Here is a 63,299-nt window from a genome sequence, read left to right as displayed (position 1 = left end):
TGCCAGTGTGTGACTAAGCCCAAAACAGGATGAAGGATTTTGACTGCCTGGTTCTTCCTGGGTTCTACTTCTCACTTTTCTCTTTCTCTAAGCTAGGTCAGTCCTGCACGGGCAGGTTGGGTGGGCTGTGTGTGTGTGTGTGTGTGTGTGTGTGTATGTGTATGTGTGTCAGCACACATACACATACATGTTCATCTGACACGTTCTACTAAGATCATCTTGGGGACTACTTGGGAACATGTTCCAGGACATGATCTAGGAAACCACCCACTATCATGGTCTAATGAAGCAGGGAAGGAGACCTGAGGCCCTGAGGCAGGATGAGAAGTAATGGTTCAATGGTTCTTCCTGCCCTCCCCCAAGCCTGCACTCATCAAGTCTCTTTACTAGTATCTAGTGGGCCTCCTTTGACCCCTATTGCAGCCCAGACAACTAGATACAAGTTATCCACTGCTTTGGGAAAAGTAGGTTACTGAGAAATAAGAAAATGAAACCTACAGTTATTTGATTACTGAATTCAAAAGGAAAGAGGTGTAAGAAAGAAAACCATTGAAAAGATGTACAACCTGGCAGAAGCGGGCTGGCCCATCCCTGTCCCCGTGCCACCTCCATCTTCCCTAAATCCTCCCACTAATATAGACACTGTACCTGGGGAGGAGGAGGAGAGCTGGACGGGGAGAAAGAGAGTTCAGCTATAATCTGTAGGTGTGTCCTCCTACCCACCACCATGGGGCTGAGTAGGGGCTGCAGTAAGGGTTGGGGAGATTAACAGTGATAGAGAAATCTAGAAGGGCTGGAGATGGTGCCAGAGCAGAGGGGGCCTGAGCCTGTCCTGTGTCGAACTTGGGTGATCAGCAGTCTTGCCAATGTCCATTGTGCCCCCAATTACATGGAAACAACAGAGCACAAAAGGCTACGGGGGTATTAGGGAAGAGTGAGGGTCTGCTGCATGGATCTCCACAGCCCTCAGACAATGCAGGCCAGACGAACTTCCCTGCTCCCACGAGAGGGCAAAGAAGTGCTGAATGGCCTGGAAGCCCCATCTGAAGGAGCCCATTAGGAGGGACAAGGAAGATGCAGGGTATCCCATGTTACCCTGAGGACAGGAAGAAGGCATGGGGAAACCACAAACCCCTCAGTGTGAGCAGTGACCCAGGCCCACAGGCCAGGCAGGGCATCTCAGTTGTTGTTGTTGTTGTTGTCAGCTGCCTTCAAGTTTGGCCTCCAACTCATGGTAACCCCATGCACAATGGAATCAGACTGGGTTTTAATTGTTTGGTACATCTTAGGAGACAGAACCATTTCCATCTAGAGCATGAGGCCAACAGAGCACTCAGACAATGCAAGAACAAAATAACAGACCATTCCTTCTTGTTGCCACAGTACTAACAATGGCATAACCCACCCCTCACCTGGGCCCACTTCCCAGATTTACATAAACCCCAAAGGATCAAAGGGAGACAAATAGGAAGGAAAATCCAGAAGGAGACTGAGTCCTAAATCTAGAGTGCTGTGACTAAGAAATCACTGAATTGGACCAAGTTTCCCTGAAAGTGACTAGGTAATTTTTTTTTTTTTCTCCCTTGCATCAGACTATGGGTTTAGGGTCTGAAATTAAGCCCCATAATACAAAATACAGTTTCGTTTCTCACCATCCAAATCTGCTGTTGTGGATTAATGCCACGGTGAGTGAGTGGTTAGCTAAAATAAGACCCAGGGCTCTGTCTGCCTTGTGCTTCCCCACGGCTCTGTTTCTCCTTTTCTCCTTCCCCTTCTGGGTCTGGCCTGTACGGCTCTGCAGGGAGAGCTCATGTCAGCCCTGCACAGGTAAGATGGGACAGGGCTTCTGGGTGCGTGTGGGTTAGCAGCGGAGGGTGTTTGTGTGTTGGGGACCGGGCTTCACTTGTGTGACCAGGACTGCTAAGATCATCTTGGGAATGTCTGGGAGTCCTGAGTGGGTCACATCCTGAGAAACTACTCCTTGCTGTGGAGCTTACCCGAGGCCCTAACAAAACTCCTAAGGCAGCCATCTGTAAGGGGCCCCAGGAATAGACAAAACCTTATTTTGCCTGCGGAGTGAAAAGGGAAGAGCCACGGTCACCCCCAAGTTCCCAGAAGCTCTGTCTGCCAGTTTCTGGAAGCTCCTGGGTATAGGGGCTCTGAAGAAGGTATGTAAAAGATGGGATTGGTCCAGGCTAAGTATGCTAGGGAGTCAGGGGTCCTGAGTGCCTGGGGATGTGAGGCCAAGCACTAAGAGAGCCGTTCCGGACCCCCATGTCCCTTCAATGAACACCAATGTCACACCACACGCTGGGCCAGGTGTTTGACATCTAATATCTGTGTCTACCCTCTATCTCTAGGTTTGGTACTGTAACCCCAAGGAGGGTCAGCTCCCTCCTTGCTGTGGAGCCAACCCCACACCCTAATGAAACTCCTAGTGCGGCCATCTTTAGGTGAGCCCAGGAGCAGCCAAAGCCTTAGTTCCTCTGGGGAGTGAAGAGGTAGGAGCCACGGTCACCCTCATGTTTCACCCATGAATAGAAGCACCATGGTGGCAGAGCAGGCTCTGCACGCGGACACTCTGTCCTGCAGCCTGCAACTGCATGGTAGAGGACTGCCTGGGAACAGAGTTGTCCCAAGGTCAGGAAGAAGTGAATGGAGCCAGTCAGGAAGCCAAAAGGAAAGGAAAGCATGGGATCCATTGGAGTCACGTGCCCCTGGCTGGCCACCCTGCCTCCTGGAGAGTGTACCTTTAAGAGCCCAATCCAGGTGTGGGTCAAGCCCTGCACAGTTTCAGTTTTGGCAGAAACATCCAGTGCTCTGCTGGCAGTGACCAGAGAGGCAGGGGTTACGGACTGGCCGGCGGGCTGTGCCCCTGAAACCGGATCATCAAGAAAGAAGGAAGTAGCTAAAAGTAAGTGTGGCCCCTCTGGGATCTCCAGACAGTGGACCATATGGGAAGAGCCCAGGATGGTAGCTCAGGCAATTCCCTGCTTTTCTGAGAGTGTGGTGATCAGGACAAGGAGGCAGCCTGTGTGGGTGTGAGGGGGAGTGGGGTGCATATCCAAGGGGGACCAGGAAGGCCCCACATGTGCGGGACCCCCCACCCTTTTTCTGCCAATCATCGGAGGACAAGAAGAAATGCCTGTGGTCAGCATACGTAGCTCTTCTCTTTAAGTTTGTCCCTGAATTCCCTACTAATCCCTTCACAGTGTGACCTTAGGTAAGTCACCTCATCTTTCTCACTCTCTCTGAGCCTCAGTTTCTTCATCTGTAGAATGGGGATATAACTAACACTACCACTCAGGTTTGATGTGAATGAAGTCCAAATGAGAAAATATATGTAGAATTGCTTTGCAACCTCTAAGGCAAAATAGGAATTGTTTGACATTCCTCAATGCCGTTCAATCAAGCAAGGATTGAGCGCCACACAGACCAGGATTCAGGTAATGCAGATAAAGTGCCTGACACATCACAGGTACTCTTCAGGTCTTGGGAGTTTTCCACCTCGAGCTTTTTGGTGAGTCTCTTTTTCTGGACTTCTAAGAGACTCTGAGATCCTTTCCAGTTTCAACCCAGCTATGCTCCAGCAGCTTCTAGCAACTCGTAAGTGTGTATCATCGTATCACGCTGCCCTTGCTAAACCCTTTGTCTTTGAGTCAATTCCGACTCATAGTGACCCTATAGGACAGAGTAGAACTGCCCTGTAGGTTTCCAAGGTTGTAATCTTCATGGAGGCAGACTGCCTCATCCCTCTCCCCCAGAGAGGCTGGTGGGTTCAAACAGCTGAACTTTCAGTTAGCAGCCAAGCACTTAACCACTGTGCCACCACGGCTCCTTGCCCTTGTTACAGCAGCCGGGGAGGGGGCGGGGGGTACTGAGGTGGCCACAGGTAACAGAGTAAGGTAGGGCAGAACCAACTTCCAAAGCACAGGGAGCATTCCTGAGCCCTGGTGCTCCTCCTGGCTCTGCAGCTAGGAGACCTTGGACATGGGATTCCCCTCCCTCCACGCCCTTCCCTTGCCCATCCTGACAGCATCCCTATGTCAGCTGGGAGCCACCAGCATCCAGCACAGTGGCTCTGCCTGCTCCACTCACCTCCAGTTCCTTTTGTGTAACTGCCAGCACCTGGGGCCACCCAAAGTGCTCATGCTGTTTTGACCATGGCCTTTGCCATCACTTTCTTCCATCGTGAGGGGAAATTACAAGTTTCTTAATACCTAGGGAGCCCCGAGGCCCTGGGTGATACAAGGTTAACATGCTCCTCTGCTAACTGAAAGGTTGGTAGTTGAGTCCACTCCGAGCTGCGTTGGAAGAAAGACCTCATAACCTTTTTTAGAAAAATCAGCCATTGAAAACTCTGTGGAACACAGTTCTACACATCATGAGTTATCACGTGCCTGAGACGACTCAATAGCAACTTGGTTTTTGTTTGGTTAATAGCTGAGAGGGGATATACCAATTTTCAGGGTTAGGCTAGAAGGAAGGCAGCTCTCAGGGGAGGACCGGGGGTGCTGGGAGCAGAGTCAGATCTGGGACTCTCCATTCTCCCTTCTCCCGGATGAGGTGATATAGCTGAAAGAGCACTGAGCGAAGAGTCAGAGCAACTAGCTCTGTGACCTACAGGTGTCCCTTGGCACCTCTAGACCCCGGGGTATATTTTATAAGTCATGTGATATCATCAGCTTCCATTTAGTAAACCCACTTACCAAGGGTTTTCAGAGCATGATCTCATTTCCACCTGAACAAACCTGGCAGGTAGGCAGGACAGGTATTGTCATTCCCATTTTATAGTTGAGAAAGCTAAGACTCCACGAGCTTATGTGAGTGGTATAGTGTCACCCAGCAAGTACGAAGGAGAATATTTTGGCATCACCTAAAAAACAAAATATCCAACTTAAAAAAAGAAAAAGTATCATTACCCAAGCCTTGTACTCAGCAGAGACCCTCTATTCTTGCCTTTTCTCTGGGTGGGCTGGGGCTGGAGTTCCAGAGTCACCGAGTCACTGGCATTGACACAGTGTGATGGAGTAGAAAGAAGCTTTGGAGGCAATATACTGGTTGTAGGAAACCAATGTGACAAACCCTGCACGTGGTAGGAGCTAAGTGTTGGCCGTTACCGTTGAGTCAGCTCTGATGCGTGGTGACCCCATGTACAACAGATCAAAATGCTGCCTGGTCCTGTGCTGTCCTCACAGTCATTGGTATGCTCAAGTCCATTGTTGTAGGCACTGTATATTTTAAGTGCCTTCCAGCTTAGGGGGAGTCATCTTCCAGCACTCCACTGGACAATGTTCTATTGTAATCCATAGGGTTTGCACTGGTTAATTTTTGGAAGTAGATTTCCAGGCCTTTCTTCCTAGTCTGTCTTAGTCTAGAAGCTCCACTGAAACTTGTCCACCATGGGTGGCCCTGCTGGTATTTGAGATACCTGTGGCATAGCTTCAGCATCACAGCAACACACAAGTCGCCACAGTACAACAAAATGACAGATGAGAGGTAGAGGTGCTAAATACATAGCAGATGATATTATTTTTAGGAAGAAATTTCTCTGTTGGTACCTACATTTAGGTCCAGGTGCATTTTCACAGGAGCTGCTTGGGAAAGGCAGAAAGGAGGGACTGCACTAACCATCTGCTCTAAGATTGGATATCCTGCTCCTTCCTCTCCTGTTTCCTCTCAAAGTCAAGACCCTCTGCAATATAGCACACTGGCTGAGAGCCCCTACTCCCCGTTCAGAGTGCCTGGATTTGAATCCTACCTCAGTCACCTACCAACAGTGTAACCTTTGGCAAGTTCTTACCTCTCCGGGTCTCGATTTTCTCATGTATGAAATGAAGTTGCCCTAGGGGGCTGTGGAGATTACTTGAGTTAAGACAGGTAAAACAAACCAAAACCCACTGCCATCGAGTCGATTCCGACTCATAGCGACCCTATAGGATAGCGTAAAACTGCCCGATAGAGTTTCCAAGGAGCGCCTGGCAGATTTGAACTGCCAACCTCTTGGTTAGCAGCCATACCGCTTAACCACTACACCACCAGGGTTTCCAAGACAGGTAAAGCACTTGGAAAGAGCCAATGTGTTGTTGTTAGTCACTGTCAGCTCCAACTCAGGGCGACTCCACGTGTGCAGAGTAGAGCTACTCCGTAGAGTTTTCGAGGCTGTGACCTTTTGGAAGCAGATCTCCAGGCCTGTTTCCCAAGGTGCTTCTGGGTGGGTTCAACCTACCAATCTTTCAGCTAGTAGCCAAGCGCTTCACAGTTTGTGCTACCCAGGACTCCTCACTATGTGTTGGTGATAACTATTATTCCCGCTTCCAACCTAATCCACATGGCTTTCCTCCTCTCTCAGGCCATGCTGGTCCAGCCTGAGCAGCACATCTTCAGTCTTCAAAGGATGCCCAACAAACAGGGTTCTGTCTTCCAGTGGCTCTAAGACAGGGAGGGGAGGACTGTGCTGATTTAGGAAACGGGAGGAACTAAAACTGTTTCAGCCCCGCATCGCAATAAGGACTTTGCATATGTTGTTTCATATAACCCTTACAGGGACTCTACAATAAGCGCAATTATCTCTAGTTTCCCGATGAGGAACTTGAGGCTCAGAGAGCTTCAGTCAGGGCTTTGAACCTCTGCTGAGAATTTGCGTTTCACCCCAGATCTACTGAATCGCAATCTGCATTTGTCATCCACACGTATGATAAATTTTGCAGAAGGACGGCTCTATTCGTGGTGCTTAGAATTAATCCCTAACCAGCAGCATCAGCATCACTTGAGAACTTGTTAGAAATGCAAAGCCCTTGTTTCAATAAACCAGTTGCAGTGGAGTTGACTCCGACTTGTAGTGACCCTACAGGACAGAGTAGAACTGCCCCATAGGGCTTCTAAGGAGGGGCTGGTGGATTCGAACGCTGACCTTTTGGTTAGCAGCCTGAGCTCTTAACAGGTTTGAGTTCACCCAGAAGTGCCTTGAAAGAAAGGCCTGGAGATATACTTCCAAAAAATTAGCCATTAAAAACCCTATGGAACACAGTTTACTCTGCCACACGTGGGGTCACCATGACACGGAGTCATCTCAATGGCAACTGGCCTTTTGGTACACATACATTATCCTGTTATCTACCTGCCATTTTCCCCTACCCACACTAGTCCTTCAAGCTAGAAGACTCGGGGAATATCATAGATGAGGGAGTTGAGGTAGCATATTTTGCCCAACTGTTAGTGCAGGATGCTGGACTCATCGGCTCCCTTCTTCATGCCAGGGCCCCGTTGGTGCCCAGGACCAGGAAGGCATCTGGCAGAGCGAGATAAATCAGTCATGGCTTTGCCCATGCTCAGTGGAGGGATGAGCAAGTAGCCATTTCCAATCCCATCCGTCTTTGCTGAGCATCTGGTACTTGCCAGCCTTTTGACAGGTGCTCCCACCTGGGAGGTACTGCCAGGGTGGCCTGCGATGCCCCGAGGTGGTCCCCCAACAGCATTCCCTGAGCACATCCAGGTTGGAATTAACTCTGGCGTTTGGCTAAGGCCGCACTCCAGGACTTAATCATTGTCCTGGTGTGAAAGGTCGGGGACAATCAACCGGACTCAAGAGAACCCCAAGTAGCCACCTGACACGCATATCTGTCCCATCTCCCAACCTACCCTCTCCCCCCCGCACCCGCCCCAGTCTTCCAAAGAACATAAAAAATAGAATGTCTTTATCTCCACAAGGAAATAAAAGGTTTCCTCACTGGGAAATTCCCCTGTGGGAAAGAAAGATAAACAACTCTGTTGCCTTTGGCTCAAGCAAGTCCAGGGTGTCTCTTGGGAGGAGGGAGCAGAGGCCAAGGCAGTAGGGGAGGCCTGGGAGATAATGCCCCACGCTGTGGGCCTTGTGCCTGACCTCCTTGGAGCTTCCTTATCTTTATGAGTACTCATTACATACTACCCAGCACTTGTTATCTTGGTTTTCTCCTTTTAACACTCTCTTTTTCAAGTCCATTCCAAAGTTTAAAGCCTATCAAAGTCCGTGGGAAAGTGCAGACTCCTCTGTCCTCCTCTAGACTGCAGTTCCGGTCCTGGCAGAGCTGTGGTCAGGGTGGGTACTGAGACCCTCCTCCCTTCCCAGCCCAGGGCTGTGACCATGGTGGTGACAAGGGTCACACGTGTTGCACCCTCTTCTTGCCTTCATCTTTCATTCTCCATTGTTGTCTGCTCTGACCTCACCAGGCAGGATATCAAAGGCTTTGCTACCTATATTTTTAACCCAGACCCCAGAACTGAGTCTCTGGGAAACACTGGCCATGACACTCAACATCTCAAGATCTTAACTTTTGTTGTCCTGTTGTTGTTGGCTGCTGTCTAGTTGCCCCCCGACTCATGGCAACCCCATGCAGAACAGAACAGAATGTTGCTCAGCCCTGAGCCATACCCATCAGTCGCACATTGGACCATTGTGATCCATAGGGTTTTCACTGGCTGATTTTTCAAAGTAGATCATCAGGCCTTTCTTCCTAGTCTGTCTTAGTCTGGAAGCTCCACTGAAACCTGTTCAGCATCGTAGCAACACGCAAGCCTCCACTGGCAAATGGTGATGGCTGTTTATGAGGTGCATTGGCCTGGGATCAAGCTTGGGTCTCCAGCAGGGAAGGCAGAAATTTTGTTATAGTGATGGTCCAGTGATAGAATTCTTATCCATAAAAAGGTTCTAATTCATTCTATCCTGTCTTATTTAAAGAGAAGTTATAAGGCTCAAGTGCAATAGTGTAAATCACAATGCTTAGATAACAAAGGAGGCTCTGCACACAACAGGGACAAGAGTAAGGTGTAAGCACATCGCTGCATTTGAGATGCGACACAGTACAGTGTGAGAGGTTGAGAGTGCGGGCTGTGGAGTCAGATCTGGGTTTGATCCTTTCCCCCATCCCTATCTACACACCTAATTCTGTGTGACCTTGAAGAAAGTACTTAGCCTTTCAATTTTCATTTCTTCACCTGTAAAATGTGGATAAGAATACCCACCTCATGGGGATGATACAAAGTTTAAAGGAGATAATACATGTAACTTACCTGGGATGAGGTAGGAGAACAATTGATGGTGGGCATACTCATTACATTTACAACCTTAATAATAGTGAGCTTGCTCCCCCAAACACACCTTAAAATATGCCAGCCCCTTCTACCTCACAGGGGTATTTGGAGGGCAACTGAATCAGAAGGATGGGGCCACATGCTGACAGAAGCTATCAGTCTGTGAGTCGTTCTGAGCTCTCACGGTATGCCTGGGACCATGCCTCGAGGATGGGGACACGGAAGCAATAACACATATACCATTATCCCAAAGGGGCTTGCGGCTTAGTTGAGAAGACTTATAACTGTTGAGGAAGAATATGCACTGTGAGATGGGGATTTGAGACATAAGGGGAAAAAGTGCAGCCGTTCATTCATTCAGCAGGATGTATGTCAGTTGCTGGAGACACAAAACTGAATAAGCGCTCCAGAAGCTCTAAGGTCAACTAGCCTTGGAAGACAGAGAAGTTTCATCTCCTGTGGTTATTGTCTTCCAGCACCTCACACAGGAAGTGGCCTGGGCAGCACAGCCCCTCAGGGAGCCACCAGCCATGACATCCTTGTTCCTCACCTGCCTGCTGACTATCATCCCAGGTGCGTCTGCCAGTCCTAACTAACTCCCCATGGCTCCACCCCCTCCAGCCACCCCTGGGGACTCAGTTCCTTGAGTACATTGAAATAAGACCCATCCCCAGGAGTGTCCCTCTCAAGACATGCATGCCCTTGAGGAGGAGTCACACAGAGACACTGCAGAAAGGCTGAGTCTAAAAAGGGATTGGTGAGGGTTGGGGATCAGGGGCAAGTCCTACTTTCAAGGCCAGAGGTCTGGCGAAAGGTCTTTAGTGGGAATAAAAAAGACCTTGAAACACCTTGACCTCTGGACCAAGCGTCTCTATGACTTCCTATGAGATTTGAGAGAAATCACTTATCTTTCCTGAACATTTTTATCTGAAAAAAAAGGAAATAATCTACAAAGTATTTTTAGAAATAATGGCAAATGCAAAGGTGTCGCACCCTCCAAAAGTGGTGTTATTATTATTTTTTAATAGGGAACATCATTAAACACGTTCACTATTCCATTGTCCTTAAAATGAGTAATAGTCCTCGTTAAACACGTTCACTATTCCATTGTCCTTAAAATGAGTATCATTAACTAATTAAAAATGTAAGTTAATAACTATCAATCAACCATTTTACCCAATTCCAGCAAGGGACTAGTTTTCTGTGGTAAATATTTCACAGAAAGCACATGAGGTGGGTGGGAAAATTTTGTCTTTTCAAGGTGAGCTGTCTCTTCAGCAGACTTTACCTCTCCAGAGCCTCAGAAAGCCTCTGTCTTCTCTTTCCAAAGCGGTTTTCATGAAGAGTCCCATATTCGGTCCCCAAGAGGTGAGTACTGTGGAAGGCAACTCCGTGTCCATCAAGTGCTACTACCCAGCCACCTCTGTCAACAGACATGCCCGGAAGTACTGGTGCCGTCAGAACAACAGGGGCAGCTGCAATACCCTCATCTCCTCAGGGGGCTTTGTCTCCAAGGACTATACTGACAGAGCCAACCTCACCAACTTCCCAGAAGACAACTTGTTTGTGGTGGACATTAAGCATCTCATTCAGAATGACACTGGGAAATACAAGTGTGGTCTGGGCATAAATAACCGAGGCTTGTCCTTTGATGTGAGCCTGGAGGTCAACAAGGGTAAGGACTCAGGCTCCTTGGGCTTCTGTGGGAAAGTGAGAAGGAATTCCCCCAGGTGCAATGAGAGGGCTGGAGGAAGAACTTCCTGAGGGGGTGAGGAAGGCTCTGGGCCCTCCACCCTCTGGAGGCAAGGACTTTTCAAAATAGGTGATGGGAAGGAGACACATGAGGCCAATATGGGGGCAGGAGGTAGACTTTTGTAGGTCTTTGGGGCCTAGACCATTATATGACTTTACCAAGGCCCTAGCTTAAAAGGGCACCAGGAGGACAACTTCTCTCAAGTTTTCTGCAGGTGGGACAGAAGGTCTGTGAGCTGAGGGAGATAGAAATGTTAGAAGAAGCCATAAATTCCTGCCATTTACACTTTGGGTCAGCAGAAGGCTTTAAATAAAATGTGTATTTGTTACCTGGGATCCACTAGCCTATCAACACCATTAGTATAAATGAGATGACCAGTTCTTTCCCACAGAACAAGGCCCTGCAGGGAGACATTACTGAACAAGCCTGTCCTAACTGAGAGAAAGAAAAAATAAGGGAGCTCTGCCTGACAAAGATTCAACAGTGAGGGCATTTTAGATAGCCAAGGGTAACTGAGAAGAAAAAGTGAGTATTGAGGGAGGAAATTCCAAAGAGAGAAGAAGGGCTCCCAAAGCTGTGTATTTCTCCTTTGGGATGTGCATAGTATTGTCTGTTCATGGGCTAAAGAAAGGATTTATTCAAGTGGTGATAGGGATTGCTAGAATTGCAAGATTTTAAGAGCAGACGGGAGCTTAGCGTTTGCCCTATATATGACATTCTAGAAGAACATTATAGACTGAATGCAGCCTCTGATTAAACATTTTAGATAGAGGAAGCTCAGGACTTCACAAAGCAACTCATCCCATGTTTGGACTGTTTGAATTTTTAGAAGCTTCTATGACAATGAGCTACAATTTGCCACCCTGCTACTTACATTCACTCTGTGCATTTCAACATGCATGGTTTTGGGCATCCACTATGCATAGGCATTGTGCAAGCGAGTCAAAGAGGAACAAATTGTGTCTCTGCCCTCAAGGAGCTTCCAGACTGTGGGGAAAGCGGACCCGTAAAACCTATTGCCGCCGATTCAATTCCAACTCATAGTGACCCTATAGGAGAGGAATGTAATTAACTATACACAAGATTGGACGTAATTAGTGATTCTGACGCAAACATCAAGAGAGCAAAGAGGAGGGAAAGAGAAAGGCTTCATGGAGGAGGCAGAATTAAAGCTGGCCTTGGAAGACATAGGTTGACAGTGTCCCTTTGGGAAGGAGGGCATTCTGGGTGACAGGCACACCAAGGCCTTATCAGGAACAATGAGTAGTCCTTTGCTGCAAGGAGGAGGAATCACAACTTGTACCCCCACCCCCTCCTGCAGGTCCTGGGCTCTCCAACAACACTCAGGTCTACAGAGAAGATTGGGGCAGTAACGTGACCATCATTTGCCCTTTCAAGGCTGAGAACACCCAGAAGAAGAAGTCCTTGTGCAAGAAGACTGGCCAGGACTGTGTCCTAGTCATTGACTCCACTGGGTATGTGAGCCCCAGTTACAAAGACAGGGCTCACTTTAAATTGCAGGGTACGAGCCAACTAAAGTTCAGCATCACCATCAACAGACTCCGGCCTGAGGATGCTGGGGCTTATGCATGCAAGGCCGGGGAAGAAAAGGAAAGGGATGTGGATCTCCAAGTGGTGAAGCCAGAGCCTGGGCTGATTTATGGAGACCTGAGAGGCTCAGTGAGCTTTGAGTGTGCCCTGGGCCCTGAGAAGGCAAATGTGCCCAAACTTCTGTGCCGGGTGAGCACGGGGGAAGCCTGTGATTTGGTCATCAACACCCAGGGGGAGAGGGCTCCAGGCTTTGAGGGCAGAATTCTGCTCACCTCCACAGACAAGGATGGCTCATTCAGCGTGCTGATCACGGGCCTAAGGAAGGAGGATGCAGGGCTCTACCTGTGTAGAGCTGATGGTCAGCTGGTGGAAGGCAGGCCAACCCAGGCTTGGCAGCTCTTCGTTAATGAGGGTAAGACCCTGAGCTTGGGGAGGGAAGGGGCGGGGGACAATCTAATGAGAGCCTAACTCAGCTTTCTTTTCCTGGGCATGAACTATGAGTGAGTCTATTCATCAATATCCATCAGTCAGTCCACAAAATCCACTCACTGACAGGCCCTGAACCGACTGTGATATGGGCAGCAGTACAGGAGAGTTAGAAAACATGCCTCTGCCTTTTGTTAAACAACCAGTCACCGTGGAGTCAATTCTGACTCATCGCTACCCCACATGTGTCGGAGTAGAACCACGCTCCACAGGGTTTTCAATGCCTGTGACCTTTTAGAAGTAGACACCAGGCCTTTCTTCTGAGGAGCCTCTTCTCTGTTATCAAAGGCCTTTTGACCTCTGTCCCTGATTAATAGGAATGAGGACAGTGAAGTTCCTAATTGAGGTGAGACTTGCAGATTGTCTGGGTTTCAGAGAGCCATGGTTGCAGCCCCCATAAGGACCTCACGTGGAACCCCAGTGCCATGGCAGGGCCCGTAAGGGTCATTTGTCACCTGCTAAGGACCCCTGAGCAGGACAGCACCTCATCCCTCACATTCAGACAGGAGAAGGGTTGGCTTCTTTTGGCCTTAAAGCTTTCCAGTAATGCAATGCCCCGACCCCTGTATTTTCTGCTCCAACATCTGGCCTATTCAGCTCTGCTCTGAAGAACCATCAACATGGTAAGTAATGAAATCCCTGCTCCTTGTCACCCTGGAACAGTCTACACAGAGTTGCCCTCATGAAAAACAGCAATCAAGTATTTGCAACTCAAAATATCTGCCCTGGTGACTTTTTTTTAAGGGACTCGTATTCCCCACGCATCATTTCTCCATACATCTCTCGGTCCTTGCCATGTCTGTCCACATCTGCAGTCCCCCAGGGCTCTCACTGGAATTCAGTGTTGGCTACTTTGAGAATGGTTGTCTCTCTTTTTGAGGTGCTCCTCAAGGTCTTCAACAATTAAACTTATCTGTGCTACCTAGTTTGCGTTTTAAATACCATTCTAAATACCAAAAACAAACAAACAAACTTACTGCCGTCAAGTTGATCCCAATGCATAGCCACCCTATAGAGCAGAGTAGAACTGCCCCATAGAGTTTCCGTGGAGCAGCTGGTGAATTCGAACTGCTGACCTTAACCACCATCCCAGCAAGGTTTCTGCCATTCTAAATATATTTTCTTAATTTGGAGAAAACCCAAATCCATTCTTTTGTGTGTGTGTGATGAGTTAATAAGTGGAAAAAAAAAACTTAGATGAAGGGAGATTTTGTAAGAAGTCAAATGGAAAGGGCTGACATGCTCTCCTTATACTCCTTCCGTTCTCTATTCAGAATAATTTGAGGGAAGAGAACAAGGATGCCCAGACTGGTGGTTAAGGTCACTGGATTCTGGTCCTGATAGCTTTCGCTATAGGCTCTGGGTCATTAGGAAAGTCTTTTTCATTTTCTGAGGTGGGGGAGGTGATTAGTATAAACTTCACTCCCTGCCCTGGCTGGGGAAGAAGCTTGCTCAGACCACGCAAGGTCATTGCTGTGTTGCCGCCCTTCATCACACCTCTCTCTGTGCTTCCAGAGACCAGCATTCCCCATAGTCCCTCTGTGGTGAAAGGTGTGCCTGGGGGCTCTGTGGCCGTGCTCTGCCCCTACAACCCTAGGGAAAGCAACCACCTGAAGTACTGGTGTCGCTGGGAAAAGACTCAAAAAGGCAGATGCCCGCTGCTGGTGGAGAGTGAGGGGCTGGTTAACCCACAGTATGAGGGCAGGCTGGCACTGTATGAAGAGCCAGGCAATGGCACCTACACCATCATACTCAACCAGCTCACCGCTCAGGATGCCGGCTTCTACTGGTGCCTGACCAATGGTGATAGTCGCTGGAGGTCCACTGTGGAGCTCAAGGTTGTTGAAGGTAAGAGTCGAACTGGGGTGAGAGGGGAGGCAATCCCCAGGGTCTCTCCAGTCAGCAACAGCATCACCCCTCCCCCGCTCTCCCCTCCCCACTCTCCCCCTCCAGTCCCACTTAACACCATGCTGGATGGGACAGTCCTCAGGAGAGAACCTACCTGCCCAGAGGTCCCATTTCAACTCTGTAACAAGCACCCTTCCATGCACACTTCTTCACCCTTGAAACTACCACATGTAGCATCTCCTCTTTTACAGTATATACAGCAGCCCCTGAAGTAGAATGTTGAGAATAGCTCATTGTATTGAGACTCGAAAAGAAGAGGCAAGAAGAGGAAGGAAAGCAGGCCTAAGTTAATGTACAAGGTTCTGTGTCCATGATAGAACCTGGATTGATCCATGATGGTCATCAATAATAATTGTTAGACAGACACCCAGTTGCTTCTCTGATGTATTCACTATAATGTATTTATTTACAATGCTGTCCAAAGAGAAAACAGGCTATGGACACAGGTCCCCACCACAGTCACGTCCCTGTTGCATCACGAGTGCCAACTCCTGTGCCTGTTTCTTCCTCCCTCCCCACTCCAGGAGAACCAAACCTACAGGTACCAAGGAATGTCACTGCTTGGCTGGGAGAGACGCTTAACGTTCCCTGCCACTTCCCATGCAAGTTCTATTCACACGAAAAATACTGGTGCAAGTGGAGCAACAGAAGCTGCCTGACCCTGCCTAGCCAAGACGAAGGCCCAAGCCAGGCCTTTGTGAATTGCAACCAGAACAGTCAGGTCATCTCCCTGACTCTGAACTCAGTCAAGAAGGCTGACGAGGGCTGGTACTGGTGCGGGGTGAAGCAAGGCCACCTTTACGGGGAGACCGCGGCTGTCTACGTGACGGTAGAGGAGGGAACGAAGGGTGAGTCTCCGAGGGCAAGGTCTGTACCCCACAGGACCCCAGAGGCTTCTCAATCAGGGGTGGCCCCAGGGTTTAGCCAGGAGAGGTTAGGGGAGGCAGAGATTTAGCCCCCACATAGCCTCATTTAACTCTCCAAAATGGCATCCCAAATAAACATACAAACTATGTAAAAATAGTGGGCTTGCTATTTAACCTCAGCTTCAAGGCAAGTGCCATAGTTCTCCTTTCAATGCACTGGTTAAGAGCTATGGCTGCTCACCAGAAGGTTGGCAGTCCAAATCCAGCAGCCGCTCCTTGGAAACTCTATGGGGCAGTTTTAGTCTGTCCAATAGGGTCACCATGAGTCTGAATTGGATCAAAGGCAACAGGAAAAAAAATGGAAGTCCTATTGTGTCTGTGTCCAGCTGGTCTGGCTCACCATGGGGGCAGGGGGAAGGTGGTAGAGGAGTCATTGACAAACTACCACCAGGAGGCAGCACCATCACACCAGGCCCTGCAGTCGGGAAGCCTTGGGCAGGGTTTCAAAGCTGTGAAAAATCATCCTGTCTTTAAGTGATGGGTCAGCCCTTATGTATAGCTGGATCTCTGGTGGAGCCTTGTAGATGGAAATGAATGTGGTATTAATAGGGCAGAGATCATCTGTGACAAAGTAGACACGGCCACCACTAACACCATCCTGGGTCCTACCCCAACAGCCTAGAGCACAATACCGACCCTGAGGTTCCCAGTGAAATCTCACTCCTCACATTCCCTAACTAATCTCAAGGAGAAAAGCCATACCCACCCCCCCAACTCTGCTCTGCTCCAGAGTCCCACGATGCCAGCCAAGCAAGTGCTGTTCCCAACGGGGAAGTGGTGGAGCCAAATGTACGGGAGTCTGGGAACAAAGCCGTCCAGGTTCCCAGGCTTGTTGTGGAGGAGGATTCTGAAGACCCAGCTGGTGCAAGCAGAGTGAACACAAATCCCAGCAGGTGAGGAAGCGTGCAAGGCTCTCCAGGTGGGTACACTCCCAAAGTTGAGTCTGGGCCACCAGGCCCCAGGAGGAGAGTCTGCCCACCTCTTAAATAGTGGGGGCCACCTTTACTGCTTCTGCTTGTCCTTGGGAGGGGCGGACATTGCTCTCTGGCCTTCTCCCTATGGCTGGAGCAGTGTCTTAGTTAGCTAGTGCTGCTATAACAGAAATACCCCAAGTGGCTGGCTTAACAAACAGAAATTTATTTTCCCACAGTTTAGGAGGCTAGAAATCTGAATTCACAGCGCCGGCTCTAGCGTAAGGCTCTCTCTGTCCACGCCAGCAAAAATCTTTTTCTCAGCTTCTCTAGCTTTCTTCTCAGCATTCTTTGGACATCTCCATGTGGGATCTATCTTTTCCCCATTTGTCTTCCCTTGCTTCTGTGCCTAAACTGCTGTTTTTATATCTCAAAGGCGGTTAGGTTTAAGATATCCCCTACACTGATATGGCCTCATTAACATAACAAGGAACCCCTATTCCCAGACAGGATTACATCCATAGGTTAGGATTTCAACACATGTTTTGGGGGTATACAACTCAGTCCACAGCAGGCTGTGTTTACAATCCAGTTCAATTCCTTAGGATTAGGATGCCAAGAAGGCCCAATCCTTGCCTTTACCATGTCTGAGAAGGCTTCTTGAAAGAACAGAGCTAGGGAGCTGTGTGAGGAGGAGGGGGTGGATCAGCCTGGGAGAAAAGCAACCAGAGTCAGCTGGCCAGAGCACCCTGGAACCCCAGGCTTCCCTTTCAGCGGTTAACTAGCTTGATCTTCTTCCAGCGCTGAAGGACAAGGCGGAGGTTCCCCAGTGCTGGTCTCCACCCTGGTGCCCCTGGCCCTGGTGCTGGGGCTGGGGGCCGTGGTTGTGGGGGTCCTCAGAGCCCGGCACAGGAAAAATGTCGGTGAGTTCCTGGGATGCTCCTGCCCACCTGCAACCCTGAGCCCTCTGTCCTGGCTCCACTGCCCACAGAGAAGGCTGCCACTGTCTCTTCTCTTTCAGAGGCTGGAAGAAAGGATTCTGGGAATGGAGTGTGGGGGAAGACAAACCCATCCATGCCCCAAACTTAAACTAAGTGCTGCTCTCCAAATACTAGGGGTTCCTGAGTGGCACAAACAATTAAGTGCTCAACTACTAACAGCCCAGAGATGCCTCAGAAAGACCTGGTGATCTGCTTCTGAAAAGTCAGAGCCATGAAAAACCGTGTGGAGCACAGTTCTACTCTGCAGCACATGGGGTCGCCATGAGTCAGAATCAATTCCATGGCAGCCGGTTACTAGTCTACAGACTGTCTCTTGAAGAGCATCTCTGATTGCTCAGGCTTTAAGTTCAAAGGCAGGGAGATGGGGATGTCAGGAACCCTGGGTTTCCATCCTTGTGTGATAACTAAATGGCTGAGAGATTTGAGGCAAGTGCTCATTTCATGCCTCCGTTTCCTCATTGCTCAAAGCAGGGATAATAACAACCACCTCAGCAGGCTGATGTGAGGATGAAATGAGGCACTGTGCATTGAAAGGTCACAGAGCGACAAACGAAAGTCAGGAATTACCGAGTCTTGATTAGTCATGAAAAGGGGCTGGGGCGGAGACTCGGATAATCCCAAAATCATTTCCATTCAGCTTTGGATAATAGTCCGGGGTGAAGAACCAGAGATGCCCACTCCCACCTCAGCTGTTCTGTGGGGTTGCAGCAGATCCTCCACAGAGGCACGGCACATCCCTAAGCTTATTGTTCTCATACCCTACCCCATCCCTGTACCAACTCTTCTTTCTCTCGGACAGACCGAGTTTCAATTAGAAGCTACAGGACAGACATTACCATGTCAGACTTTGATAACTCCAGGGATTTTGGCGCCAATGACAACATGGGTGCCTCTCCGATCTCTCGAGAGACATCCTTCAGGGGAAAAGATGGTATGTACCCTCACTCGAGGGAATGTTCGATCCCCAAATGAGCCAGAACTGGGCCTGACTTCACATCTGGGGTGGGAATATGAGCTAGTGTGGCCTAATCCATCTCCTCCTCTTCACTTAGACTTCATGGCCACCACGGAAAGCACCATGGAGAGCGAAGAACCCAAGAAGGCAAAAAGGGTAAGGATGAGAAGGGAGGAGAAGGCCTCACCTGTGTGGGAGGGGCTGCCGTCAGACATCAGTAAAAACTACCTCAAAGTGGGGCCTGATCCTAGAATAGGGTTCTGAGACCATTTTTTTGAGGGAAAGACATATCTTACTGAGAAGAGATGGGTTTCTTTGTGGTGATGTGAATGAGGATGAAGAAGGTCAGCTACATTTATAGGTTTTAAAACCCTGGTGGTGCAACAGTTAAGCGCTCCACTGTTAATTGAAAGGTGGGCAGTTTGCACTTACCCAGTGGCTCCATGGGAGAAAGACCTGGCAATCTGCTCTTGTAAAGATTACAGCCTAGAACATCTTATGGGGCAGTTCTGCTCTGTCGTATGGGTTCACTATGAGTTGAAATCGACTCCACAACAACAAAGTTGCAGGAGGGAGGGAGACTGGGAAATGAGGAAGGCAAGTGCCTAGAAGATTTGGCCACAGGGTGAAAAGATCAAATATCAAAGGCTGGTGTTTAAGCAGATGCTCTTCCTGGGATGTGGGGCTCATGGACATCAGGTCACCTGCCCTCCCTTAAGGGTTTGCTTGGGACCAACCTTCTGCTGCGCTTGGAAGACATTTGCTCTTGGTGAGCAATTTGATAGCCACTAGAAGCCATCGGCTACCCCAACCAAGTGCCCTAGTACTTGAAATCCCACCAAGGTCACATTTGCCTTTGAGTTACACCTCACTCACCCCTCATGCTCCCTAAGGTTCAGGGGCCCGTAGAAGGATAGCACCTCACACTTATTAATCCACTTTGGGGACTAAGGTGAGCCTGACCCAAGCCGTGGTATTTTCAATCGCCTTATATGCATGCAAAAGCTGACAATAAATAAGGAAGATTGAAGAACTGATGCCTTTGAATTATGGTGTTGGTGAATAATACTGCCAGAAGAATGAACGAATCTATCTTGAAAGCAGTACAGCCAGAATGCGTCTTCGAAGCGAGGATGGTAAGACTTTGTCTCAGGTACTTTGGACATGTTATCAGAAGGGACCAGTCCCTGGAGAAGGACACCATGCTTGGTGAAGTAGAAGGTCAGCAAAAAAGAAGGAAGACCCTCAATGAGATGAATTTACACAGTGGCTGCAACAAAGGGCTCAAACATAACAAGGATTGTGAGGATGGTGCAAGACCGGGCAGTGTTTCATTCTATTGTACATAAAGGGTTGTTATGAGTAGACAGCACCTAACAACAATAACTTCTAATCCTGAGGCGTTAATGCTTTTTATCATACCTGCTTTACCTTGCCATAGCAGAGACCCCAGCATTTGCAACAAATAGGAGAGCCAGTTAGTCCTGCAGACAGCCTTCTCCTCTAGCCTTATGGAGCTGAAAGGTTACCTCTCTGGGCTGGAGTAGTAAGAAAAATCGAATCCTCTTGGGTGGCACCAGCCTGGACACCTTGACCTGTGGACTGTGTGCAAAGCCTTCCGGGACAGGCCCAGCAACAGAGGTGGTTCCACTCCATGTGTCGGAAAGAGGTAGTGAGACAAAGGGAGGTATTTTTAGAGGCTGCAACTTTCCATTTCTCAAAATAAGTCCCTTTGGTGAGCATGGGGCCCGACCAAGAGCAGTGGGTTCACACAGGCTTTTGTTGCTTGGGCCTGAGATTATGAATTTAGGATATTTAGTGCGCCTCCTCCCTCCTGAACCCTCAGAACTGAGCCAGTGCCCCAAACACTGATTGACTCTTGTCCCATTACTCCCTCAGTCATCCAAGGAGGAAGCTGACATGGCCTACACTGCCTTCCTGCTCCAGTCCAATAACATGGCTGCAAGTATTCAAGATGGCCCCCGTGAAGCCTAAACAGCGTGCCGGCACCTCCTCCCTTTGCACACCACAATCACCTCAGAATCACATTGATCTCAGGGCCTTGGTTCCAGGGTCCCCGCCACCTGCACTCATGCCTCACCTAGGCTTTTCCTGTCTGTCCTCAGAGGGTGTGCTGGTCCCTCCTCAGCAGCCTAATTGTTCCTGCGGGGGGGAGTAGTGTGGAGGTTTCACACACCTGCAGCTTATTTCTGAGGGAAGAACCTAAGGTATGGAAGGAGAATTAAGATCTCAGAGGGGCCTCTCAGAAAGAAGAGAATAGCGTGGGTAAGGCGCGAATAGCAGAAAAGAAAGCCATTCAGGACCTCTCTGCACCCTTATTATGGGATGCCAACTGGATTTCCCCTCCATCCCTTCACTCTTACCCTTCCTTTTTTCCTCTCTTCATCCTTTCATTCTCGGCGCTCTGCTAGATAACAGGACAGACATGCCACCAACCCCACTAGCAGCCCCTCTGTAAACATCACTGAGTCCTTAGAAGCCACAGCTCCTCTCAGTGTATGCTGACCCATTAAGACCTCAAACTCTCAGCAGGTAGGCCTATCTCTGCTGACCTTGTTGAGAGAAATCATAACTACCTGGAGTCCTAAGGCGTCAGGTTCCTGTAGCATGGGTGTGCATACAAACAGTCATTAACACGCATCCTTATAGTTTAACACGGAAGAGATGCCAAGTGAGAAAAACCAGTGTCGAAACTAGATTTGGGGTCTCCTGTCCTTTTGACCAAGGCTTTCTTGGAAGAACCCCTGCTTCCCTGGTGGAGGAGGAGCCTTCATTTTAGAACAAGGAGGAGAAAGAGAAAAATGTAAAAGGAATCTGATTTCTCGCAGGGCCCACCTCAGGGAAGGTGACACTTTCCCTTTCTGTCACTCACTCGGTCCCAGGAAGATGAAAGGACAAACCCTTATAACCCCTCATCTTTGAAAAGTTCTGAGCGGAAGGGAAGATAAGAGGGTGTCTGATGGAGCCAGGGAGGGGCTGGTGTCCACAGAGCTAACGTTCAAGGTCTTTTTTCTTCTGGGCGCTGTACTTCAATCAGCATCCATAAGCTGGCACTTGCTAACAAATAAAGACGCCACTTAATTAATAATTAAACTCATGATTGCAATCACGAAGTCTCAGACTGTATTCTACCCCACCCCCACCCTGCCTGCTGTTTCTCAGGCAGCTGTTCCAGAGCATTTTGCTTTGGTCCCACTTTTAGGCACCCTAGGACATGTGTCTAAACCAAAGCCTCCCCCACACCCAATGCCGGGCTGAAGAGGGCTGTGACAGCACCTAAAGGTGGGACCAAGGTTATCTTCAGTAAAAGAATACTTTTGTGTCTGCTCCTGTGACCAAGATTCCAAAGCTCTGTGTTACAAAATGTACCTAAGACTGTTTTATAAAGGAATGAACTGAAAGCAGGTATAACCAATGCTCATCTCAGGCATAAAAAACTTTGATCAAACATCCATGGGCTATTCAACCATGAATCTCATACCTTTCTGGGATAACCTCCAAGAGGAAGAGGCTGTTAATTAAAAGTGAAATAATCCGATGAGTCAACTCTGTCAATAGGATTATCAACAAGAAATGAGATACATGCTAGGGGTTAGCTAGCAAAAATGATAACTTAGATTGTAGGGGGGAAAAAAATCAAGCCCATTGCTGTCAAGTCGATTCCAACTCAGAGCAACCCTACAGGATGGAGTGAAACTGCCCCACAGGGTTTCCAAGGAGCAGCTGGTGGATTAGAACTGCCGACCTCTTTGGTTAGCAGCCGAACTCTCACCCACTGCACCACCAAGGTTCCAAGGTTTTAGAATAGTTGATCCAAAGCCCCTGTTGGGGGACAGTGCTTAGATAAAGAGCCCCTTGTCTCATAAGGCCATCCCTAGGTCTGGCACTCCGCCATGGCATATCCCCTAAGGAATGTCCAAACTGTCCGCTGCCAGCTCCTCTCCCCCCTCCCCCCGCCATTGCCTTGGGGCCTGTGTGTGTCAAGAGTGCTTCACAGTCTTCTATTCCTCGTGCGGTGGGCAGAACCTTTGCTTCTCCCCAGGCCTTGCTCCAGAGGCTGCACCTTTCCACACCTGCCCTTGTGAAAGTCTCAGACTTCATTTCTTGTGTTTCCACTCCAGTCCTACTGACTGCAGTGCCCAGTCCAGAGTCCAGGGTGCTGATCTGATCAGATCCTTGGGCTTCTCTCCTGCGAGGAGAAGCAGTCATTGGAAATGTTTATTTTACTGTTCTCTACAAGGGAGATGCCCACCTAGCATTTCCTGGAACGACAGTAAATCATTTCGAAACCAAAACTACAAAGTATGCCAGAATCTGTCACTGTTTTACCCCTCTCACTCACCAAAGGGCCAAGCCCGTGGCAGAAAGAGTGGGATGCAGCTTCCATGTTAATACAACAGCCACAAGCCAGTTCTGAGCTCATGCAGTATGTCCCAGTTCCTGGAATCAAAGGCCGAGAAATGTCGCCATAGCCACAGACAGTCTTACATTATTCTTAATCGATATTGTCCATAGGTGAAAGCAAGTGTGATAATGCACTGACCACCGGGCAGTTCTACTCTACAATATATGGGGTCACTATGAATTGGAATCTACTGGACGGCAACCAACAACAGCCCAAAGTCCACCTGCTCCTCACACAGCACACTGGACAGACAGCCCCTTTTATGAAAAAAGGAATGTAGTCCACAACCTAATCCAGACATCTAATAAGCTAAAAAGTCACCAACTTGGGTGTGTGTGTTACCTTTTTATGGCTGTTGTAACAGGTACTGGGTGGCTTAAAACAACAAAAATTTAATCTCTCACAGTTCTGGGGGCTGTTGTGTTGTTGTGTCTCGTCCAGTCGATTCTGACCCATAGTGACCCTATAGGACAGAATAGAACTGCCCCATAGAGTTTCCAAGGAGCACGTGGTGGATTCAGACTGCCGACCTCTTGGTTAGCAGCCGTAGCACTTAACCACTATGCCACCAGGGTTTCCTATTTCAAATAGCATTTCCTATTTTTCACATGTATAATTTAGTGACATTATGTTCATTTTGTTGTGCAATCATTAGCACCGTTTCCAAATTTTTCCATGGCCCTTAACAGAAGTTCAGTGCTCCCTAAGCCGTGACTCACTCTTTCCCACCCCCTCCTACCCCTGGTAACCACGAATTCACTGTGGACTGTATGCACCTGCCTATTTTTATCCTAGGTATATCACATAAGTGGAATCTTATAATACTTGTCCTTTCATGACTGACTTATTCACTCAGTGTAATCCCTCCCTCAGAAAATGTGGTAAAATTTATCAGGAGCTGAGCTGAGCTGAGCTGAGCTGAGCTGGAAAAAGCTGACTGAGCTGCCAGGTATTGGAGCAGGCAATTAAGACGACAAGTCAAAATGGAAATAACACTTAGGTCTTTAATCACTTACAGTGGTAGCATAGGCCAGAGGACCATCATTCTGTTGGATGGCAACTAACAACAGCAACAAACTGGGGAAAGTGCTGACAACCCCGTGTTCCTTCTTCCTCATGGAACGGCACCAGTGAGGGGTCAGCTACATCAGCACAGACATGGGATTGCCTCACTGCTGAGGGAGCCCCAAACAAGACTCCTGTAGTTCCACAGATTCCTGGGCCAGGGAAGAGAGAGAGGAAAGGGCTAGGATGGGAAAAGTGCTGGGTGCCGAGTCGGAGTGGAGAAATGCCTTCAAGGTCCCCCGCCCCCACCCCGTCTTCCTCTGGTAAGGAGATCTCAGCAGAAGCACCTAGAGAAGGCCTCTGCCAAAGGCCCCTGATAGAAAGGCCTCCGCATGGAGGCGCCTGGGCTAGGAATGATGCAGATATGTGAAAAGAACCAGCGGGGCCTGAGTCCTTGACTACAACTCCTTCAGAGACAACTACCTAAAAAAAGCACATATAGATTTTTAGCCAGCAGCCGGACTCCTCACAATGAATAAGGTTAGAACTCCCCTTGATCCATAATTCTGCTTTTCTCAATCTCCTTGTCTTGTCAAAAAAAAAAAAAGCCCTGGAAAGGTAGCGCCATCAGCTCCCTTTCCCTCCAGGGTAGAACAGCTCTCCTTGGAATCACAGACAGCAAAGAGAAGAGCTATGATATGATCTATGGAGCCGGTTTCCAAGGCAGAGAAATAAGTATAGTTCCCCCACATTTTCCTAGAATAATTAACTCTGCTAGGGAGTATGTGGCGATCCTGGGTGCTGCAAACAGTTAATGCACTCAGCAGCTAATCAATAGCTTGATGGTTCAAATCCACCCAGAGGCACCTCGGAAGAAAGGCCTGGCTATTTACTTCAGAAAACTCAGCTACTGAAAACCCTGTGGCGCAGTTCTATTCTGACATTCATGGAGTTCCAAGGAGTCAGAATCCGCTCAATGGCAACTGAAAAGGGAGTATGTGCACTAAAAATAATAAGGAATCATTTCAGAAACACTAAATACCTTAGTAGACAGTGGCATACAGAGAGAGAAGAGGCAAGACTAAGACCATGGCACCCAGCTGGCCAGGGAGCTAAAGCAGAAATGAAGAGAAGATGGTCCAGCTGGTTGAGTCAAGTTCTAAAGTTGCTCTCCTAAGGCTGTTAAAGAAAAAGGAAGCCAACCTACTCTCACTAGAACCAGAATTTTTTGTCCTAAATATGGGAAAGTAAATATTCTAAAATCCAGGGTTTTGGGGGTTCTAACCTTAGAATATCAGCAGGAATATAAGCATATTGCAGAAAAAAAAATTCAGTCGATTCTGAGTAGACTGCTCCACGGGGTTTTCAAGGCTTGTTACCTTTCAGAAGCAGGTCGCCAGGACTGTCTTCCAAGGCACCTCCAGGTGAGTTCGAACCACCAACCTTTCAGCCAGTAGTCAAGCCCTTAACATTTGTACCTCCCAGGAACTCCAAAGAAATCTTGTTGTTGTTGTCGTTAGGTACCATCAAGTCAGTTCCGACTCATAGTGACCCTACGTACAACAGAATGCTGAGGGGCTCACCTTACAGCACCATGTCAGACAATGTTCCGCTGCTATTCATAAGGTTTTCACTGGCTAATGCTTTTCAGAAGTAGACTGCCAGGTCCCTCTTCCTAGTCTGTCTTAGTCTAGAAGTTCAGCTGAAACTCACCTACCATGGGAGACCCTGCTGGTATTTGAATACCAGTGGCATAGCTTCCAGCATCACAGCAACATGCAAGTCCCCACAGTACAACAAACTGACAGATGCAAGGGGAAATATTAGTCACCAAAATTCTACCATTTCTTACAGATGAAACTCATGAGTAGGGTTATTATAAAGCTTAACATTCCCAAAGCCCTGCTCCTGTGGAATGGCTTTCTCTGGGATAGAAAAGTCTGTGGTCCAAGTTCTTGGAAATGAGGAAATACAAGATACCCGGGCCAGGTGCCTGTACCTGGGTGGGGCTCACTGGTGACTCCAGCAGGCAAGGGATTCTAATGATCTGTCTGGGGGAGAATAACGTTGGGTCATGGAGAAGGCGACCTGAGAAATGAGCCCCACCATTCGGAAAGACCCAGAGATGGCCTTCCCAAGCCTGGCCACGTGGAAGGTACAAAAAGGTGGTGTGATAACAAGCAGGAACCGTAGAAACGACCTCCACATGACGACGAAGGCTTATCTCCCGGCACTCTTACCCAGGCCCTCCCTGTGATGCTCACCTCTGCAGTCCTCACAACAGACTTATGGAAGTGCTTTTCTTACCCCATCTGTGCCACAGGAAGGATAATAAAACCTTGACTGAAAGGCTATTATGGAGATTAAAAGGAGCCCTGATGGCACAGCGGTTAAAGCGATTGTTAACTGAGAGGTCAGCAGTTCAAAACCACCAGCTGCTCTGTGGGAGAAAGATTTGACAGTCTGTCTCTGTAGAGATTTACTGCCTTGGAAACCCTATGGGTCACTATGAGTTGGAATCCACTCGATGGCAGTGGGTTTGGTTTTGATTTTGGAATGGAGATTAAAGGAATTTACCCAAAGGGTTTAGAGCCATCCCTGGAATAGCCGGCATTATTTACTCCTTTTTTTTTTCTACCTGCCTGTCATCGGGCTCTGGTGTCTCCATCAGGTTCGTCCCTTCTGCTCAAGCATTGTCCTCAGAGCAAATGCCCCCGAGAAGGATGTTCAACCACTGAGTCCTAAAGCCCTTAGGGTGCACCTTTAGCTTACCATACATTCTCCTGGGAAGAGGGACCCCAAGGCAACACAGCAGCACTCTAATTCAGAAAAGGGAAATAAAATTTAGAGGGGAAAAGGAGTGTAAGGGCAATAAATTCTTCATGTTTCACAATGTAGTCAGGGGTCAGTCTTCCCTTGGACCCCAACCCCCACTGCCCCAACCCCCAGCAATGACTAAAGGTAGAGACTGACAGGCCTGGTCTGGAAGTTTTGATCCCCTCAGACTCCAAACATTCCCTTCCTTCCGGGTAGTTCACAGACCCTGGTGCTGGCTCCAGTCAACCCAATGTGATGTGTTGAAGGGTTTCACACTATGTGAAAAATCTCTCCTGCCCTCATTCCACACACCTCCAGCGCTGCCAGGCAGCCCCCAGCCACAGCGCAGCTAGCTCCTGATCTTCGTGGACACACACTCACAGTCACACACCACACCCTCACATGCTCACAGTTACACACCACACATGCACACTCACAGACACCACACATGCACACACACAGCCACACCACACACACAGCCACACACCACACACGCACTCAGTCACATACAGTCAACACCTCTCACGCACACACACACCACACACTGTCTCACACCACACATGCACATGCACAGCCACACCACACACAGTCACACACCACACACTCAGTCACACACAGTTACACACCACTCATGCACACAGTCACACAGTCACTCACTCAGCCACACACATACTCACAGTCACACCACACACACTCACCACACACTCACACACTAAGTCATGCATCACACACGAACACTCAGTCACACTCCACACACTCACATACTCAGTCACACACCACACAATCACACTCAGTCACATACCACACATACTCATAGTCACACACCACACACTCACACATTACACTTCACGAACCACACACACATTCAGAATCACACACACAACACACTCACACAGCACACCTTTACACGCTGATATACTAGTACAACACACACTTACACGTCTCACAGTACACACTCACACATCATATTTCACACAACCACACCTCACACATGTTCATAATCACACACCACACACTCAGACTCCCAGTCACATGCACTTCATATTCTCTCTGTCAATTTCTGTCTGGGGCAATCCAAGGCCTCCAGCCCAGGGGGATGCAGCCCAGGGGGATGGCAGAGTCCAGCTGCGCCACTGCTTAGGGCACTGGAAACAGCGCTCCAAGCAGGGAAGCATGGAGGCTGATCTCAGCCAAGACCTCTGCACTCTAACCAGAGGCCTCTGGCTGCTCTCTAACATCTCGACCCAGTTAACGGCTGGAGGAAATCACCACCACAGCTACTCTGGGAAGTGCAGACCCAGAGAGGTGGGGCAGGGGGGCTGCGGGCCCCCCACGCGCTTCCTCTGCACCTGTGCTGAGCCTCCCACCCGACTTCCACTGCGGATGTTGTTGTTTTGCATTTTGAAGAGCATGTGATGAATCTGGGGTGCGTAGGTGAGTGGGGAGGGGGTGCAGCCAGAACCCCCTGCAAACACAGCCTATGTCCCCTGTGGGTACGGGAGGCTGCAGTGCCTGGAGACGGAGCCTGGGAGCAAGATAGGCAGGGCAGGCGTCAGCCCTATTTCATAAATGAAAATCCTGAGGCCCAGGAGGCAGGACTAGAAGCTAAGTCTTTCCGTGATCTCTGGTTGCCAACTGCCTCTATGTTTCTCTCTTCCCCATGGCTCACTGGGCCTCACCCTTGAACCCTCAGCTTCATGGAGATCACTGTGCCACTTCTGCATCCCACTTTGAACTGTGGAACCTGGGGTCTTAAATGCTAACAAGCGGCCATCTAAGATGCATCAATTGGTCTCGACCCACCTGGATCAAAGGAGAATGAAGAACACCAAGGTCACACGATAACTATGAGCCCGAGACAGAAAGGGCCACATGAACTAGAGACTTACATCATCCTGAGACCAGAAGAACTAGATGGTACCCAGCCACAACCGATGACTGCCCTGACAGGGAGCACAACAGAGAACCCCTGAGGGAGCAGGAGAACAGTGGGATGCAGACCCCAAATTCTCAGAAAAAGACCTGACTTAATGGTCTGACTGAGACTAGAGGAATCCCGGCGGTCACGGTCCCCAAACCTTCTGTTGGCTCAGGACAGGAACCATTCCCGAAGACAACTCATCAGACATGGAAGGGACTGGACAATGGGTTGGAGAGAGATGCTGATGAAGAATGAGCTACTTGTATCAAGTGGACACTTGAGACTGTGTTGGCATCTCCTGTCTGGAGGGGAGATGGGAGGGTAGAGAGGGTTAGAAACTGGCAAAACGGTCACAAAAGGAGAGACTGGAAGGAGGGAGCGGGCTGACTCACTGGGGGAGAGTAAATGGGAGTATGGAGTAAGGTGTATATAAGCTTATATGTGACAGACTGACTTGATTTGTAAACTTTCACTTAAAGCACAATAAAAATTATTAAAAAAAATATATATATATATAAAAAAAAGATCACTGTGCCAGATTACTGTGACTTCAGGCAGATTTGCCATGTGGCCTGTCACACCCTGGTTCTGGTAGTGCCCCTGTGGTCACTGGACAGTGGCCTAGTCCTCGCCAGAAGGCAGTGCCTTATGAGGTGGTTGGGGAGATGAGGGATGGGTGAGCTGAGGTGCTGGGTGCGCTGTGGTAAGACCTCAGGAACGATGTTTCTCAGGATGGAATTCCAGGGATCATCTAGTCCTGACCATTTTACAGATAAAGAAATCGAGGCTCAGAGAAAGGCAGTGAATTGTTAAAAGTCCAGTGGTCAGTATGCCCACGTAGTTGTTATTGCTATTAGGTGCCATTGAGTCGGTTCTGACTCATAGCGACCCTGTGTACAACAAAACGAAACGCTGCCCGATCCTGAGCCATCCTCACAATTGTTGTTATACTTCAGCCCACTGTTGCAGGTGCTGTGTCAATTCATCTCATTGAGGGTCTTCTTCTTTTTTGCTGACCCTCTACTTTACCAAATATGATGTCCTCCTCCAGGGACTGATCCTTCCTGATAGCATGTCTAAAGTATGTGAGACATAGTCTCGCCGTCCTTGCTTCTAAAGAGCATTTGGGCTCTACTTCTTCCAAGATAGATTTGTTCATTCTTTTGGCAGTCCATGGTATATTCAATATTCTTCTTTAACACCATAATTCAAAGACCTCAATTCTTCTTCAGTCTTCCTTATTCATTATCCAGTTGTCACGTGAGGCATTTGAAAACACCATGGCTTGGGTCAGGTGCACCTTAGTCTTCAAGGTGACTTTTTTTTCTTTTTTTTAGTACTTTAAAGAGGTCTCCTGCAGCAGATTCGCCCAGTGCAATGTGTTGTTTGATTCTTGACTACAGCTTCCACGGATGTTCATTATGGATCCAAGTAAAATGAAATCCTTGATAACATCAATTTTTTCTCCATTTATCCTGATGTTGCTTATTGGTCCAGTTGTGAGGATTTCTTGTTTTCTTTATGTTGAGGTGTAATCCATACTGAAGGCTGTAGCCTTTGATCTTCATCAGTAAGTGATTCAAGTCCTCTTCACTTTCAACAAGCAAGGTTGTGTCGTCTACATAACCCAGGTTTTTAATGAGTCTTCCTCCAATCCTGATGACCTGTTCTTATTCCTATAGTCCAGCTTCTCGTAGTATTTGCTCAGCATACAGATTGAATAAGTATGGTGAACGGATACAACCCTGATGCACACCATTCCTGAATTTAAACCATCCAGTATCCCCTTGTTTTGTTTGAACGACTGCATCTTGATCTATGTACAGGTTCCTCCTGAGCACAATTAAGTGTTCTGAAATTCTCATTCTTTGCAGTGTTATCCATAATTTGTTATGATCCACACAGTCAAATGCCTTTGCATAGTCATTAAAACACAGGTAAACACCTTCCTGGTATTCTTTGCTTTCAGCCAGATCCATCTGACATCAGCAATGATATCCCTTGTTCCATATCCTCTTCTGAATCCAGCTTGAATTTTTGGCAGTTCTCTGTTTACATACTGCTGCAACTGTTTTTGAATGATCTTTAGCAGAACTTTACTTGTCTGTGATATTAATGATATTGTTAAATAATTTCTGCATTTGGTTGGATTACCTTTCTTGGGAATAGTCATAAATACGGATCTCTTCCAGTCGTTTGGCCAGGTAGCTGTCTTCCAAATTTCTTGGCATAGATGAGTGAGCGCTTCCAGTGCTGCATCTCTTCATTGAAACATCTCTGTTGGTATTCCATCAGCTCCTGGAGCCTTGATTTTTGCTAATGCCTTCAGCACAGCTTGGGCCTCTTCCTTCAGTACCATCAGTGCCTGACCTGTACCTCCTGAAATGGTTGACCATCAACCAGTTCTTTTTGGTGTAGTGACCCTGTGTGTTCCTTCCATCTTCTTTTGATGTTTCCTTTGTCATTTAATATTTTGCCCATTGAATCTTCCAATATTGCAACTCGAGGCTTGAATTTTTTCTTCAGTTCTTTCAGCTTGAGAAATGCCGAGCGTGTTATTCCCTTTTGGTGTTCTATCTCCAGGTCTTTGCACATGTCTTTATAATACTTTACTTTGTCTTCTCCAGCTTCCCTTTGAAATCTTCTGTTCAATCCTTTTACTTCATCATTTCTTGCTTTTGCTATAGCTATTCAATGTTCAAGAGCAAGTTTCAGAGCCTCTTCTGACATCCACTTTGGTCTTTTCTGTCTTTTCAATGACCTCTTGCTTTCTTCACGTATTTTGTCCTGATGTCATTCCACAACTTATCCAGCCTTCCGTCACTAGTGTCCGATGCATCAAATCTATTCTTGAGATGGTTTCTAGATCTGGGTGGGATATACTCGAGGTCATGCTTTGGCTCTTGTGGAGTTGTTCTGATTTTCTTCAGCTTCAACTTGAGCTTGCATATGAGCAATTGATGGTCTGCTCCACAGTCAGCCCTGGCCTTGTTCTGACCGATGGTATCGAGCTTTTCCATCACCCCTTTTCACAGATGTAGTCAATTTGATTCCTGTGTATTCCATCTGGTGAGGTCTCACATGTACAGTCACCGGTTATACTGGTGAAAAAAGGTATTTACAATGAAGAAGTTGTTGGTCTTGCAAAATTCTGTCATAGATCTCCTGCATCATTTCTATCCCCAAGGGCATATTTTTCAACTACTGATCCTTCTTCCCTGTTTCCAACTTCCACATTCCAATCACCAGTAATTATCAATGCATCCTGATTGCGTGTTTGAACAATTTCAGACTGCATAAGTTGGTAAAAATCTTCAATTTCTTTGGCCTTGGTGATTAGCACGTGAATTTGAATAATAGTCATATTAACCGCTCTTCCCACATAGTCTGTGCTCAAAATATTTATCAAATGAGTTAATTGGTGACTGGTAAGAACAGCGAGAGGTCCCTGAGTGGCTCAAATAGTTTATGCTCAGCTACTAACCTAAAGGTTGGTGGTTCAAACCCCAGTGGTGCCACAAAAGAAAAGCCTGGCAAACAGCTTCCATAAAGATTATAGTTGAGAAAACTCTGTGGAGCAGTTCTACTTTGTAACACATGGGATTGCCATGAGTCAGAATCAACTCGATAGCAACAAGTTTGTGTTTTTGTTTTTTGGTTTTAAGGACTACAACCAGCATCTTCTGACTTAAGGCCCAACTTTTTTCCATACAGTCTTCCTCAGGTGGAGGAAAATTGATGAGAGGGCTCTTTTATCCTGAAGACAGGGATAAAGCAAATGACTTGGCTCCTACAGAAAAAGACAAAGCATAGAGGGTCCCTCCAAGACAAAGTGCTGAAGACAAGGAAATTCATGGTAGTTGCTAAGAATCTTAAAAAGCTGCCTAGGGGCCCTTTGAACCTGGTGACCCATCCTCACTCAAAGAGTGTTTTCTCAATCGCTGACTTCCGCTGTGGTTTGCTAGTATTTTCTTTTTAGCTAAGGACTAGCTAGCAAACAACACAGGTTTCATTTCCTCATTTTCAAGCCTCACTCTTCCTGGGGGCCAAAAAACTCTTTCAGATGGTGAAAGGCTTCAGGGTGAGCAGTGGATCTCCTTCCCCCTCTCCAGGGGCTCTCGAATGGGATCTTGCTTAGGAAGGAACCATGAACCTCTGGCTTTGGTCGCTTTACTTCCTGCCAGGTGAGTGCTATGGGGAAGCACCATTCCTCAGACTTCTTGTGAGATTCTACTTTGCCACAGGTATGGAAGTTGCCAGGTGTCTCCCCCTCAGATGTTTCTGGACAGATTCTGTTGCAAACCAGTACCTAAGGCAGGGCAAGGGTGGAGGTCCTCCCCCTCTCTGCAGTGCTGCTTGCTCCATTCCAGGCACTTCTCCTGTTCAGGTCAGGTGTTAAGCCATAAGGGTTGAAGGCATCACCTCTCCAAGACATATTAGTCTATTAATATGAGATCTTATCACAGCTGTTTCCAAAGTTCATTCTTCTTACCTCTACATTCTTTCACTGGATCTCTTTCCACTCCTGAATTTTCAGCTCTAAATGAAGACTGCCTGATACATTTTATAGCCCTACTCTATTTCCTGAGTTCTGTATCTCAGGATATGGAACTGACTCCTAGGCAACCCCACTTAAAAATCCCACCAAAATCCAAAATGCAACATGCCCAACACTTCACCTCAAGCTTCTCCTTGGTCACCATCCAAACCAGCTACTCCATCTGTCTTAATTGTCTCTGACAACAGCCTCAAAATGCCAGAATGGCTTTTTTAACATCGCTCTTCATTTACTCCTGCCCAGACCTTGATCCAAGGCCAATTAGCCAATTCGTGTAGCTTCTGTTGTTGTTAGTTACCGTTGAATCAGCTTCAACTCATGGCGACCTTGTGGGTGATAGAATAAAATGCTGCCTGGGCCTGGGCCATCTTCCTGGTTACTGGTATGGTTGAGTCCATTGTTGTGGCTATTGTGTCAGTCCAACTCATTGAGAAATCCATCTCATATCTGCTAATTCGCCCTGTTAGTGAACATGACGCCCTTTACTAGAGATTAGTCTTTCTTGATGACATGTCCAAAGTAAGTTAGTAGCAGTCCCATCATCCTCACGTCTAAGAATTATTCTGACTGTATTTCTTCTAAGACTGATCTGTTCATTACCTTTGCAGTCCACAGTATATTCGGTATGCTTTGCCAGCACCACAGTTCAAACACTTCAATTCTTTTTCTGTCTTCTTTTTTCACTATCAAACTTTTGCACACATATGAGATGACTGAAAAGACCGCGGCTTGGGTCAGGTGCATCTGGAGTCCCTGGGTGGTGCAAACAATTAACGCACTTGGCTGCCAACTTGAATGGGTGTTTGAGTCCACCCAGAGGTGCCTTGGAAGAAAATTCTGACAATCTACTTCTGAAAAATCAGCCATTGAAAATGCTATGGAGCATAGTTCTACTCTGATACACATAGGGTTGCTGTGGGTGAGAATCAACCCCATGGAAACTGGTAATGATGGGTATAATTTCTAGATCCACAATTATCAGGATGAGAAGCAATGACACCCTCTGCTGGAACAGAAGCAGAGGGAATGGAAAGGAAAAAACACACAACCATGTCTTCCTTCAAACCCACCTGCATGATTAGTCTTGAAGATTAATCTTTTCAAAGTTTGACTCTAATCAAAGGATTACCCTTCCCAAAAACCTTCCATGGCCCCCACTGCCTAGTGAATTACTTTCAAGCTCCTCCTTTGCATCCCCTTTTTATACTCAGAGTTTGCCACACTCCTCCGCGCTTCCTAACCTCCAGTCATCCAGGACTCCTGCTTGAACACATTCTGAGCCACCATGCTCTGCTCATGTTAGTTTTTCTTCCAGGAACATCTTTCCATCTCACCTCCATGTTTGCTGGGTCCTTCAAACACCACCTCAAACTCCCTATTCTTGTAGACTTTCCTGAGCCCTGTCTTTTGAACCCCAACAGCTGATGATACTCTGCCCTACAGTGTGGGTAGAAGTATATTCACCTTATCTTTTCTATTAAATGGTAGTAAGCTCCTTGGGGGTTGAAATGGTTTCTTATTCATATTGGCTTTCTTTGCGGTGTCTTGAATATGGAAGAAACTCAGTAAGTATTTATTGAGTCAAAGACTGGAAAGTCCAAAGGAATGGAGCTTTAATGAAATCTCAGACACCATGAAAGGTAGTAAGAGATTACAGGCACAGTGGAGACTTAACTAAGCTTGGGCTGAGAGGGAAGAGCAGTTGGGTTGCAGTGGAAGATTTATGAGAGTGAAGGAAGATGGTGCAGGACTGGGCAACATTTCACTCTCTTATCCACAAGGTCACTCTGAGTCAGAATCAAGTCGACAGCGCCTAACAACAGTTCATCCTGAGCAGTACCACCATTCTAGCTGGGCCAGAGAGGTCTCTGCTCGGGGCCCCTGCACTTTAGAGTGCCCACTCTGATTTGTTTCCAGCCATGCCCAACCCCACAGGGCCCACACTCCTTCTTCTAGACCTGGACTTTCCTGTCCAAGTGACTACAGCCTACTTCTAGTGACTATGTGAGCCTCTATCCTGAGTTTTCCTCTTGAGGGTGACCCCTAATCCTATAAAGGGGTGACCACAAATGGCTGTTTGGGGAAGAGATGAGGTATACACGGAGATTGTACATGCAAGCTGGGGTGTCTGTCATGTATAGCAGGACCCTTGCAGTGTGGGCAGGGGTCAGAGGTAGAAAGAAAAAGAAGCTAGACCAGAAGCTGGGAGAAGAAAGCCTGGGGCCAGTTTTCCCTGCATAGCCATGTCCTGGAGTAGTCATGCAAGGGGTGTGTGATTTGTCAAGAGAAGGGGATAGAACATATTTATTTCAACAGTATCTTAGTTATCTAGTGCTGCTCTAACAGAAATGCCAGAAGTGGATAGCTTTAATGAACAGAAGTTTATTCTTTCACAGTCTAGGAGGCTAGAAGTCCGAATTCAGGGCCTCAGCCCCAGGGGATCTCTTTCTCTCTCTTTTGGCCCTGGAGGAAAATCCTTGTCATCAATCTTACCCTGCTCTAGGGGCTTCTCAGTGCTGGAACCCTGGGACTGAAGGTTGTGCTCTGTTTCTGGCACTGTTTTTTTCGTGCTTTTTTGGTCCCCCGTCTCTCTGCTCAACTCTCTCTTTTATACCTCAAAAGAGATTGACTCAAGCAAGACACGACCTAATCTTGTAGATTGAGCCCTGCCTCATTAACATAACTGTCTCTAATCCTGCCTCATTAACATCATAGAGGTAGGCTTTATAACAGATGACAAAATGGTGGCCAATCACACAATACCAGAAATCATGGCCTAGACAAGTTGACACACATTTTTGAGGGACACAATTCAATTCATAACAATTTTAGGTTTATCTATAATTTTGAAATATTTACACATATGGTGTTTTGGCCTTCATTTGTACTCCTCCCCCAATTCAGCAAATATGCAGGGCAGGCCTGGTGGCCCGAGCCCAGTGCATGCAACACAGGCTGTAGCTCACGCCCCTTTTGACAAATATAAACATCTCAAGCCAGCTCTCAGCTTTCCACTTTCCAAGATTCTGCTATGACTTGAATTGGTCAGGTCCTCGTCACTATTCCCTCCTTCCATTACACAGAAGCCAACATCTATCTTCAGGGCATCCCCACCAGCCAAGACCTGATGCAGCTTTATTTTGCATTATGAAAATTATAGGGTTTTTCTTTCCATGTTCCACACATATTTTATATTAAATTATCAATTGAGAGGAACTTTTTAAACCACCTATGTCCCTCTCCTCTGCCATCACCACTGAAAATCAAGCCACCAATTTAGAGATTAATGTCACTTACTTAGGAGCCTATTTACAGTATTAATATTAAACAGGTTTGTTTCTTTAGATACCTTCTTACTCCTCCCTTTCTTCCCCAGAATCATTTGTAAATGTAGTTATAGAACCCAGAATTGTAGAAATGCAAAGACACCTGGGATACTTGTTTAAAAATGTAGATTCCTAGGCTCCACCTAGACAGGTGTAATCACCATACCTAAGGGTAGGACCAGGTCATCTCCATCTTGCTGAGTTCCCCAGATGACTCAGAGGCGCACTGTGCTATTTTAGAATTCTAGACCAGGAAATTAGCACTGTGTTAGTTCATTTATTTTGGAAATCTGCTTTTCTAAGCCTGGGTGTATGTTAGTAGCTATTATGAGCTCCAGAGAGGTTTGGTTACTTTTTTTTTTTGTGGTTCTGGTCATTTTCACATCACCAGCTAGTAGCTCCCTTGTTGGTCAGAACTCAGGGTACCCAGCAGCTCTCTTTGTGCTTCATCTCCAGAGCTTGAGCAATGAGGAACCAACCGGGCAAGTCTGGGACTTTCCAGAAGCCCTACCTTGAGCAGAAGGAGGCCACTGAAGGTGTCCACATGGGCAATGACCCCACCTTTGCTCTACCTTGTCTCCACCCATGTTATAATCTTTTTTCTAGGGGAAGCAACATTCATGCCCCTCTCTTGGCTGGGTTATTCTCAGCCAAAAATATTCCTGTGCATCTCCCCTGGGCAGCTAGGCTTTGCCCACGGGTGTGTGTGAGCATTCTGGAGGCACACGGGGATTCCCCTACCTCTTATACTGGGTTTTGTCCTTTGCACAAGGTCACCCTTCCATCACCATGTTCCAGTCATGAAGCTACCTCACCATGTCTTAGTGTCAAACAGATTTAGAGCTGCGGTTGGCTACTTGTGTGAGGGTTTCTCCATCAGCTCCATGTTTCTGGCTGCCTCTCTGCCTCTCCCTCTAAACATGCACCTGCTAACACTCCCTTCCCAGCCCCGTCCTACCCTCCTTGAGCCCCCATCCTATGCTCCCATGTTTGCTTCTACCTCATTCTTCCCTCTCCTGGAATGGCTTCCTCAGACCTACTACTTGTCCAGAAGTCTCAAACCGTGCCTCTCTCCTGGAGCTTTCCTTGGCTCTTCTTATTTCACTAAACTCTTAGCATGTGGTCTGTGGGAGAATTTCAGGAACTGTGTGAGCCTCTCTGCTCTGTGAACATACCATGTGTTCTCACTGTCTGGAAGACTTTCTCCTCCTCCACCCCAGCCCCCAGGCACACCTCAACACACATGCCCTTTACTCTATGAACCCTCTTCCTAGAAGTATGTTCACACACATTGGGACCCACTTACTATAGCTGACAACCTTACACAAACTTACCTCTTCTTTAGCTGGCTGAGCTGCATTAGGCCTGTCTTCCCTCAGCCACAACAGATGCTTGTTTACGTCAAGGACTCATGAACCACATCTCTTTTCCCTCCCTGACACACACACAGTGTGTATACACTTGCACACACACCTGCTTTCCTACCTGTGTCCCCTACCTCAGGCAAGAAATCACCATTCTCTCAGTTGTGCTCCATGCCCGATCCTTCAAGTTACAACTGAGACATCATTTTTTCCAGAAGCCTTCCTCAAACTGTGCAAGTCTGGGTTAGATGCCCCTTCCTGGCGCTTCCGTGGAGCCCAGTGCTATCTCTGTCGGGGAATTTATGACAGTGTTAAGGATTTGTCTGGATTACCCACTGAATGATGACTGCATCACCCACTAGATGATACTGGCTATCCAACTATCACATGAAAGGCATTCGATAAATACCTGTAAAACGATTTAATAAATAGAACTGTGGATGAATGGTTGGCTGGATGGATCTGAGCAAAACAAAACTCTATTGCCCTTGAGTCAATTCTGACTCACAGTGACCCCACACCTTTTGGAGTAGACCTGAGCTCCGTAGGGTTTTCAGTAGCCGTAATCTTACAGAAGCAGATTGCCAGGTCTTTCTTCCAAGGTGCCACTGGATGGATTCGAAGAGCTGATCTTTCGGTTAGTAGCTGAGGGCAAACTGTTTGCACCACCCAAGGACCTGAACAAAACAAAACTGGAAAGAAAAGCCTTTGCAGTATAGCCATACCATGCCTCTCAACACAACACTGAAGTCACTTGCGGATTACGTGCTGTTTGAGATCACCCATGGCAGAGTACCTCTCTTGGAGGGGTGTTGTGGTTTTGACTATATTCTCAAGGATTTGGTGTCTAGGTCCTTACGGATTTGGGTTTGGATTTGGTGATGAGGCTGGGGCTGGGGAGAGGTGTGGCTGATATAGGCTGGGACTGGGCATAGGGCTATAGATGGACATAGAGCTGAACTGAGGTTATGCGTAGGGTTGGAGTCAGAAAAGGCTGAGGATGAAGCTAAAGCTAGAGGTCAGCATTGGGCTGAGGCTAAGAGCTGGCTGAGTCTAGGATGATAATGGTGCTGGGACTGGGACAGGAGATGAGAGTGAGTCTTGCTGGGACCAGGGCTAGGGTTGGATTTAGGGCTGGAGTTGGGGATGTGGCTAGGATTGGGACATAGTTTGGGATGGGGCTTCCTCTGCATTAACTCCCTCTTCCTGCAGTATCTGGGGCTCTGAAGACCCTCCCAGCAGTCAATCTAGAGGGAGAACTAGGAGGATCCATTATCTTCAAGTGTCCACTGCCTGAAAAGTACACGAGGGTCTACCTGTGCCGGGAGATGGCAGCATCTGGAGCGTGTGCCACCGTGGTGTCCAACGGGAACTATGTCAAGAATGGATACGCTGGTCGAGTCACCCTGAATCTGCTCACAGACAGCCATCTGTTCCTGGTGGAGATGACAGAGATTACCGAGAATGACAGCGGAGTCTATGCCTGTGGGGTGGGCACAAACACAGACCGGGGCAAGACCCTGCAAATCACCCTGAGTGTCAGCAGTAGGTACCCAGAAAATGTTTCCACTTGGGGAGGTTGCAACAACCACCCAACTCTAACAGTTCCCCGACTCTTATGCTATTGCCTTGTTAGCCAGTGCAAGAATTGGGATCCACATGGTTGAAACTTCATAGTGTCAGTTAACTTCATCATCCATAGAATTTTCTGTCTAAAATACATGTAAGAAACGGAATAGTTCTCTCTTTGTATTGTCCACTCTATCCAGGACATGGGGGAGGTGGGATGTGAGACTGAGCAGAGGCTCTGAAACTGAAGAAAATTGGAAACAAAACAGCATAATTATTCTACACAACGGTCCCATGATAAATATAGCAGATGAACTTAAAGAAAGACACTTTTCAAGGCCAAAGTTGTATTTTGTGATCTGATCCATTCCTTATTTCTCCTGAATCCCTCCTTTCTCCTTCGCTCCACTAATGTGCAGCACTAACTCATAGCCTAGAGTCCCAGTGGCCTCTGCTGGTTCTGCAGGGAATGTTGGCTGGGGTAGGAGGAGAGGCTATTTCCTTTAATGAAACCCCAGCCCAGTTCCTGTTCTGCTCCTTCACGGGGGCTGCCTTCGTTCCCTCACTGCTGTCCACCCTGGCTGAGTCAGCTTCAACTCACACCAGTAGTCTCTCCTCCAGACCCCAGTTACCCCCTCGAGCTCACCAATGTCTTCCTGTTGCCTCCAACAGAGTATCATCCATTCTGGGAGAAGGAGCTGACACTTGAGACCCCAGGATGGTTTCACAGACTTCTGTACCTGACGACGGCCTCTGTACCCCCTTGGTTCCAGATGCTTGAAGATGCAATTCCCTCTGAATTCATATCCAAAGGTCAGTTCACCAGTGCTAGGATGGGAAAGTGGGGGGAGATGCTGAGGGCATTTTGAAGAGCAGTGTGACGGGGGAGAGTGGGCCAGTAAGTGGCTGGCAGAGCAGAGCTGAGTCTCAGATGTGTATTTCCTGCCCCAGGAGAGGATATCTCCTTGACACCTGCTTTCCAAATCCTCCTTTAAAAACCCCTTTAGTTGTCAAATTTTTATTTTAAAAAAGGTTTTTTTTTTTTTTTTTTTTTTTGACAGCTTGTGTTTTCGGTATTGAATGCACGCTTACCATTGAAAAAAAAAATAAAATTTTTGGTAGGTAATATGGATTTTGAGAAACACGATCTGGTACAATAAAATCCACTGATAAGCCGGTGGCACTTTAGCACCACTGATCTGTGGTGTGACAATACACCAGTGAAAGTTATCCCACTGCCCACTGCCGTCAATAGTGATAATTTATCATAGGTGCCTTTCCATTAGGTTACATGGGGAACCTCTGGTTTTTCAAATATGACAGAGAAAAAAACAAAACAAAGCCATCAGGGCTCCCTAACTATCACATAGGGAAGCCATAGTTATGCTTGCAAGCCTTATCTCACAGAAATAAAGGGAAAAAAAGAGGCAAAAGTTTGCAAAACCAACACATCCAGGAAACATCACCTACACAACAATGAGGATCCAGTTCCAGTCTGCTGAGCTTCACGCGTTTCAAAAGGGACCCACCTTGATGCTAAATGTGTTAGAACTGGAACAACATACTACCTACGAGGTCCAGAGGTGTACAAATTGGCTGGTATACCATTATACCAACGGTAACAAAAGGGTTAAGCCTACCTTACAGCCCGGACGCCAAGCCCTACTTGCAGAACTCAAACATTACCACCAGGTGGCACCAGAAGTAAGGGAATTTGTGCTCCATTCACAAAATCTAGCTCTTTGATGAATGACTGCCAAAAACCCAGGCTGGGCATAATTCCCAGCTGGCAGATCTTATGCTTCCTGCTTCCCACAACAGCACTGTCTGTCTTCTACCTGCCGGCATTCAGTGATTTTAACAATTCTATTTTGCAATAAAAAGATTAATGAGGATCATACATACCTTCACATTTCTAAAGGATTTTCCATTTTCAAACACGTGTTAGCATGCAGTATTTCCATCATATTCTCACATCTACCCTGTAAGACAGATACATTAGTTGAGTATTACTACACTTAGGTACCTTCCTGGGTGCCAAGAGGGATGGTGTAACTGAGCATATCATGTACCCAAAGTCATAGCTGGTAGGTGTGGAATAGGGAGAACGGACAAGCCCACAAATATGGCACAAGGCCGAGAGGGAAGAGAGCCACAAACATGATGTCCCCATGCTCAGAGGAGGGAGAGCTGTCCTGCCTGGGAAGTCAGGGAAGACTTCCTAGGGGAAATGGTATTTGAAGCAAATGTAGCTAGGAATTTCCCAGGTCTAGATTGCATGCTAAGAAGGCATTGTAAGTCCTGAGGACTGCAAGAACAAGGGTGGTCTGGGTAAAAGGGAAGAAGAGTATGTTGAAGAAAGAGACGGTGAACCAATCCTGCTGGAGACTTCGCAGATGCAAGGTCACTTTTTCCTGCTACCTCCTACAGTAACCACACCAGCTCAGAGGCCCCAGACCCCTCCAGCCCACCGCTCGTCCTCTGACGCTCCAGTCACCCACGGCCCTCCAATTTCCACAGCATCGTTAGTGGCAGCTGGCAAGCCCCCAACACTCCTGCCATCCACCACAGCCTCAAAGACTTCAGCTCAGGAGGAGCAGGTCGGGCCCCAGCCAGCCAGCTACAACCGCCAAACCAGGCTGCACAGACAGAGGTAAGGGGCCTCTATGTCCAGGATGAGTTAATCCCCAGGCAGAGTAGGCTAGAGTTAGGAGGTTCACTGAAATCCTCCTGCAAAGTCCACCATTAGAGATTCTTCCTGGTTTTGTCTCTAGAAGGCCACTCTGAAATACACTACTTGTGAGTATGGCGTATTAACGCATTAGTTCCATTCACGAGCATCCACTTGCCAGTGCCCCATGTCAACAAAGGAGGCTCTGTAGAGGTGGGAGCCAAGGTTTTCAGTCACTCAACAGTCATTCACATCTGATTTGATGAGGAGGGACTAAAGGAGAATAACATCTTTAGAAACCCACTCAATCTTGCACGTTTTACAGCACAAAGCAACCCTTTCCACATGGGCAGCTTCCACACTGACTACAGTATTGTAGTGGTTACAAGCATGGCTCTGCACCTGACTTCACCATCTGGCCCCCACCGAGAGGCTCTGTAATGGTAGGCAGGTCACTTAACCTCACTGTGCTTCAGTTCCTTCATTTGTCACCTCACAGAACTGACGAGGATTAATGAGTTAGAACAGTGCCTGACATTTACAAGTATTAAATGTTAGCTCTTACCGTTATTAGAATTCCCTTGGGAGAATTTTAGGGAAAAAAAAAATTGATGCCTAAGTCACCACAGATCAATTTAATCAGACTCTCATGAATGGAGCCCAGGAATAGTATTTTCTAAAAGTCTGCAGGCGATTCTAAATGTAGCCAGAATTGAGACCTACCCGAATATAAAACTGTGTTGTCCAATATGGTAGCCAGCAGTCACATACGGGTATTGAGCACTTGAAATGTGGCTAGCCTGAACTGAGATCTGGATTTTAAATACTTAGTATGAGAAAAAAGATTGTTCTGTATCTCAGTAATAAGTTTTATATGAATTATATGTAGAAATGATAGTATTTTAGATGTACTGGGCTAAATAAGATGTTCTATTAAAGTTACTTTCACTTTCACCTGTTTCTTGAACTAAGAAACAGGAGTCCTGGTTCTATTTGAAACCACTTTTAATGTGGCATCTAGAAAATTTAAAATTACATATATGACTCATTGTATTTCTATCAGACAGCACTTGTCTGAAGGCTCGGAGCAGTGCAGGGAGGTGGTGGAATTGACCACTAGGGGGCAGCATTATGGACCACCCATAAAAAATAGCAGGTGAAATTATTTTTGCTTAGCCAAAGAGACACACGGTGTAGACAGGGACCTTCTACATCACTGGGTCTTATACATAAGGAAACTGAGGCCAGGACAGGTAAGGGGTTTCAAATAAAACCAGGACTTCTGTTTCCCAGTTCAGTAAATCACATATACCCACCAGTAGAGAATATGAAGCAATTCAACAAATATTTTCTTTTTTTAAATATTTTATTTCTTTTCTTATTGTACTTTAGATGAAGTTTTACAGAACAAACTAGTGTCTCATTAAACAGCTAGTACTCACATGGTTCTATGACATTGGTTAACAACCCCACAACATGTGAACACTCTACCTTCTCAACCCTGGGTTCCCTATTACCAGCTTTCCTGTTCCCGCCTGCCTTCCAGTCGCTGCCCCAGGGCTGCTATGCCCCTTTAGTCTTGTTTTGTTCCACAGGCCTGTTCAATCTTTGGCTGAAGGATGAACTTCAGAAGCGACCTCATTACTGAGCTGAAGGGGTATCTGGGGGCCGTACTCTCAGAGTTTCTTCCATCTCTGTCAGGCCAGAAAGCCTGGTCTTTCTTTCTGAGTTAGAATTTTGTTCTACATTTTTCTTCAGCTCTGCCCAGGACCCACTATTGTGATCCCTGTCAGAGTAGTCAGTGGTGGTAGCCAGGCACCATCTAGTTGTACTGCACTCAGTCTGGTGGAGGCCATGGTAGATGTGGTCCATTAGTCCTTTAGACTAATCTTTCTCTTGTGTCTTTAGTTTTCTTCATTCTTCTTTGCTTCTGGAGGGGTGAAACCAGTGGAGTGTCCTAGATGGCTGCTCACAGACATTTAAGACCCCAGACACTACTCACCAAAGTAGAATGTAGAACATTTTCTTTATAAACTATGTTATGCCAATTGAGCCAGATGTTCCCAGAGATCATGGTCCCCACAGCCCTCAGCCCAGCAATTCGGTCCCTCAGGGAGTTTGGACGTGTCTATGGAGCTTCCATGACCTTGCCTTGTACAAGTTGTGATGACTTCTGCAGTATTGTGTACTGTCTTACCCTTCACCAAAGTTTCCACCTAACTATTGTCTTTTAAGTGTTTTTCCATTTCCACCCCTCCCCTCCCTCTTAAAAACCAAAGATTCTTTTTGTATGTAAATCTTTTCGTGAGTATTTACAGCAATGGTCTCATACAATATTTGTCCTTTTGTGATTGACTTATTTCACTCAGCATAATTCCCTCCAGATTCGTCTGTGTTAATGAGATGCTACACAGATTCATCGCTGTTCTTTATCGTTAGGTAATACTCCATTGTGTGTATGTACCACAGTTTGTTTATCCATCCATCTGTTGATGGACATCTAGGTTGTTTCCATCTTTTTGCTATTGTGAACAATGTTGCAATGAACATGGGTGTGCATATCTGTATTTGAGTGATGATTCTTATTTCTCTAGGATATATTCCTAGGAATGGGATTGCTGGATCATATGATATTTCTATCCCTAGCTTTCTAAGGAAGTGCAATATCATTTTCCAAAATGGTTGTACCATTTTGCGTTCCCACCAGCAGTGCATAAGAGTTCCAATCTCCCCGCAGCCTCTGCAACATTTGTTATATCCTGTTTACTGATTCATGACAGTAATGCCAGGGTGAGATGGTATCTCACTGTGGTTTTGATTTGCATTTCTCTAAGGGCCAGAGATCGTGAGCATTTCCTCACGTGTCTGTTGGCCACTTGAACGTCTTCTTTGGTGAAGTGTCTGTTCATTTCCTTTGCCCATTTTTTAATTGGATTATTTGTCTTTTTGTTGTAGAGGTGTTGGATTTTCTTATAGGTTTTAGAGATTAGACCTCTGTCTGATTTGTAATAGCCAAAAATTTTTTCCCAGTCTGAAGGTTCTCTTTTTACTCTTTCAGTGAAGTCTTTCGATGAGCATAAATGTTTAATTTTTAGACAATCCCAGTTATCTAGCTTATCCTCTGGAGCTCTTGTGTTGTTAGTTGTGGTTTGTTTCCTGTTAATGCCATGTATTAGGGCCTCTATCATTGAGCCTATTTTTTTCTTCTATGAACTTCATGGTTTTTGGCTTTATATGTAGGTCTTTGATCCATATTGAGTTAATTTTTGTATGTGGTGTGAGGTATGGGTACAGTTTCATTTTTTTGCAGATGGACATCCAGTTTTGCCAGCACCATTTGTTAAAAAGACTGTCTTTCCCCCACTTGACGGATTCTGGGCCCTTGTCAAAGATCAGGTGACCATAGGTGGATGGATTTATATCTGGGTTCTCAATTCTGTTCCATTTGTCAATGTATCTGTCCTTGTACTAGCACCAGGCTGTTCTGATGACCATAGCTGTATAGTAGGTTCTGAAGTCAGGTAGTGCAAGTCCTCCTACTTAATTCTTCTTCTTCAGTAGTTCTTTACTTATCTGGGGCTTTTTTCCTTTCCAAATAAAGTTAGTGATATGTTTTTCCATCTCTTTAAAGAATACTGCTGGTATTTGGATTGGGACTGCATTGTATTTGTAAATCACTTTGGGTAAAATTGTCATTTTCACCATGTTGAGTCTATCTATCCATGAGCATGGTATGTTTTTCCATTTATGTAGATCTCTTTTGGTTTCTTGCAGTAGTGTTTTGTAGTTTTCTTTGTGTAGGTCTTTTACAACCCTGGTTAGATTTATTCCCAAGGTTTTTTTTTGTTGTTTTTTATTTTTAGGAGCTATTTTTTATTATAAACGGTATTGTTTTCCTGATTTCCTTTCCATCATTCTCTTTATTGGTGTATAGGAATCCAACTGATTTTTGTATGTTTATCTTATATCCTGCTAGTCTGCTGAATCTTTCTATTAATTCAGTAGTTTTCTCGTGGAGTCTTTTGGGTTTTCTGTGTATAGTATCATATCATCCCCAAATAGAGACAGTTTAACTTCTTGATTACCAATTTGGATGCCCTTTATTTCTGCCTCTTGTCTTATTGCTCTAGCTAGGACTTACAACACAATGTTAAATAGGAGTGGTGATAAAGGGCATCCTTGTCTTGTTCCTGTTCTCAAGGGAAATGTTTCAGCCTTCTCCATAAAGAATGATGTTGGCCATTGGTTTTGCATATATGCCCTTTATTATTCTGAGAAATTTTCCTTCTATACCTATTTTATTGAGAGTTCTTTATCAGGAATGGGTGTTGGACTTTGTCAAATGCCTTTTCTGTACCGAATGAGATGATCATGTGATTCTTTTCTTTCTTTTTATTTATGTGCTAGACTACTTTTATTGATTTTCTAATATTGAATCCTACTCGGTCATGGTGTATTTTTTTTTATATATGTATATGCTGCTGAATTCTATTGGCTAGAATTTTGTTCAGAATTTTTGCATGTATATTCATGAGAGATATTGGTCTGTAATTATCTTTTTTGTGGTGACTTTGCCTGGTTTTGGTATCAGGATTATGCTAGCTTCATAGAATGAATTCAGAAGTATCACTTCCTTGTCTATGTTCTGAAATAATTTGAGTAATACTGGTGTAAACTCTTCTCTGAATGTTTGGTAGAATTCTCCAATAAAGCCATCTGGGCCAGGGATTTTTTTCGTTGGGAGTTTTTTTTATTACCTTTTCAATCTCTTCTCTTGTTATGGGTCTGTTCAGATTGTCAACATCGTTTTGTGCTAGTTTGAGTAAGTAGTGTGTTTCTAGAAATTTGTCCATTTCCTCTAGGTTTTCAAATATGTTGGAAGAGAGTTTTTCATAATACTCTGTTATGATCCTTTTTATTTCAGATGGGTCTGTTGTAATGTCCCCCATTTCATTTCTTATTTGGGTTATTTGTGTCCTCTACTGTTCTTCTTTTGTCAGTTTGGCCAGTGGTTTGTTGATTTTTCAACAAATATTTTCTGAGTCTCTACTATGTGCTACGCACTGTGCTATATCCTAAAGATGTAAGAAGATGATACAAAAAAAAATCCTAAAGATGTAAGAAGATGATAGCATGCAAAAAATCCAGGTCTTGCTAACTAACTAATGCATGTCTAACTGTGGTAAGAGTTGTGATGGGTTGAACATAAAATTGGGAAAACAAAGCACAAAAAAATTGATTCTGGCTTTACCATGATTAGGGAAGACAAGAGGACTTGTCACTGGTCTTTAAGGAATGTGAGAGTTCGATATGTAGAGAAGATGGAGGGAAGATCTTCCAGGCAGAAGGAACACCACAAGAAAAACATCCTCTTTTCAACAGACATTACAGTTGCAAGAAGCTAACTGATTTAATACTTGCAATAATCTTGTGAGGAAACTGAGGTGCAGAAAGCTGGAAGGGGAATTGAGGTTTATCTGGCCCTGCTATAGACCAGGTGTGGTCCCTCGGTGATACAAACAGTTAACATACTCCTCTGCCAACTGAAAGGGAGGAGGTTGGAGGTTTAAGTCCACCCAGAGGAACCTCTCAAGAAAGGTCTGGTGATCTGCTTCTGAAAATCAGCCACTGAAAACCCTGTATGGACCCCAGTCCTACTCTGACATGCGTGGGGTCACATGAGTCAGAATCAACTTCACAGCAACTGGTGTAGACCAGGGGCACTAAGTCCTTTGTATTCATTGTTCTACCTAATCCTCCTAACAGTTTTGCGGTACAGGTTTTACTATCTCCCTTTACGGAGATATAACAGGGAAGAAGTACAGCCAGAATGCTCCTCAAAAGTGAGGATGGTGAGGCTTCGTCTCACATATTTGGACATGTTATCAGGAGGGGCCAGTCCCTGGAGAAGGACATCATGCTTGGTGAAGTAGAGGGCCAGTGAAAAAGAGGAAGACCTTCAATGAGATGGACTGACACAGTGGCTGCAACAGTGGGCTCAGACATAGCCACGATTGTGAAGATGTCACAGGACCGCGCAATGTTGCCTTCTGTTGTACATAGGGTCAGGTTGCTGTGAGTCGACAGCCCCTAACAACCGCAATGTTCATAGAAGTTAAGAGTTTTTTCAAGATCGCTCAGTCAGTAAAAGGCAGAATCTGATCCTGAACCCAGGTTTCCTGACTCTATAGACAAGGCCCTTTTGGAAGAGAGGAAGTGGGTGTGGGTTCTTAACACAAAGGGACAAACCTGTGAGATAGTTTCAAAAAAAAATTGTCCCTTCTCAGGTACTACTTCTCTGGCTTCTTTCCTTCCCTCCTCAGACCCTTCAGCCATGGACTATCTGGTTCTGAAGACCAAGGATTTCACATCCTGATCCCAACCGTCCTGGGCCTTATGCTACTGGCACTTCTGGGGATCGTGGTGAAAAGGGCCATTCAAAGGAGGAGAGGTGAGCGATGGGCTCGGGCTCAGCAGGGAGAGATAAGCGGCCCACCAGGTCCCAGCCGCGGGGGAAGAGGGAGCTATGGGTGAGCAGCTGGGTGTAGGGAAGGGAGACAGGGGCCCAATGGCCTGGAAATGAGTACGAGGAATGTGATCTGGACTGGTCTTCAGTGGAGGGCAGAGACGCGCCTCGAACGTTCGGCACACTACTGACCACGTGTGCATCAGACAGTGCCACGTCCGGGGAGGGGTGCTGCCTTTGTGTTTTAAGCACGAGTGTGGGGAGGGAGCAGCCACAGGCGTCACCATGTTCCTCTCTCCCTCCCTGTGACTTTGCCGAGAAGTCCTCTCCAGGAGGATCCGCCGCCTGGCCGTGAGGATGCGCGCCCTGGAGGTCTCCCAGCGGCCCCGGTCGTGGCAGCGGCCACGAGTGTCGCAGCGGCAGCGCTCCCAAAACATCTACAGCGCCTGCCCGCGGCGAGCTCGGGGAGCGGACCCTGCGGGTGAGCCAGCCGGTGAGCCCAGAGGGCTGAGGACGGCGGGGGGCCGAGACAGCGCGGGCCCGAGGGTGCGCCCGCGCCCTGCGCCGCGGCTCCAGGCGAGATCCGGCTGGGAGCACGGGTAGAGCTGGGCCCCGCGGTCACGTCCTCATCTCTGTCCTCTGTCCCCCTTAGGCGCCGGGCAGGAGCCTCTCCCAGGCCGGGGAGCACCTGAGCCCTCCGCCCCGCCGCAGGTAAGCCCTGCCCACCGTTGCGGTGACTCCAGTTGAGTTTAGCTGCAGGGCGCCAGCTTTCCCAGCAGGGCCTGGGCCCTGCGCCTGGGGAACAAGTTCTATCAGCACCCTCCTTTGACGGTGTCGGTAGACAGAGTACTGAGGAATTGTGGTAAACCTAGTTAGGTGGCTCTTAGCCAGGTAATTCTTCTGGGATAAATGTGTGCTGATGCCAGTAGCTTGGTGGGGATGACAGATGGTGACTGCAAATACGGGAAAGGACTTCCTGGTGGAGGATGAGACTTGTAACAGCTCTCAACGGGATGGAAGCTGCGGAGAGTTTCACTGTAATACAAGGGAGAACGTTCCCGTAAATCTCTCTAAGAGGAGGTCATTTATCCATCACCGGAGGCAGTCAAGCCTGGCCTAGCTGATGCCCTGGCATAGACAGAGGTAGGATTTAACACGCTGGGTGGAGGGATTCCTCACCACACGCACACCCATTGCTGTCCAGTGGCTCCCAACTCACAGAGACCCTAGAGGACAGAGTAGAATTGCCCCATAGGGTTTCCAAGGAGCAGTTGGTGGATTCGAACTGCCTCCCTTTGGTTAGCAGCCGTAAGTCTTACCTACTGAGCCACAGGGCTCTAGGAAGGGACACAGGGAACTCATTTTTCTATCAACGACTACTGGCCGACAGGTAAAAAGCCTCTAAACTACCCATTTGTCTTTGTTTCCACAAGTTAAGAAAAAGAACATTTTTTTTTTTCCTCTAAAGTAGCCCACAGTGGCAAAAACACTCTCACTTCAGGAACCAGAAAAATTCCTTGTTTTAATTAGGATGGTGGTGTTAGTTGCCTACGAGTTAGCCCCCAGTTGGTGGCAGGTTGGACCATTGTGATCCATAGGGTTTTCGTTGACTGATTTTCAGAAGTGGGTCACCAGGCCTTTCTTCCTAGTCCATCTTAGTCTGGAAGCTCCACTGAAACCTGTTCAGCATCACACCACCAGGCAGGATTCCACTGACAGACAGACAGGTGGTGGCTGTACATGAGGTGCATCAGTGGGGAATCGAACCTGAGCCTCCCATGTGGAAGGTGAGAGTTCTACCACTGAACCACCAATGTCTCATAAGTAAGGTGTAGAATAAGCCAAAGCCTAGACCCCAAAACACAGGGCTTACGAAATGGACGTCTATTTTCCTCTCAAGTGAAGATCCAGAAGCAGGGGTGGGTAAGGGGTGGCCTGCTACACGAGGCCATCCAGGGACTGACATTCCCTCTGTCTGGCTGCTCCACCGTACCTGGAGGCTTGCCTGGCCCATGGTCGAAGCTCAGTCACTAGCACGTGTCTACATTCCAGCCCACAGGAGGGAGAAAGAGAAAGGAAAAATACCTGCTTTTAAAAAAAAAAAAAAAAAACCCTTTGCTCTTGAGTTGACTTCCACTCATATCAACCCTGTAGGACAGAGTAGAACTGCCCCATAGGGTTTCCAAGCTGAAATCTTTACGAAGCCAACTGCCATATCTCTCTCCCGCAGAGCGGCTGGCTGGTAAGTTGAACCTCCGACCTTTCCATTAGCAGCCAGATCTCTAACCACACCACTTCCACTCACATTCCATTGGCCAGAACTTAGTCATGTGACCACAGCTGTCTTCAAGGGAGGCTGAAAAATGTGGTCTCTGGCTGGGCAATCATGTACCTTGCTAAAAAAGGGAGAGTGACACCCAGCAACAATTAGCAGCTCTGCCAGAGTCACCTCTGGCTTCTTGAACTTGCTTTTACCTACCCCAACTAGAGAAGCTTCACACTAGCTAGGAATGGTCCAGCAATGGCCATGACTTTGGTTTGCCCCTTGCTCAGGCTTTTTCCTTGAAGACACTGCTTCTGTTTATTAATATATTTTTTGCCAAAACCCTTGCCCATCCTTGATACCCAGAATTCAGTGTTTTAGAGGGAGCCCTGGGGGTGCAACAGTTAAGCACTAAGTTGCTAACCAAAAGGTTGGTGGTTCGAACTCACCCAGTAGCTCTGTGAGAGAATGACCTGGTGATCTGCTCCCATAAAGATTACAGCCTAAGAAACCCTGTGGAGCACGTCTACTCTGTCACATGGGGTCACTATGAGTCAGAACTAACTGGACAGCACCTAACAACAGCAGACTGAGCTTGGGCTAAATATTGAAGCTGCTGAAATGTGTCCTTCCTGCCTTCCCGTGCCTGACCTTCATCTACTCCACCCTTACACCAGCTCCTTTTTCTTGAACTGCCTATGACCAAGTAGACCCTCACCTGGGCCTATACCTGGCTCAGATCTTACCTTGCTCTTACCTTAACTCTCGTTCCCACTAGTAGGGGCGGATGAAAGGCAAGCTGCAAACAATTGATGACTGAGTATTTTAGCCTTCATGGGGAGTACTTTAATTCTTTAAGCCAAATAAGTGCATCTCAAATGATGAACTGTAACAGGAAGTGGGAGGTATATTTTTGAAGCAAGCTGCTACTGCTTTCCCCTTTGATAAAGTACAAAAGTAGAAGTTCCTTTCCACAGGCACTTACTGAGTACCTACTAGGTTCAAGGGACCGAATTCTTGTTTTCAGTGCTTGTGTTTAAATGTGCGACCGTCCCCACACAGCCTTCCTTGGTGGGTGTTACAACGGCTCTGCCATGTCAGGGTCACTGGCACAGCCCTGTCCTGTGAGAACTGACCCTCCTGAAGGCAGGTGATCTGAAGCTTCTGTCTGAGAAGAGGAGCACCACTGTCCCCATGGGGCCTGCTGCCTTCCTCCACGTCACCAGCCAGCCTCTTCCTGGAATGCACTGTCATACCACGTCCTGGTCTCTTGGTCTCTCCGAGCCCTTACAGAGGTGCAGGGGATGACTCACCCTACTTCCTAATGGCTTCCTAAAGAGATGCGTATTTATTCCACCCGTCACATCATCTATCCCCGAAGGGAAACTCCTCCAGCGGCTGGGTTTCCTTCAGACCTGTGATGAGCCATGTGACCGTAGCTTGAGCCCCATTTAAGGCATTTCCTGGCCACATTAGATCTAAGTCTTTTCCACTACGAGTCAGATGCTGCCCTGAGAATCCCCAGGGCTGGGCCACTTGGTGGAGCTCAGCCACCTCTGTGTCTTTGCCTTCTGGAAGTCAGCAACCAGGCACATGTCCCCATTGCCCACTGCAGAGCTCCACCTGGGCAGATACTAAAATCACCCTGCCAGATCCAGTAATGCGTCTTTGGTTGTTCCCAGGTACCTGAAGCTCCCTGGTTCCATGCCCCATCCCTGAAGGCCAGCTGTGAATATGTGAGTTGCTACCACCAGCCTCCTGCCAAGATGGAGGATTACAATTCAGATGACTACATCAACATTTCCTGCCTGACCCACCTCCCCAGCTGTCCTCCCAGGTCCAGGCCTTTGTGCCAATGAGTCTCACCTGTCTGCTGAATTCAACACCTGTTCCATTTGTCCTTGGAGTCCCTGTCACCTCTCAGAGCCCCGTCACCTCCCAATGCCCACATCGACACTAGTCCCCAGTCTGTCTGCCCCAAGTAGCTCTGTCCCCAGCTCCTCTTGCACAGAAGGTCAAGAAGGGGCCCTGTAGCAAGCAGCCATCTAAGATGCATCAATTGGTCTCGACCCACCTGGATCAAAGGAGAATGAAGAATACCAAGGACACAAGGTAATTATGAGCCCAAGAGACAGAAAGGGCCACATGAACCAGAAGCTACATCATCCTGAGACCAGAAGAACTAGATGGTGCCCGGCTACAACTGATGACTGCCCTGACGGGGAACACAACAGAGAACCCCTGAGGGAGCAGGAGAGCAGTGGGATGCAGACCCTAAATTCTCGTAAAAAGACCAGACTTAAGACTAGACTGAGACTAGAAGGTCCCCGGTGGTCATGACCCACAGACCTTCTGTTGGCCCAAGACAGGAACCATTCCTGAAGCCAACTCTTCAGACATGGATTGGACTGGACAATGGGTTGGAGAGGGGTGCTAGTGAGCTTCTTGGATCAGGTGGACATTTGAGACCAGGTTGGCATCTCCTGCCTGGAGGGGAGACGAGAGGGTAGAGGGGTTTAGAAGGTGGCGAAATGGACATGAGAAGAAAGAGTGAAGGGAGGCAGCAGGCTGTCTCATTAGGAGGAGAGTAATTGGGAGTATGTAGCAAGGTGTATGTAAGTTTTTGTGTGAGATACTGACTTGATCTGTAAACTTTCACTTAAAGCACAATAAAAATTATTAAAAAAAAAAAAATGAAGCGGCCCTGATGGCACAGTTAAGCACTTGGCTACTAACGGAAAGGTCAGCAATTCAAACCCACCAGCCGCTGCTCCCCAAGGGGAAAGATGTGCCTGTCTGCTTCTGTAAAGATTTACACCCTTGGAAACTCTATGGGACAGTTCTTCTCTGTCCTGTAGGGTTACTATGAGTCAGAATCAACTCAACAGAGTGGGTTTGGTTTGGGGTGGTAGTCAGGTTGGCTCCAGGCATACAGGGCATTTGTCCCGATGCCATCTACTTCCTTTCCAGGCTGTGGGATTTGCAGAGTATTTCCTCAGTGTCCTTGATTGCAGGGCCCTGCTACTTTGCTCTAGACCACATAGCATCAGGCTGGAGTGTAGGCAGAGCTGTTGCTTCAGGATCCCTTCCCAGGCTTAGACCTCACACAAGTAGGAGGCCTGGGCTGCTTCATGGGGATGCGCCTCTGCCTGGAAGCTAGGAAGGGACTGGTATGGACACACCCCTGGGAACGTCTTTACCCTGAGTCTAAGGCTGGCCCTTGCCAGTGATTTTCCACTTGCCTTGAGTCCTCCAGAAAGGGCTATTTATTTTGATGTAACAAAGGTTTCTAAACAGAACCATGCTTGGCAGTGCTCAGTGCATTTAGCATTGCTGACCCCCATCAGTTCCCTGGTTAATGGAAGCCAAGCTACATCAAAGTTAGGCCCAAGAAGGGGACAACTTCTCTACATAAACTCTCTTCACTCCAAGTTACCCTGCCTTGATGCCCACGAGTGCCCTGCCCCCAGCATTTCTCCTCTTCTAGCCTAGTCTTTGTCATCTCCTCATCCCTCGTGGTAGCCTGGCACTGATCTTTGTGCATTTATCTTAACGCTGGGCTATTCCTGCACCCCTTTGCCCAAAATCATTACACCTCTCTATTTTCAGAAATCTACCTCGTCTCTCCGCCAGGTCCAGATAACTTATAGCGAGGTGGGGAGGAAAGTAGTCTGGGTTCCTGGAGGACCAGGGGCAATTGAATTTCCATCAGGGGAGAAGAGACATCCCGCCTCCTACATATACTGTTTCTGTTTGGGGTTTTTGGAGCAAGGTCACAGACACTGTATTTTTGGATTTAAGTCAACCACAAAGTTTAGCCTGAGCTTTACAATAGAGTGCCAAGTCCCGCTATTAGGAAGGAGGACTTTCCCAGGCACGTGACTCAGCTTCACAGGGCATTTGTCCAGGAACAGAGAGGAAAGGCTGCCAGCCTTAAGTCCTGCTGCCTTTTATCAGCAGAGGATGTATTTACAGATTGGACAGGATGTCCCGGTACAGGGACACCATCAGCAGTGTCGCTTTGACACTGGCACCCTCTAAATGGCAGATAAGGAAAGAATGACTAGGAGAAGCTAAGGAGGGCACAAGGGGTTGCGGGTGGGAGTGCAGGCTGGGAATGCAGTGTTGGGTGGGAGCTTGCTTCCTGCCAGGCACTCTAACCTACATTACGTCAGTTATCCTTTATATTTGAAACCAGCGCCCTCACCCCTACTCCAGTGCTTTGTTCCCACAGACATGCCCTAAAGTTCAAGCTCGTAACCCAGCGTCCTTCATTGTTCCTGGGCAATTCACAAACCAGGTCAAAAATCCAGTTTATTATTTACTGAGCACAGCACTCACAGCGCCACAGCATGGCAGGTACTGCGGGGATGCAAAGGAAGCCTGAGAAGCCTCCCTGCAGAATTTACAGTCTCACGAATAAATATCATATCAATTAAAACATTGACAGTAAATAAATAGAATGGAATAAATACAGAAGCCTCCTTTGTGGGTTATTCACAGCATCCAAGAGAGCCTTCGGTGGCTGTCGATGGGGCCACTTAAAAGAAGGCGGTCTTTGAGGACAGGCCTGGGCCAAAGATGGGGCCAATGGCAGAAGGTCTGTAGTGCCCCAGGGAGCAGCAGAGGAGGGGACACCCATGTGAAGTGACACGGAGCCGAGGAAGGTGTTCTGGTCTAATTCAGCGCTGGTAGTATTTCTCCATCCAGGTCAAGAGAATGTCCAGTTCCCCGAGGGCTTTGGTCAGAGCGGCTTCTATGTCCAGCTGCAGGAAAGCAGAGTTGAAGATCTGCTGTGTTAGTCACAGGAATAGGTTCTTTCCCTCTAACTGCCCACACCGTAGGCTGGGTCACTTTCAGGGTGGCCTCTGATAAACTCACTTGCCCATCACCACATCCCCCCCATGCGTGCTGTCTGCTGCAGGAGTGAGGACAAATGGGTCAGGGAGTGGGCAGGGGGTAGGAACAAGAGAAAAGGGATATGGGGCCCTGACGCCAAGAACCATAGAATCCTAGCACGGCCATAGAGTCCACCACCTGATCCCGCTGTGCAGATGAAGAAACTGAGGGCCACAGGAGTCCCTTTTCATTGAAAGTTATAGCTCTTTACGATTTATTTATAGGCAGATATATCTGTGCCTCAGAAAAAACGATCAAACTCATATGACATTTTAGGGGTCTGCGAATGAAATGTGGATTTTCTTTGATGTCTTAAATCGGGTAAAAGCAATATAATGACCCAGAATTATTTTCTCTCTCTCTCCAAACTAGGCCATTTGAGCATTATGGAAAATACTGTGGGCATGTATGGGGGGATGTCTCCCTGCTTGCTCCCTCACTTCTGACTCCAACTGCCCAGCTCAAGTACCCATAAAACTCTTTCACGAAGTCCTCAGTAGTGAAATCACCTTATAAAAAAAACAGTTGCCATAGAGACAGTTCTGACTCTTGGAGACCCCATGTGTGCCAGAGTAGAACTGTGCTCCATAGGGTTTTCAATGGCAGATTTTTTGGAAGTAGATTGCCAGGCCTTTCCTCCAATGTGCCTCTGGGTGGGCTTGAACCTCAAACTTTTCGGTTAGTAGCCGAGCATGTTAACCATTTGCACTACTCAGGGACTCCTGAAGCCAACTTATAGGGACCCATTTCAACTTGAAAATTGATAGACCACTTAGTTTTTGGTGCTTATGCAGAGTACCATCAATACCCAAGGAAGCAGCTGTCAAGAAACCAAATTGGGCAAATGTGCTGCAAAAGACCTTTTTAAAGTGTTAAAAAGTAAAGATGGCATTTCAAGGACTAAGGTACACCTGACCATGGTATTTGCAATTGCTTCATATGCATTTGAAGGCTGAACAATGAGTAAGGAAGGATTGATGTCTTTGAATTATAGTGCTGGTGAAAAATATTGAATACATCATGGACTGCTGGAGGAACAAACAAATCTGTCTTGATAGAAGTACAGCCAGATGCTCCTTAGAAGCAAGGATGACAAAACTTGGTCTCATGTACTTTGTACACGTTATCAGGAAGGATCAGTCCCTGGAGAACAACACCATGCTTGGTAAAGTAGACAGCGAAAAAATGGAAGACCCTCAATGAGATGGATAAACACAGTGGCTGCAACAATGGGTTCAAACATAGCGATGATTGTGAGAAGGCCACAGGACCAGGCAGAGTTTTGTTCTGTTGTACATAGGGGTCGCTATGAGTCAGAACTGACTCAACAGCACCTGACAACAACAACAATGCAAGGTATATGGTAACTGATGCAAATGTACCTGTGGTCTTGCTCATTCAGGTGGCTTTTAGGCAAGCCCTGCGTTAACTCTGCATCAAGTCTCTGAGGCACCCTCATTTGACAGTTGAGGCTGGTCTGAGCAAACTGACAGCTCAGGGGCCATAATTACCTTTTTAAAAGCCACCTGGAACTGCAGAAACTGCCTGTGTGCACTCTTAATGACAGAGAACATCTCATTTTCCTCCTGGGAACAGAAAATAAAGAAGTTATGCCTGATGTCGGGTAGAAGAGGCAAGCCTCCTCCCACTCATTCCTGGTGATTCCACAAGGATTCATTCCCAAGGCCTGAGATGACAGCACTGAATTCCGGGTTCTTGAGTAGCCAGTGCCAAACCCTACCGTGTGGCAGGCGATGCTGCCTTTAGTTCTCACAGCAATCCTGTAACGTAGGGGTGATCATCCCCATTTTGCAGATAGGAAAATTGAAGCTCAGAGAGCATCTTGAAAACGGTCACCCACCTAGTTAGAAGCAGACCTGGACTTGAGCCCAGGGCTGTTGGTCTACAAAGCCAGTGCTTTTCCAGGGCACACCATGACTCCCTACTATGGAGTAAAAGCCAGGCCCAGCTAAGGCAAGGGACAATTCTCAAAGCACACCGTTTCCCGTAAGCCCAAGCCCTGGCCCTGTTCTACTCACACTGGGCTGCAGTTTTGAGGAGATGACAATAAAGTTGTTGGCAAGAGTAGAAAATGACTGCAGGATCTTGAGGTCATTTGCCTTATTGTAGTAGTTTTTGAAAACAGTTTTCATGTAAAAGCCCAGCAAAGAGTGGATGAAGTAGCAGCTTTCAGCATCCTGAAAAGAGTCGGGGTTACTACGGAGCCCTCTGCCCACCCTCTGACCCCCAGGAGGAACAACCCGTTTGTCACACAGGGCAAGATAAACATTAGAGTCAAGAGATCTTCTAGGAGATGATGATAAACATCAAATCTGAAGGGGACTTAAAGGACCACATGGAGCAGTGCCTTTGTTTTACAGGAGAAGCCACAGGCCCAGAGAGAGGAAGTGACTTGCCCAAGGTCCCTCAGCCAGTCAGTGACAGACACAGGCCCAGCTCCCAAAACTCCTGACTACCTGGTTACTATTCCTTCCTCTACACCACACTGCCTCTCATAACTATGCAAGGCCATGCTATGGGGAGCTGTGGTAGACCTGAGAAGCACCCAGAACTTGGTAATTGAGAGTTGGTGGGGAAAAAGATTGGAAGGAGAAGAAATGAAGAGAAAATAAAATGAATGCCCTGGAACACAGGGATTGTTCTCAGGTCCCCTCCAGCTCCACTGTGTGAAGCTTTGTGCCTTGCAGCAATCACGGCTCAGTATGTTGGTGCTCACTGACTAACTTGATGAGTAATGAGAAAGACAGTAATGGGTGTGAGAAAAGGATACAAATGGAAGAGAGGGAAGGTAGACCTAAGCAGATACCCACTGGCAAGCAGAAGAGAAATAAGGATTGATGGCAACTCTGGCTAAGCTGAGAAAGGTGTTCACCAGCCTTAATCCCCACCCCTTCTTCCCATGACACTGAATATACATAACACACAGTGATAACTCAGAGACTGAATTCCCTGGCTAACTGCCCAGCACTGTCCTGTGTAGGGTCAGCCCAGGGCAAAAGTGAGGGATTTTATCAGCCTCCCCTAGGCAACCCCCACCCCCACCCATAGGGGACCAGCTACATGGAGAGATGGGCGATCCTCTCCCAGGTCTGATTACCGAGATGTTCTGTAGAATCTCCTTCCGCAGCAGGCGGACACTTGTGTTGTGGTCCTGAGCTTGCTGTGGGAACAGAAAGAAAAGATGTCTCCAGGCTGGGGGTCAGCATGGAAACCAACCATGCAGACATGTGCTGCTTCCCCAGAGTGCTGTTTATCCAGCCTGTGAGAGGCTTCAGAGGCCAGAGGGAGAAAAACAGGAACCAAGGAGGGCTGTGCTGGGCTGGCCATAAGGAGAGAGTACAAGGTTCCAGGCACAGAAAACCACAAAGCTTGACCCCAAGGGAAAACACAATCCCAGGAGCTCTGGAGCCTGAAAATGGACTTGATGAGGGACCTGTCTGAATCCTTTGGTTGTCCCAGACTAGGAGGAAACAAGCCTATTTCCTTTAAGGACCCCTAAGGGCAGGATCTGTCATCAGTGTTCCATAGGTGGTGATCGGCCACACCTCTGAGCTGCCTCTCACCTTTGGACTTCTCTGCAGCCGGACTACTCATCGCAGCCCTCAGGTTTAGAGTCAAAGCATCTTGGAGAGGAAGGTGCCTTCGAGCCCATTTGTCTCACCTCCTCATTGTGCAAATAAGGAAACCAAGCTTGGATGGGGGGGAGCTGCTGCCCAGGTTCATTTCGAGGTCAAGATCACACCCAGGTGTCCTGTCCGCAAGTCTGCAGTTCTCCTCTCCCGCTAGGCTGCCTCATCAAGCCCCCTCTTTTTCCAAACCCCTAGCACCTGAATCATCATTTAAGGAGTTCAGGGCATTTGTGAGGACATGTACTGGATCACTTTCAGAACCAGGGAGATTCATGGTCACACTGGACATCGTCCCCAGTAGGCCTCAGGATTAGCCATTCTTTCTACCTTTAGCCAAGGCCTAAGTGTGTGGGAACAGCCTGGTAAAGCAGTGATGAAAACTCTAGCGAGTCGCAAAGGATTGTCCACGACTTCTAGGGTGGGAGTGTCTCATGTCCCCCTGGTTGTATCAGGCTCCCTTCTTTACTCCCCTTGGGCTCTATTTACTTTATTATAGACCGACTGCATCTTTCTGAGCCTAGGTTTCTTGTGGAAAACGGGGCTTATGATGCCATCTGACCCTACAGAGTTCTTGTTTAGGAAAATGATTAGCAAGCTGCAGAGGGCTCCACCATCATAAAATGCTGTCCTCTGCCCACAGTATCCCCTTGGCTGGGTCCAGGACAACTCTGCACTCACCACAGTGTCCTTCATGGTCCAGAAGGCCCTCCTCAGTCCCTGGAGCTCTACTCCCTGCACTCGGCAGGGCCCAAATCGGAATTCTTGGCCTTGGACCCTTGGCACCTGGCTCCAGAGAAGCAGGAACACACTCAAGCAGGGGAGGGTGGCCATCTGCACTCGAGAGCCCATCTACAGTGAAGGAAGGCCCGGAAGGCTCCTGCTGAAAAAAGGGAGGAATCCCCACTGAGGCAGGCCCACCGAGCCCGCATGTGGCCTTCTCCAGGTACAAACTCTGTACACAGTGATATGCCCCACAGTAATGCTCCTTGGCTCTGCCAAGGTCAGCCTTGGGGCACGCAGATGGGAGGCCTGAGAGTAGGGTGAGTTCCTGGTGTTACATGAGAGACATGTGGCCTTGCTGGGGTATGCTGAGTGGGGTCTTTCTGGTCTTGCCCTCCCACCAAGCCCATTCATATCACACCCCCTGCACTTCTTTCCTTGCTCCATATAGTTCTCTCTGGCCTCCAACCTGCTAGTCAGAACAGGACCAGGAAGAGTCAAGAAGTTCAGTGGGTTGTGATGTGCCAAAGACCACGGCTAGGGAGCCCTAACTCGGGAGGGCAGAGAACGCTAAGTGGGCATTTGCTTGTCTATGTTTGGCCCTTATGTCTCCATGTACACCCCACCCCCAGGAGAGCCCCATTCCTGACTCCTCTTTGTGAGGGGACCAAGGGGTTAACCTGACCCACGGGGAAGGGCCACAAGACTATAGGTCAGAATCACACTCACTCTGCCACCTCAACTGAGAATTAACTTTTCAGGTAATTGAACAAAAGAGAGGAAATATGTTTCCAGATGAATCACCCTCAGACCTTCAGCTAAGATGCTAACTGGGAATGACTGTAGAAAGATCCTCCAAGCCAGAGGAATTTAACACCCATTATCTATTCTATCATAACTGTATGCATTGCCTTCCTTGACCTTCCATTTCCTTCTCTCTTTCCTTCCTTCCTCCTTCCCTTTCTCCCGCCCTCCTTTCTTACTTCTTTAAGCAACCATTTAAGAAACTTCTTTATTCCAGGCACTGGTCTAAAAACTGAAGAAACTCAGTCTTCCATCCATAGAGTGGGCAGGAAGACCAGAGAAGACCTGTCTTTGGAATTACTGCCAACACCTGGGCTAGATAAGTGCTACCCAGGGTCGAGTCCATTAACCTCTGTCTTCAGCTGTCTCCTCTTTTGAACTCCATCCACTTTGTGGTCTGTCTTGAAAATTCATCCCTGGGTCTCCTAATTTTCCTGGCCAGGAGATTCCTCCTCCCATCCAGCCTAAATCCCTCTTGGTGTTACATTGGAGAAAGCAGCTCTTCATCTATAGCCACACTCAAAAAGCTGACTTCTGTCACCCCTCAGCCTCCATTCCCAAGTAAGACAGTACCCTAATGCTGCAAAGCAAAATACTGAGAACACATTGCTCACCGCAGGTGCTGGAAATGACGCTCGAGGGCTAGCTGTTTGGAGGTGGCTGATTCTTACAACCGGGAAAGTTGGGCAGGCACCCTCTCTTCACCTCTCAGGGATGTACCTGTGGGTAGAGGGTTCCTGTCCCAGCCGAGGAAGTCAATTGAAAAGTAGGAGAGTGCAGGCAAGCAAGACTTTGTGGGGATTGGTATATATGGGGGCTGGAGGGGTGGAGGAGGGAGAGGGAGGTGGAGAAAGGGAAATTGGTCATGCTTTCTTAGAGAATTACTTCACTGCCTTGTCACCTTTCTCTTCAAGACAATGGAGCAACGGAGAAGGCAGCACCTGAGGTGGGATGGGACCTGGGTCCAAGTTCTGTTTCTGCCACTGGCTGTATGACCTGGGGAAATTCTCCTGGCTTCCCTGAGACTCAGGTTCTGCATCTATAAAAAAAAAAAAAAAAAAAAATTTTTAAAGTAAAATAGCCGGCCTCCCTCCAGCAGTGTGCAGGTGTAAGAAGCAAATGCAAAAATGACACAGACGTGTTCTGTAAACTCTATGTGCACGCATATAAGTATGTTATTACTGTGCAGAGTACACCAGCCTCCATTCCTGCCAAAATAATTCCATAATTATGCCCTGCTAATGATGGGAAGGAGCCCTGGTGACACAGTGGTTAAGCATTCGGCTGCTAACTGAAAGGTCGGCAGTTCGAATCCACCACCTGCTCCTTGGAAACCCTATGAGACAGTTCTACTCTGTCCTATAGGGTCACTAGGAGTCGGAATCTACTTGATGGCAATGGGTAATGGTGGGAAGGAAGCCCAGAGGCTAAGGGTAGCCAGCGAGCACCTCTCCCTTAAGCCCTCAGGCCAGGAATTTCAGGAATGCTTCCCAACATGCAGCTACTCACAGTTCCTAGGGTATAAGCTTTCAGCTAAAATATGCCCCACCTTAGCTCCTGGAAACCAGGAAGATAGAGAAAAGTGTACGTGGCTGGCCTGAAAATCTAGGGGTCTTGCCTGGAGTCCCATTGCCTGGTGGGCTGGCCTTGACCTGTGCCTTGGGGTAGCCCAGGGAATGCAGCAGTGTGACATCATGTCAAGAGACCTGGTGACATCTCCAGCCAGCAAGGCACTTCAACAACAATAAGCAAGGTATGCACGGTCCCAATTTTGCCTTGCCATCAATCAAAGATGTGGTGAAACCCTTGTGAAATTGCTCAGCACAGATTAGCAAGTAAATGCAATTAAACCCAAGCATACCTTGCTCAGTGCAAGCCAGTGCATATCATGCTTGCTGGCTAGCCCTTTCCTTGAAGCATCCATGTATAAAGCGGCGGGGCGCGGGGAGGGGGGGTGGTTAACTGGAGCAGTGTTTCCCAAAGCATATTCCACAGAATCTAGCCTTGAGGAATACTAGCTTTGCAAGACATTCCATGAAAAAAGGATTTCATAGGTAAATTAAAGAATCTTGGCACGTGTTAGCCCCTCTTGGAAATGTGTAACACTCCTGAGAATACAAGGCTCTGAGCAGTCCCACTCTGGTGATGGTGGTGGTGAGGTGTGTATGTGTGTGTTAAACTTTAACTCAGCATTTCCCATAAGCATTTGACCGTGGTCCCTGGGGACCACATTTTGGGAAACACTGGATTCCAAATGAGGGATTGGCAAATTACAGCGCA

General features: G+C 47.5%; 3 protein-coding genes across 4 annotated transcripts; 2 read left to right on the top strand and 1 right to left on the bottom strand.

Moving 5' to 3' along the window:
* Positions 1 to 2,730: 2,730 nt before the first annotated feature.
* PIGR (polymeric immunoglobulin receptor) lies at positions 2,731 to 21,708 on the top strand. Its single transcript, XM_049858551.1, has 11 exons — positions 2,731 to 2,914; positions 9,546 to 9,642; positions 10,400 to 10,744; positions 12,144 to 12,785; positions 14,375 to 14,707; positions 15,292 to 15,615; positions 16,424 to 16,586; positions 17,406 to 17,527; positions 18,405 to 18,536; positions 18,658 to 18,716; positions 20,460 to 21,708. Exons 2-11 carry the CDS (start codon positions 9,600 to 9,602, stop codon positions 20,553 to 20,555), a joined length of 2,259 nt encoding a protein of 752 aa, XP_049714508.1. The 5' UTR covers positions 2,731 to 2,914; positions 9,546 to 9,599; the 3' UTR covers positions 20,556 to 21,708.
* An 11,032-nt stretch (positions 21,709 to 32,740) lies between these two features.
* Positions 32,741 to 53,717, top strand: FCMR (Fc mu receptor). Of its 2 annotated transcripts, none has more exons than XM_049858563.1 (8): positions 32,741 to 32,913; positions 39,190 to 39,522; positions 40,219 to 40,359; positions 41,977 to 42,199; positions 48,541 to 48,668; positions 49,006 to 49,164; positions 49,336 to 49,394; positions 52,629 to 53,717. In XM_049858563.1, the coding sequence occupies exons 1-8, from the start codon at positions 32,877 to 32,879 to the stop codon at positions 52,803 to 52,805; spliced, it is 1,257 nt and encodes a 418-aa protein (XP_049714520.1). In that variant the 5' UTR covers positions 32,741 to 32,876; the 3' UTR covers positions 52,806 to 53,717. The 2 variants fall into 2 exon arrangements, with proteins under 2 accessions (XP_049714520.1, XP_049714519.1); XM_049858562.1 differs by having other exon boundaries at positions 32,742 to 32,913; positions 49,006 to 49,176; positions 52,629 to 53,716.
* Positions 53,718 to 55,628: 1,911 nt separating this feature from the next.
* On the bottom strand, positions 55,629 to 60,344 carry IL24 (interleukin 24). The gene is made up of 5 exons (XM_049858484.1): positions 60,174 to 60,344; positions 58,964 to 59,026; positions 57,885 to 58,043; positions 57,357 to 57,431; positions 55,629 to 55,712 (listed from the first exon to the last, which is right to left on the bottom strand). Exons 1-5 carry the CDS (start codon positions 60,342 to 60,344, stop codon positions 55,629 to 55,631), a joined length of 552 nt encoding a protein of 183 aa, XP_049714441.1.
* Between the last annotated feature and the right edge of the window lie 2,955 nt (positions 60,345 to 63,299).

Source organism: Elephas maximus, chromosome 18, assembly GCF_024166365.1.
Source record: "Elephas maximus indicus isolate mEleMax1 chromosome 18, mEleMax1 primary haplotype, whole genome shotgun sequence".
NCBI lineage: Eukaryota > Metazoa > Chordata > Mammalia > Proboscidea > Elephantidae > Elephas > Elephas maximus.
The sequence above is the reverse complement of the archived record's forward strand: the minus strand, read 5'-3'. Positions and strand labels throughout refer to the sequence as shown.

Bases quoted from the DNA above. Each gene is read 5' to 3' on its own strand.
- PIGR (XM_049858551.1), top strand. From the start codon at position 9,600: ATGACATCCTTGTTCCTCACCTGCCTGCTGACTATCATCCCAG. The intron at 10,745-12,143 runs GTAAGGACTCAG...CCCCTCCTGCAG, and splicing joins GAGCCTGGAGGTCAACAAGG to GTCCTGGGCTCTCCAACAAC. The intron at 17,528-18,404 runs GTGAGTTCCTGG...TCTCTCGGACAG, and splicing joins CCGGCACAGGAAAAATGTCG to ACCGAGTTTCAATTAGAAGC.
- IL24 (XM_049858484.1), bottom strand. From the start codon at position 60,344: ATGGGCTCTCGAGTGCAGATGGCCACCCTCCCCTGCTTGAGTGTGTTC. The intron at 58,044-58,963 runs GTAATCAGACCT...GACTCTTTTCAG, and splicing joins AGATTCTACAGAACATCTCG to GATGCTGAAAGCTGCTACTT. The intron at 57,432-57,884 runs GTGAGTAGAACA...TTCTGTTCCCAG, and splicing joins CCTCAAAACTGCAGCCCAGT to GAGGAAAATGAGATGTTCTC.
- FCMR (XM_049858562.1), top strand. From the start codon at position 32,877: ATGAACCTCTGGCTTTGGTCGCTTTACTTCCTGCCAG. The intron at 32,914-39,189 runs GTGAGTGCTATG...CTCTTCCTGCAG, and splicing joins GTCGCTTTACTTCCTGCCAG to TATCTGGGGCTCTGAAGACC. The intron at 48,669-49,005 runs GTGAGCGATGGG...TTTGCCGAGAAG, and splicing joins GGCCATTCAAAGGAGGAGAG to TCCTCTCCAGGAGGATCCGC.